This window comes from Narcine bancroftii, chromosome 9, assembly GCF_036971445.1.
Source record: "Narcine bancroftii isolate sNarBan1 chromosome 9, sNarBan1.hap1, whole genome shotgun sequence".
NCBI classification, from domain to species: domain Eukaryota; kingdom Metazoa; phylum Chordata; class Chondrichthyes; order Torpediniformes; family Narcinidae; genus Narcine; species Narcine bancroftii.
This window is the reverse complement of record NC_091477.1, coordinates 22,254,616-22,326,704: the sequence shown is the minus strand read 5'-3', so window position 1 is coordinate 22,326,704 and position 72,089 is coordinate 22,254,616. Positions and strand designations below refer to the sequence as shown.

Here is a 72,089-nt window from a genome sequence, read left to right as displayed (position 1 = left end):
CAACCCATCCAGGTGTAAGAGCCTGGAAGCACGCTGCTGGGGAATGAGGCCAAACTTTCTCAGGAGTAGATTTTTGAGGCCAGAACACTTGCCCACTGCTGGTGGCCGGTGAATGATATCGTCCACTCTCGCTGCCGTGTCCTGGTCCAGCGCACCCACGACGTGGTAAAATTTTGTGGCGTCAGCTGAGATGTTGTGGAGGTGGAATTGTGCCTCCGCCTGACCCAACCACGGCTGTGGGTGATGGGTCCAGAAGGGGGGAAGTTTGAGGGCTACAGTGTTCACCTCGGCTGCGTCCATTGTTTGCTGGGTCTAGGTAGACGTCTGGGATGTCGGGGTCACCACTGTGGCGATTGCAGGAGCTGAAGGAAATCACTGCTACCACACCGAGGGACGTTAACGACTGTATTTATTCAAATTCAGTGTGCCCCTTTAAGGGCAGCATGAGCTCAGTCACCTTGTGCATTGTGACATCATAATTGCTGCCCAGGGCGTGCGCTGGAAGGGATGATAGAGTCAAAGAGAAACTTTTGACGATGCCATTTCCCCATGGCTGCCCCGCCACGTGGCGATACAAGTGGGGCCAGTTCATCATAAGGATGTGTGCCACCACAAGTCATTCATTATTGCGGGTACTATTTGGGATCAATGGTGTTAAAATGCATTATTGAGTGGTTAAAGAGCAAGATTTCCATTGTTCACTTTGCTATCACTGTTCAACTGCCAGAGGTTTCCCAATAACTGTGAGTGAAGGATGCCAGATCAACACACTGTGTTCAGACAGCATCAGTCTATATTTTGATTGGCTTCTGATTATTTTCTCTATAAAACCAAGAGTGTTCCCTGTGTCTGCAATTTTCCTGTGAGTGAATTCCAAACCCACACAGAGCAAACTTCCAACAGATCAGTAAGGAACTGACCAAAAATATATCAATACATGTTTGTGTACTAACTTTACCCGTCGTCAAAATCATAGAGCTCCTTGAGATGTGAGAAGGACTGTACAGCTTCTGCCTCCTATATCTGACTTGCTTACAACACAGGAGGTTATTCAGCCGACTGGATCTATGCCAGTTTCTGACAGAGCAATCTCATTGGTCCCAATTTCCCCTCTTCTCTGCGCCACCCCATTCAGCTTCATGTGTCCAGCGACTCCCTTTTGATTCTCAATTCCAGTTATCTGTACATAGAAGCAATATACATGAGCATCTTCTGAATCTGGGTAGACACTAGATTAGTGGTCAGGACAGGGGGATTTCAGGCAGTTGGGCGAGACAATGAAAGAAATTATACAGAATTTTGAATTAAGTTTCAGGAGGAAACGGATTAGTTCAATATTTTTTTGTGTGAGTGAAGGAAATTGGAGAGGCCACTCAAGGTCACAGGTAAAATTTGCACAGGCAGCAATCCTAGGTCAGGTTTGAACTGGTCCCAAGAGCTGATCCCCATTGCCGATCGTCTTTGGTCTTATGGTGTTGATATATTCCAAACCGTCGGCCGACTGCCCTCTGCTTTCCATTAATATGCAGGGGAAACTGCAGATTTCATGTACTACTTTGCTGTCCAGTGTTTCTGCAGTTTCTCCTGACATTCTAGAATGATCTGTCCATGATGGGTTGATCCAAATCTGAAGACTGAGCTAGACATGGGATCCCTTTGGAATCAGAATCAGAATTTATTGTCACCAAATTCTTTTATTTTTGGCGGTGGCATTGCAGTGTAAACATTTCTATAAACCACATTATAAAATAAATAAAAATAGTGCAAGAAAAATAAGTCAAAATAAGACAGTCTGTGGTTCATTGTTTATTCAGAAATCTGACGGCCGCAGGGAAGAAGCTGTCCTTGTGTCACTGAATGCTTGTCTTCAGGCCTCTGTACCTTTTTCCCAATGGTAGCAGGGTGAAGAGGGTGCTGCCTGGCTGGTGGGGGTTCATTGAGGATAGAGGCTGCTTAAAACATCACCTTTTGTAGATGTCCTTGATGGGGTGAAGTCTGGTGCCTGTGATGTCACAGGCCGAGTTAACAACCCTCCAGAGTTTTTTCCTGTCCTGAGCTTTGGCACCTCTACCAGTCAGTGATGCAACCAGCCAGGATGCTCTCCATGGTACACCTGTAGACGTTTTTGAGAGTCTTCAGTGACATTCTGAATCTTCTCAATCTCCTCACAAGACTTGTCACTGGTGAGCCTTCTTTGTGATTGAAGCTCCAGGACAGATCCATGGAGATGTTGACACCCAGGATATTTGTATGCAACGTATTTGTCATGTGCAATTAAATACATAATCCACCAAACAAATGTTCTAAAATTTAGTTTGAGGAATAGATGGTAAATATTGTTCTTAAGATCCCAAGGTTCTGCTTCTAAAAGGTTTATTCATGGAAGTTGTAATGACCAGGTTTTTATGTGAGATGTGGAAAATCCAGTTGCAGGTTTATGGGGTTTTTTTTGTGAACTGACAATCCGTCTGGTGTCAGGAGTGCTGACACGTTTTAAACCAGCAGAAATTAATGGCAAATGAAGAACTCCAGCTATAAGAGGTTTCTCTCTGGAAATTCATAAAAGACATCACGAAACACATGGTAAACAGAAATCTTAGCTTGAATGAAGCCCCATTTCTAGGTGAATGGAGTGTGCGTCAGTACATGGTCATAGAGCCTGAGAGCCACCCACATTAACCGGATGCCACTCCCCCGTCACCCTCTCTCCCCTCATCTCTTTGTCTCCTTTCCTCCAGCTTTTCTCCCCCTTCCCTCTCCATTCACAGAGCCATCCCTCTTCCCCATCACTTTTCAGGCTTGTTTGTTTTCCTCCCGCCCTCTTGCATCTCACCCCTGCCGTTTTCCCCACCCCACCAATTTTTTGGTTGGACCTTCATGAAGAGCTCAAGCAGATGGAACGTTGATCACGTATCTTTATCTTTGCTCTATAAAGAACGCTGAAGGACTTGTTAAGTTTCTCCAGCATTTTTGTGTAACCCCACTTCTTGGTGATCCTCTTTCATAATAGATGTAATGTCACAGAACACTGGCATAAATGTATGGGGAATAGAGGTTTTTAACACTAATGATTATCTTTCAATCCAGCACAGCTGGTTGATTTTTGGGAATCGTCAAGTTTTCTATCTGCCATCATTTTACAAAGACAATATTAGAAGTAAACCTTCTGATTAGGACAATATAGAGTTGAAAGTTCAGGTCAAGTCAAGTTTATTGTCATATGATTGTACAAGTACAACCCAATGAAACAGCATTCTCCAGTCCTTGGTGCAAAACACTCAGGCATAATACACATACAGATAAACAAAACGTATGTAGAACAAATATAAATTTATGCAAATAAATGAATATTGTTTTATGAATATGAGGGTCTCGGATGGTTAGTGTGAGTGGTTCTTTTGGTCATTCAGCATTCTCACTGCCTGTGGGAAGAAGCTGTTCCTCAGCCTGGTGGTTCTGGCTCTGATACTCCTGTATCTCTTTCCTGATGGGATTAGCTGAAAGAGGCTGTATGCGGGGTGCCCACTTCAGACAACGTCTGGATTATTCTGGATCCAGTTCTCAATCAGATAGGATGTTGAGTTTGAAATAGTCCCTTTCATAAAAACGATTAGTTGCAAAAGAGTTGGGTGGAATCCATGAGCAGGGAAGGCTGCACACAATGTAGTCTCATGACAATGGGTTGTTCTTCTCAGTAGCTTATCCAAAACTGGACTTCAGAAAAATACAGAAGCAATGAACAAGTTGGAAAGTTCATGAGGAGACAGAATGATAACTATGTACAATCCATACCATTACACTCACACTCTGATTCTTCCTTACCGAGGGATGCTGAGCCAGATTAGTGAGCTTGCTTAACCCAGGAATCTAATTTGCAAACATTCTAGTCACTCAGTACCAAATGCCTGAAAGATTTATCACAGCTGCCATTTCCTGATTTCTCTGCACCTCTCTGTATCAGTTGCAGATAATAATGAACTTCCTCTCTAATATATTCTTCTGTTTGACTTTTATTGTCCCCTAACTGATTCATTTAGGTTGATACAAAATACCTTATTTAACATATTTTAGGCAGATGAATCCAACATCTGTGATTAGGAAATTATTGGACAAAATATTGGGAGACTGAATAATCTCTGCATGGAGAGGCTTGGGATTAACCAGGTATAAATCATCATAACTTTAAAAAGTTATGACTGAATCATTTAAATTTAATTTGTTTAAATTTATATTTAAATTTAGGCCTACAGCACAGTAACAGGCCCTTTCAGCCCACAAACCCGTGCCGCCCAATTACACCCAATTAACCAACAACCCCAGTACATTTTGAATGGTGGGAGGAAACTGGAGCACCCGGAGGAAACCCACGCAGACTCGGGGACAATGTACAAACTCCTTACAGACAGTGTGGGATTCGAACCCCAGCCACTGGCGCTGTAACTGGTACACTAATCATTTTTCAAGGCGGTGACTAATTGCGCCTCAAGGATTTGCACAGTCTATGTGAACTTTAGATGGTTTTCGATAAGGTCCCACCTCAAAGACCAGAACTGGAAATAATATGGATTAGTAGTTAATCCATGCCAGTAGGCGTGAACATGGACTTGAAGGGCTGGATTGCTTCCAACTTCATTTGAGTCAAGTTTGTTTGATTCAAAATATCTTGTACAATTTTTTTAATGCTTGTAAAAAAAACATATATGAAGAATAAGAACTATGGATGTACCATTAATTGAACACAAATTTCACAGTATTTGGAAAATTAATGTTGGATGACACGCAACAAAGATGTCTTCTCATTTTCTCACATCTTAATGTCAAGTGCTACCAAGAAATCAAGCTGTAGGATCCAGTGCATCTGCTTTGTACCATTTCTGAAAAAGTATGTGTGAAACATTACACCAGGATCATGGAGCAGCTACACGATCCATCAAAGCATTACTCATTACACGTTTACTTAGTGAAGGGCAAATACAGACCAGCATTCAATGAAGTGACAGTTGTAATCTGAACCCCAAACAAACAGGATCAGGTATCCCTAATACAGGCTTCCAGAAATGTCAACCAGAGTTGTGCAAACTCAAAATTTATAAAGGGAATGAAACTCTACATTAATTTGGAGATGAGGACCAATAATCTGTTATTATCCTGCGTGGCCAAGCTTTTCAAAAACCCTCCAGTGAGCTGTTTGACACCAAAATGTTGATATCAGTAGTGAAGTGGAGAGGATACTGGGATGTGCCAAAGAGCTATGAGACTCCAGGGAAGGACCTCCCCTCCCGCCCTACTCTTGTGCATGAACATTGGTGGTTCCCAATTTAGGTGGCCCTGCCGTAATCTTGTAACACTGCCTCCACCCTCCCTTTGCCTGCTCCCATTCTACTTTGATCCAACCCGCCCCATGGTCTTCTCCTCCATCCATCTCTCCACTTTCTTCCACCTTCATTTTTCCAGTAGGTCATCACCAGAACGCCTTCCCCCACTTTTTATGCTTTCCCTTTCCCCTTCCCGACCTGAAACATTGACAGACCATTTCTCTCCATAAATGTTACCTGCCCCATTGAGCCCCTCCAGTTCCTCTGTAATCACTCAAAACTCCGGCATCTGCATTGGGCTGGTTCAGGAACTGCATTGAGGGAAGGCCCCGAGAGATGAAAGAATGGATCAAGAAATGCTGGAAGAAAATAAAATGAAAAAGACAGATGCATGATCACTGAAATTAAAATAGAAAATTCTGGAATCACTCAGTAAGCATCAGTAGAAGGAGAAATATAAGGGAAATGAAGGCTTATTATCTCTTTCCATAGATATTGCTTGACCTGCTGAGTTTTTTTCAAAATTTTCTGAAGTGCATCATTTGGTTCAATAAATAACAATGAAAGATGAGGCATCTTTACGGAAAACCTCAAGAGAGGTGTGAATCAAAATGGAAAATACCAGAAGTGCCCAGCAGACATCCTCAGTGGAGAGAGATACAGCATTAATATTTCAGGTCAGGTACATCTCACAATTTTTAGGCACTCCTTTTGGGGTGAATGAAAAGTAATCCTTTCATATCTTCATCCCATTTCCAGAACTGCCCTCAACTTTCTTTCTTCTTTGTATTTTCAAATAACTTCAAATGTTCCCCAACTTGGCTCCAGCCAAGAGTTAGTGCCACATGTTTTTGCTTGTACTTTCTTTTTAAAACAGTCTTGTTCCTTTAATACCTCGGCAGTATCGACTTCCTGCTATAACCACAGACTCTTTCAAGATGGTTTCAGGAGATGAGTCACCAGCTTATTGCAGCCAATACAAATTGCTTTAAACCTGTTACCAGGACATTTTATCAACTGATCTTTGGTCCAAGACAATTTGCACCTTGTTAGCGGCACATTCAGCAAAGAATTTTTGACCTTTTAAATAATTTGAAAATAATTAGGTCAGCAGTACCCAGGAAATTTATTCAAAATTTGGAGCAGTTTTGTTAATTTTTGTTTCTTTATGTGATATTATTTAATGTGTGCACAGTACTGATGCAGAGAAGAGAATAATGCACTCCTGTCTTTTAAGTCTGTTATCCGAGCCCAGATCATGAACAACACTGAACTGGACTTTACACTTACCAGATGGCCAAGGCCATTTGATCAAGTGTCCAATCATTGGAACTGTACAGTGGGCACTAGTAGATCATGAAGAAAACCTTGCTGGTTCCTTCCAACACATTCAAATTTATACAGGCACAGGAGATAGCAGATGCTGTAAAAGATCAGACAGCTGGATGAACTACTAATAAGTGATCATTCTTCCTTGCCTGCAGGAAAAAGAAACTCAGGGTTGTATGTGATGTCATTGCCTACCCTCTGGCAATAAAAACTCGACTTTGAACCCAGCAGGTCAAGCATTATCCGTGGAGGCAAAGTAATAGTCAACATTTCTGGTTGAGATCCTTCATCAATAGATTTAGAGGGAAGACCGTCAGTATACAGCAATCGATCCTCCATGGTCCTTCTGGACAAAGAATTCCAGTCAGACATTTCTCTGCATCTCTTCTCTGAAATACAGGCCTCTTATCTTGATTCTCCCAGCTGCAGAGACAGAGCAACAAGGGGATGGATCAACTCCACATCTAGTCTGTGAGGTCCATCAAGAAATTTATATTCTCCAATGACAGTAACTTCCATTTGTAAAAACTCAATGGATGCAGTCCAGTCAGTGTCATCTCTCCGCACACAACAATCCTGCCACCACAAGAATCAACCAGAAGATCTTCCGCACTTCCTTCATTGCAAATATATCAGCATTAGTGAGGAAATGGCACAAAATATTCTAGCTGTAGTCACACAAGATACTCAGAATCAACTGAAACTGTTTTACAATTAATGGCCAACAGCATCAAAATATATTGTTGTGAACGAGTCATGAATGTGGTGTTTTGCAGCATCACAGTGAAAATATTCATATCTTATTACGAACCATCTTACAGCACTAATATATATATAAAAGAAATACAAATATAATTAGTAAGGCAGTGTCTTTGGCTCATTGACCATTCAGGAATCTGATGGCAGTGGAAAAGAAGTTGTCCTTGGGCCGCTGAGTGCTCGTCTTTAGACTCCTGTATCTTTCCCCCGATGGTAGCAGAGCGAAGAGGGCATGGCCTGGGTGCTGGGGGCCTTTGAGGATAGAGGATGCTTTTTTAAGACACTGCCTCATGTAAATGTCCTTGATGGAGTGAAGTCTGCTGCCTGTGATGTTACAGGCTAAGTTAACAACCCTTTGGAGTTTTTCTTGTCCTGAGATTTGATGCCTCCGTACCAAACAGTGATGCAACCAGCCATGGTACACCTGTAGAAGTTTACAAGTAACATACCGAATCTCCTCAAACAGCTCACAAAGTATAGCCGCTGGCGAGCCTTCTTCATAATTGCATCGACATGGAGGGTCCAGGACAGATCTTCAGAGATGCTGACACCCATGAGTTTGAAGTTCTTGATCCTCTCCACTACTGAGCCCTCGATGAGGACTGGGTTGTGTTCCCCTGACATCCCTCCTGATGTCCACAATCATCTCATTAGTTTTTCTAAAGTTGAGCACAAAGTTGTTGGTATGACACAATTCAATGAGTTGATCTATCTCCTCCCTGTTCGCTTCCTCATTGCCATTTGTTATTCTGCTTGACAAATCTGGTGTCATCAACAAACTTGTAGATGGCATTGAAATTGTGCCTGACCACACAGTCATGAGTGTATAATGAGTAGAGCAGTGGGCTAAGCACGGATCCTTGAGGTGTCCCTGTGTTGATAATCAGTAAGAATGAGACTTTGCTTCCAATTCGTACTGACTGTGGTTTTCCGATGAGAAAGTCAACAATCCAGTTGCAGAGAGGGCTACAGAGGTCCAGAGTTTGTAGCTTCTTGACCAGCAGTACTAAGGGAATAATGTTATTGAAGGTTGAGCTGTTTTCAATGAAGAGCAACCATACATATGAATTGTTGTTTTCAACGTGTTCCAGAGCTGAGTGGAGACCCAGTAATATTCCATCTGCTGTGTTGAGGAGTTGGGAGCCCCAATGGGTGGACAGCTGGGACCGAGGCATGAATTTGCAAACAAGGTATTGGGAGCTCAGGTATGCGTGCGACTGGGGCCAAGGTGAGAGGCCAGGGTCAACCTTTACATCATGTTTCTAGACTATCCCATATATTTTGACCGACTAACACCTTACATCTTTGAAATGCAGAATGGAAAAACTCCTGACAGATGACAGCGGGCTTAAACCCTAATCATTCACGCTATCATAGCACTGTACTAATCAGTAATGCTAACCATGCCGGGTAAACTTTGAGTGGTGTGCACAAAGACATCCAAATTCCTCCAAACAGCAATAATTCTCAGTCTCTAACCATTTGGAAATGCTGTGGCTTATTACTTTTTCCATAGAAATTAATGACCTCAAATGTTTCCACATGATATTCGATCTGCCAGATGCTTGCCCAGTCACTGAACTCTCTACCTGTGAAGCTCCTTATCATCCTCCTTACAGTCCACACTGCCACCTAGCTTTGCACCAGCAGCAAATGTGGACATGTAACATTCAAACGATTGATGGAGTTATGGGCTGATCCCTGCCATAGCCATTGAACCCAAAATGACCTATGTATAGGACAGAGGCAAGATTGGCATAGCAGTTAGTGCAACACATTTTCAGCGCCAGTGATTGGGACTGGACCTGGGTTCGATCCCATGCTGTCTGTAAGGAGTTTGTATGTTTCTGGGGGGGGGTTCCAGTTTCCTCCCAACCTTCAAAAATGTACTGGGGTGTAGGTAAATGGGATGTAAATTGGGTGGCATGGACGTTTAGAGCCGAATTGGCCTGTTACAGTGCTGCATGTCTACATATAACATTTAAATATTCCAACTATTTCTGTCCATTTCCAGTCCTCAATCTATGCCACTAACTTACATGGTGCTCTGAGCTCATTTGGTTGAGAATTTATGCTGCGCCAGGTTATCAAAGATTCCCTTATTGTTCCAGCCAGTTGCAACCTCCAAAAGAATCTAACAAATAGACACAATTTTCCTTTTGTGATTTTAATGGCCTCAGGTGTTCACTTAAAAGGGAGGGGAGAGATTTAAGAAGTCAGAAGGTGGTCTGTATCTCAAATGAGCTACCAGAGGAGTTGGTGTAATTTTGACATTCAAAAGACATTTGGACAGATTTATGGAAAGGAAGGGCTTAGAAGGAGATGGAGAAAATGGGACAACTCAGGATGCCAACTTGGTTAGCAAAGGCAAGCTGGGAAGAAGGGCCAGTCCTTTACTGTATGACTATGGTTCTGTAAAGGCCCTCTAATCGTTATTTTACAGGTGGAGACACACCGGAGATGCAGACTGCAGAATCTGAAGACAGGCACAAACTTCTGGAGGAACTTAACAGGTGGAGGAGCATTTGTGGAAGAATAAGAATGGTCCTGATGAAGAATGCTGGCTCAAAACATCAACCATGACTTTCCATATGTCCAGTTACATTTCTTTAACACCAGCTTCTAGTATTATCCCTGTTACTGATGCTAGGCTATCTGAGTTATCTGAGCGGGCTAATAACGTAGCGGTTGGTGCAACACTGCTACAGCACCAGCGACCAGGGTTCTAATTTAAATTTGGTAAGTTATGGGAATGAATTGATTAAAGTAAATTTTACATAATTAAAGACTACAACACTTTTTTTTTCAAATTACTTTACATGTTGCACTGTTGTTTGTCTTTTAAACGGTGTATTTTTAATGCAGGTGTATTAGTTAGGCATTGTAAGAGTGAGTCTTAATCAACTGGAAAATTCACATATCTGACATCCGTGATCCCCTAGATGCCAGATAGTAGTAGTGTTATATGACTGACGCAAAGTCCACAGACTGTACAACAGGCTTTAATTAACAAACTTTGTACACCAGTCTTAGTATCTTTGCTAGCTCCACGTCTGACTGTCCCTTGAAGGGGCCAGTTTGAGTCTTTTTACGGGCCAGTGAATGATAGCCGGCAGGTGTGCCCAGCCTCCCAGGTTGCCTACCTGCAGGTACATTGGTTGTCCCCTGCAGTAGGCTGGTAGGAGTGTGGCTAGTGTAGAGCTTGTATCACCACAGCTTGCATTTGCTTCCTTCCGATTGCTTAGTTTTTTGGAAACATTGGAAGTCAGGAAGATGACAGCAAAAACATTCATTAAAAGGCCCATTTCCATTTCTCCAGTATTTTTTTTAATGATTGCAGATTTATTAGAGATCTTTATTAATTCTAGACTTGAGAGGTTTTCCATTATTTATTTGTTAAGTGAAATTAAAAACACCCCATTAATTTTTTCTTTCATTTCCTTACTTGGTTTTATTTCTCCTACCTCAGTCTGTCAGAGACTCATTTTTAGTTTTGCTAATCTATTCCTTTGCACAAGTAAATCTCAAAATTTTGTAGACGCCATGGTTGAGGTAAAAAACACAAAGTGCTGGAGAAGCTCAGCAGCCCTTTGATGAAAGGTGCAAGCCCGAAACATCAGTTCTGTATCTTTACCTTTGCTACATAAATGACACTGTTGGACCTGCTGAGCTTCTCCAGCATTTTGTGTTTTTACTCCTTCACACGCATCGATTAAAAGCTCATCCCAATTGTTTTTACGCTCACTAACCTGCTCTTGTATCTATTTTTCCTTCCTTATCAAGGTTTGGTCCTCTGCTGCTTCTAAAGTGTTCAAAGCCCTCAGGCTTGCTGCTTCCTTTGGCCTTTCCCTTTGATTTAATGCCGTCTTTAAATTTTCTTGATATCTTTGGCTTGTTCACTTATCCTGTTAGATTATTGTTGCCTGAAATGAATATTTCTTACTTGTAAACTATGTATTAACTTTCCAATGGTAGCCATTATTGAAGCACTGGCAGTCTTTATTCTATATTTTCTCTACCATGGTCAAGTCATGCTTCACACTTTGGTGATCTGTTTTATTTGCGTTAAAGATGCTGACATCTGATTGAAGCAGAGTGTGTTTCTGAGTTAATTATTAAGTTCAAATGTCTGCCATTTATTTCTTTGAACAGCGGAACTGCTTTCCCCTTTCTCTCCATTTTCATTCATTGTTCTTTCTTATCAGTCTCATGTGCTTTTAATGCTGTTCATTACGGGACTGTGGAGAATACCATCACCACAATCGTGTGGCATTGTCCATTTGGTGTATTTTCTCCACCTTCCCTTCAGGTGGAAAGTTCACATTTTTAAAAACAGATTCAAGGACAATTTTCCTTCTCTGATCATACTCTTGAAAGGACCTTGCTACAAGATGATTCTTTGCACTGTTTTCTTTTTAAAATATTTTTATTAATTTTAGTAAAAGAACTTGTACAAACAAAAAGGGTACAACTCAACAAGGAAATATGGACAGTTACATAAGCTAAATAAGATATTCTGTATATCACTAACATACAGAAATTGTAAATCATATCCATAATTCATTTTCTAAATAGTATATACTAAACCTTTTTTGGATAAAAAAAACTCTTTGCTTTGTTTAACTGTACTTTTTTTCTATAACACACAACCATGTACTTTTCTCTCATTTGACACTGTGCCCTGCATTCCCCTGCACTGATGTTTTATTATAATAATGTTTTAATTTTTGCATTGCTTGCCGATCTGCCTGGACAGAATACAAAATGATGCCTTTCTCTCTGTTTCTCCACAGATGACAATAAACTTCCCAATCCCCCAACACACACCCCCAATAAAAGGTCTGCTACGGCTGCGCTACAGAATAAAGAGACGACCACATGGTGCAAGGGTGAACCAGTAACTGACTTTATTGTTTGAATTCCTCGTGTTGTGTGCAGGGAACACCCACTTCAGCTTCCGGAAGTGACGTCAGTAGGTCATGGCATCACTCCCTAGCCGGTGGTCCACCACACGAAAGTGGAGAGTTCCCCTGGGCAACACATGGCGTCAACCGCGGGCTTCTCGGGAGTGAAAGGGGACCCGCGCCATTTTGAGTCAGACGACTGGGGCGGTGGTTCAGCCTTTCTCACCACGTGGTCGCTCGGCCTGCTACAAAGGTTCCATTATTGTCGCATAATACAACATTTACAATGTAACAGACATGAAATTCTTTAACTTTGTCTACCATAAGGAATACTGAGAGTCGCCACTTTGTCAAGTGCCCCTCACTGAAATACACACATAAAGACTTAGAAATAGTAAAAGGACAAGAATATTAAGAGTTTTATTTTAATTTGCTTCAGTCTTTCCTGAAGAATAAGTGAGTCATCCTCTTTGTTTCATCAACTCAAGAGAATTTGCTATGTTTTTTATTCAAATTATTTCTGAGATGGATGTGTTCAGAATCTAAAATATATAGAAATATACCATCATCAGTTTCAGGAAATATTAGTTCCTAAATGTCTACAAGATGATATACAGCCAAATAAATTTTTTGTGTGTTTGCAAGAGAATAAAGTGAAGGATGAGAGATATTATTTTATAACTTATGAACCTCATTATTCAGTGTTAGGAAAGCAAATATCTTCCATGATGAGAATTCTGACTCCATTAATAAAAATAAATTGAGCATACTAATGTTTTAGGCACCCACTGATATTTTTTGCATCTTTTCCTTTCTCTCTCTCTCTCTCTCTCTCTCTCTCTCTCTCTCTCTCTCTCTCCATCCATATGAGCTACTTTCTCCCTCATTCTTTCCACAAGTTGCATGTCAAAGGATGTTCACGCATTGATACCAATTCCAGAGTGAGACCTTTTCTCCATTTCCATAGCACATCTTCAAATCAATCACAATAAAAGGATGACATGTTATCATTGTGACTTTTGCTGATAGGAGTTTTTCAACCCAGGAGTTAAACTGGTGCAAAACCAGACAATGAGCTTTTTTGACTTGGAAGCTCAGTGGAAAAGTGTTTCATCCCAGGCAGAACTCAAAATCCCCAAAAAAACACCAGAAGAATATTGTGAAGACGAGTGGAAAGCCCGGAGATTGAGAGACTTTTCAGAAGCGACAATATACATTAAAAAAAAGGATAAAAGAGGAAAAAGATTTTTGAAAATTATAAAGAAACATGATTATAAGAACACTTCAACCATGTAAAAAAAGGGGAAAAAGGGGAAACCATGTAAAAAAAGGGAAAAAAGGGGATATAGATACCATGGAAAGAAAAGGATAAAATAGCAAATAACTATTTGGAATCTGTCAGGACTGCAGAAATGAAGATTTCAGATTTTGTATCAATACATGACATCACATATCACCCTGAGATTCCATTTTCTCCGGATGCAGCAGAATTACCACTTATTGGTAGAGCAAAAAAATTTCTACACAGCATATACATGTAAATGAAGAACTGTAAACAGATAACGAATGTAAACAGACAAATTGTGCAATACAAAGAGTGTGGCACCTACACATCATGGCTCACCAACACAACAAGCGAACCGGCCCCTGCAGTCGCAGACAGGAAATCAACCGACATCATCTAGCAGGACTTTAGATGCGAGGCGACCCTTGCACCGGAAGCCCATGTCACTTCAATCCCACCAGATGCTGGGGTTAAAGGAAAAGAGTGCGGGTGTTTGAATCATGGGTTTTTGAGTAACTGAGTTCGTACTGAGACATTGCTGGACTTTTTCACACTTCTCGCTCAACACAGCCAACCTCCATTGCTCATTGTCGCACTCCACCACAAGAGAATTTTTTTTTTAAATCAGTAAAATGCACAAGCAAGAGTCCTGATTGAGTTTGCTGTTGAGGAGTCTGATGGTGGAGGGTTAGCAGCTCCTGAACCTGCTGGTGCACCTATACCTCGTTCCTGATGGCAGCAGGTAATCATTTGGTTCATGACAGTAAGAAATTTTGTTATTAATATCACTAATGATAAAATATTGAAAAAATAAAGAGGACCAAAAACTAGCCATTGGATATGATTCCATACTAATGCTTTAGTGATGAACGCCTGAAATTTCCTAGATCCTGGATGGTCCCAACAGATTGGAAGGTAGTAAATGTAACATTATTAATTTTTAAATGGGGAAGTGAAAAAAGCAGGGAAATATAGACCAGTTAGTAGGAATTGTGGCAAAATTCTAGAATCATTAAGGATGAGATTCAAGCTTGTGTCTTGAGACACAAGTCTGGGAGTATAACCATGACACTGCTGTTTTCCTGACTCAAATCCATTCCCTAAAACAATTAAGGAAATATTTTGTAATGATTTTGTTCCTCTTCTAAGTACTGTATTGTTTTCTTGTAATTTTCTTGCACCTTTCATTCTTTCCTTTGTTCCTTAACTTAATTTGTATAGGTGTCCCAGTCAACTGAATTTTAATTTCTCATTCCACATATGCAAACCTTTTTATAGCTTGACAGGTGCATATTTGTTTCGGATTGCATCATCTACTTTAAATATGTACTGTTGATCTGTCGGCTTAACCATGAATAATTCAATTTAAGTTTACTGGAAAGTTTACTGGAACGTAACATGCGTGAAATTTCTTTAACTTTGTCTACTGTAAAGAAGACAGAGAGTCTCCACTTTGTCCAGCACCCCTCACAGAAATGAAGCCCCAGTGAGGAATGAACTCGTGGCCCCTGGTTTACAACACCATTGCTCTAACCACTGAGCTATTGGAGCCTCTTAATTCTCTCTTTCCTTTATGCCTTGACTACTGGTTCCCATCCAGGGAGTTTAACTATCCAAGTTCATTCCCCTCCCACAAATTAAGTAGAAGCTGGAAGTCTTGCCAAATGCTTCGATTTACCAGCCAATTCACTCCTCCTGGGTTTGTCGTGTGTACAGATTATTCAGTGTTGCCAGAACCCCTGTTAATTCAGTCAGAAACTGGTTTTTCAGCATTTTTTTGTGCTTTTAATAGAATATACCATTCTGACTAAGAAAAAGTCCACACCTGTTGCAACTCCAAAAATAGAATCATTATCGACAGTGTATGAACTCCACCCAATGTAAAATTAATTCATGATGTAATCACAGAATGAAAATGACGTGCATAGAAAATACAAGTCATCTGGGGCGTTGACTGGAAATAAATTGAACCTACAGCAAAACCCCTGTTATCTGGAATTCAAGTAACACAAGCAACCAGCAAAAAAAATCAAGGAAATAGATAAATAAATAAATAGATTGAAATAAATAAAAGTTTAAAATTGTTAAAGTAAATGTTCTCTGAAGTAACACATAAACCTTTAGTGAAGATGGGGGCAAATATTCAGCTATAGGAGGGTCTTGTTCTTAGCAACTATCTGAATAAAGTTGTATTTGAATAAAATGCCATCACCCAGGACAAAGAGCTGTTGATGCCGCTCGCCGTTGGTGTGTCTCTCTTAAAGTATCTCCTATTCCCTGCTGGGTAAGAGTCTTTATTTTTAATATTGTATTGTCAAGTATATTAGTAAGGCTTTATCTGTAAACTTGGCGGAGTGGGGGGATGGGGCGGGGTTAATTATCTATAATGTAATTGTCCGTCTTTTGGGCAGCTCAGTGGAGGGGAAAGATGCAGCGATGGTTAAATGTTTTCAAAGAATGTGACTGAAAACAAAGTAAAATTCTTTCAGGTTTATATATTCATGCAAGTTAAGTTTGTTCAGTGCAAGTACAATATAGTATTTTTGTCTTTTAAACTGTTTATTTTTAATGCAGATATATTAGTTAGGCATCGTAAGAAGCAACCAGAAAACTTGCTTATCCAGTAACTACCAATCCCCATTGGTGCCAGATGCCAGGGGTTTTACTGTATCTCAGCACCACATTAATTAGCACCAGGTAAATCTTATCAGATTTTCAGATAAAAGGTTGATGTAGCAAATTAATCCTCTTACTTTATAAATCATTAGTTTACTTGCACTTGGAATATTGTGTACATTTCTTCTTCCTGCAGTCCAAATAAGTATAACTTTGAAAGTATTCAACATCTCATTTAGAATGATAGAAGGATTATAATAAACATTAACGCAGAGTAAGAATGTCCTTTCTAGGAAAACCATAGGATTGCTGTTCTAAGATTTTTTTTTTGCAAAATGTATTTATTGAGCATCAAAAGCAAAAACAACTTTGTACGTATTATCCTTAATCCGCTGTATAATAGAAGGACCCCTGTCAGACTTGAACTTCCAACATCACAAGATTAGATGCTTGGCTAATAAGGATGTAAATGCTATTGTGTCTTCCTGCAGGGAATTTAGGGTGTTGCTGGAGATTCCAAATATTGCAGTCAACGGGTAGGGTTGCAAACTGACTTTAAATACTTCAGTCATTGTGCTAAAGACGCTGCTCCAGAGCCCTTGTATTTTGGGGCACTGATAAAACATGACTTAGGTGGCAAGGGGAGCCACTACACCTATTGCATTTGTCCTCTATTTCAGGATGAATGGCCAATTGTCTGAATTTTGAAAAGTGAAACCTGAGCAGCACCTTGAACTGACCGAGTCCCAAATGAGCGTAGGAGGTGGTAGAATGAATTCTCTCAATAGACTCTTTCAACAGTTTCTCCTCATCAATTTCTACTTCCAATTCTTGTTCCCATTCTGTCTTTATTTTGGAAAGCGAATGTCTTTTAATTGATGGAATAGAGATATAATTTTTAAAAATTGTCCCTTTCACTCCTGGATTATCTGATATTATATTTTCCCAGGGGTCTTTGGCAGGTATCTGTGGAAAGTTTGGAAAAGCCTTTGAAATAAAATGTCAAATATGGAAGTAACAAAATAAATGTGATGCAGGAAAATAAATGATTGTTATTTAAGGGACCCTGAACTGATGCAGCTCCCCACTTAAAGTGGTGTCTGACTCGGTACCAAATTTTTACCATATTGAGCATCACTGGGTTGATGGTGTGATTAGAGGGTTTTGTGGACAATGAAGAATATGCCATGGAGGCTAATGATGACGATTTACAAGACAACTCTTCCAGTTTACATGAGGAATGTTGTGGAACCTGCTGAGTTTCTCCAGAGCTTTTGTATATTAACATTGGTCCCTCCTGAGTTGCCTGATTGTTGTCAGTGCAGTGAGGGGAGTACTACACATGACTTCAATATCCCTGAGCCAGGGAGGGAAACAGAAACAAGCACTCTCTTTCCCCGGGGTTTCCAGGATTGATGAAAGATTGCAAAAGATGGATTTCCACAAGAACAAGATCACACCAATTGGAACCCTTCACAAACTCGTTTCTATAGTTAAGTAGACATCTGTTGAGTTACATGGTACCATCAATCCAATCCTTCGTGTGAGCCAATGTCTTCAGGACAAAGGAAACCAAGAAAAGTATTGGTTAAATTTTATAAAAACTGTAGGAAGGAACAGTGATCAACTAGAATGATAAAGGAATGATTCAGAAACCACAAAGTGGGTAGGGCTTTTTGTTAATTCTTCCCGAAGACGTCATCAAATAATTTTTCTCAAACAGCATAATTCAGAACTTCAATCATTTGTGCTCTCTCACACCTCCCAGTATAACTCTATCAAAACCGAGTTGTCTTCATGCAGCAGAAAGATTAACTTACTGAATATATTTATAAACTGCATTCAGGTAGGAAACAAAGTGGTGAAATATACATTATTTCTAAACACTTATGGTGCATTTTTTCTAAAAAAAAATGCATGGATAGGATTTTGTTTTAAATAATTATTTATTGTTGCATGATCCTTTAAAGTAGATTTTCTCCTTTTGATTGTTTTTAAATCCTTTTACTTCTACAGACACATTCCCATTTAGAAGCAGGATCAGACTCACTGGTAGTGCCTCCAGGGTGAAATGGCCTGACAGCTCTGTTTTCTGGCACCACAATGAAGATTTGGGGACTGAAGTAATCATGCCTTGGGTACAATCTTCAGCTTTCAAATCACAGCAAAGCCTGAAAGAAAGCTGCAGGTGTCTGTGTTTCTGGTAAAATGGATCTGAAATTTTAATAGTTTTTCTCTTCACAAATTATTTCTGACCTACTGAATATTTCTCTTTTTAGTTCAGGTTTTCCAGTAATAGTAGGTGTTTTTTTGCTTTTATTATGCATTGCTTACTTTAAAGAGTGAATAAAGCAAAAGACCTCTTATTATATTTGTGTGGCAAATCCATTAATAAAGTTCATTTTAGGTTCAATCTGAACTATTCAAGGTTCATTAATATTGATCCAGATTTGGACAGACTTATAAAAAAGCAAATGAGTAAGGAAAGAGTTACCAATTTGACTTTATGGCACAATTCAGTGAAGTTAGTTCAATGAACTGACTAACCATCATCTAACTCAGGACATTACAAGTTAAGATCCTCCCCAAGTCCGATCGCTCATTCTCCCACCCTTAGACACCAAGAAAGGAACACTGGCAAAGAAGCCCCACGAAGCTTCAGACTTGTTGAGCCATAAATTTATTGAGGGCTGTCCACCATATAATTTGCATATATCACAAAAAGCAAGGATCCTAGTACCAAACCCTGAGGCACTGCTTGGGCCACTGGCCTCCAGCCTGAAAAACTGCCCTCTGGATTTATCCAGTTGGTTTGTTGGCCTCCAATTCTGTATGTTCTAACCTTCCATACCAACCTACCATGTGGAACTTTATCAAATGCCTTATCAAAATCTAAATAAATACCATCAACTTCCTTGCCCTCTTTGTTACCTCTTCAAAAAATTTCTATCAAGTTTGTAAGAGACAATTTCCCATGCAAAAAATCTATGCCCGCTGTCCCAAATTTTCTCCTGGCCATCCAAATTTTGATAGTCTCAGAATCCTCTCCAGCCATTTCCCTCCCACTGACATCAGATTAACAGGTCTGTCATTATCGAATTACACTGGACAACAAGCTTTGTGAACAATATACTAGTAGACTAAAAATATGATAGGAAATCTGTGAGAATGACAGGATTACATTAAGAAATGGTAATGATCAAGAACTACCAAATCCAACAGTTCAGCCTTAAGAAAATTATTTCATTACAGTGCCCTCATCCATTCACACTTCACAATGCCATGCTTCCCAGAACCAATAGGTTCAGACAGTATGTAAAATAACACTGGATGACAATTTATTCAAAAGATTTGTTTCCTGGAAAAAAAATTGGAGATTATGATAAACAATTTCAAGCTGAACATAAAGATAATTTCAGATTTGCTGTATCATGTAGGAAGTTGGAGAAACATTATATTAACTTTTATTGAATTTAGCATGTTTTAGCATGTTTAATCTCATAAGGATGCTGACATACTGTATTAATTCAACTGACCTAAAAATGTTTTGCCGTTGATTTTTGTGTGTACTCAGCATCTGATGCCTCTTGTTGTAACAATAGTTAGCCAGCAATGATGGATTCCAGTTACCCTGACACTGCTTTTCCATGATCACAATGACCTGGTGAAACCTTTCACCATGCTCATCACTGACTGCACCAAGATCAGCAGGGAAGATGTCCAAGTACGAAAACAAAAAATTAATTTTTAATGACATGTTACACTTCATGGTTTTGTATCTTTGAAGTAGACTTAAAATATGGCAGAAAATTAGGTTATGTGGCAAAATCAATGCCTTATAGGAAAATCTGAAGATTATTTTTGTGATTGAGAGCCCAAATTCCATAAAATATTCAGAAAGAAAATCTTCATTGTCCAATGTAATGGGAACTCTGACAGTTTTCTTACTGGAAAATTAGCGTATAAGCACATTTCTGTTCATTGCAGGCTTCGTTTGAATATAGACAAAGCTGAATTTTGAGGTTCAAATATTTTTTTGATAAAAATGTTCTTATTTCTTCAGACATTATACACAGAAAACATCTGAGAAATGAAGGATTACCATATCGTCTCACCTTGCAAAGTGGTATCTGAAATGAACCTGAAAATGGAGGATAAGAAAGGTTTCTGTATTGTTGTTATTTATTCAAATGAACTCAGTTTACCCAGTGAAAATGAAATATCATCCTATAAATTACAATACAAATCAAGTTCAGCAGATTTGCCCAGCGATGGAGCTAAACTAACAGTTACTACTGAAGAGAGTGAAACAGGTCAGAAGACAAGCAATGTTTCCTTGGACTCCACTCCTGAATCACAATTAGATGCTAATTATCATATCCAGAGTGGATATAGTGCCTTGCCAGAGTGCATGGGAAATGTCTTCCTCAGCCATTGGAGCAACAGCAGGTGTTCTACAAACCTCAGCAAGATGTGTGGTGAAACGGAGCAAGTTTCTTACACGGTCACTTTGGAAAAGGTGAGCAGCACCCAGTGTGAAATATCTGTGCTGGACCAGAAGGTACACAAATTGGCTGATACTGAAAGCACAAACTGTCGCAGGAATTGGAGAAGTTGTTGTACAGGATTTGTCTTCTTCCTTCTCTCATGGGGAATTGTGATCCTTTCGCCATTGTGAGGTAAAAACATCATGAGATGGGACCGGAGAAGGAGTCACCCAGTACTAAGGAGTAACAGGATGCAGGTGTGACCTTGTACGCTCAAGATAAGCTTGGCACTAACAAGCTGATGAGCAGCAGACTAACAGTGAAGGGTAGCAACAGCTTATTCATTGGACAGTGTAATGGTATGAAGTATGTGTCCTGAGGTATAAAAAAACACCACTTACTGATATCAGGAGAATGCGCCTTCTCCAACTAACACTGTTAGTTGTAAGTGTTACAATCCGGTAATAAAGAACCTTGATTTCGACTCAGTCTGGTGTCTGACTCACTCATTCTTGAACAAAGCAGACCTAACACCATTGATAATAATTGGATTTTGTGTGTATAAAATATTCAGGTGCTTATACAAATTAAAGAACTCCTGTCCCTGCTTGAAACACTGCTCCTTCTCACACCTAATGGAAAACACAATTTCTGAAGCTGACAAAAGCTGACAAATTCTTATCCTCGTCATTCAAGATTACTTCATTGTCATTTAATAGTACAGAACATGCAATATTGCACCAAATTGCTTTCTGCCTGTTGTAAGGCGAAGAGTCGCCATTAGTGTTGCCTGGTGCCCCAATACCATGTTCTTGTATTAATGAAAGGCATTAGTGTTTGGGGCCAAACTGAAAGCAACAAATGGGGTTAGAGTTGATCAACAATACAACTTGATAAATGTTCATTTTAATGAATCAGCCTCACAACACCAGAAGTGCAGTAAATGTTCCATTAGAGGAAACCACTGAGAGACTGTGATATTTCTCAGCATTGGTGCACTTGCTGATGGGCAATATCCTTTCTACCTCACTAGGATTTGACTGTACAGTCCCCTTGGGCCTTCTGTTCTGTTTAGGATCATTGCTGATTAAATCTTGGCCTTAACCCTGCTTTCCTATTCAATAACCATGATTTATCTAATGTCTAAAAACGTATCTGTCTCATCCTTAAATATACTTAACAATTCACTCTACAGCCACCTGGATTAGACAATCCCAAAGATCTGCAAATCCTTTGCTACCTCCAGTCATAGATGAGAGATATTTTAATCTGAAACTATGCCCTCTAGCTCCCTATAATCTATTTCGACCAGTGACAGCGTTTTCACTTCATTATACAATAGAAAACAAGTGCAGCAGGCCATTCATCCCGCACTTCCATTCGACGTAATCGTGATCATACGTCTTCAGTCCCCTGTTCCTGCTTTCTCTCCTTCCCCCTTTAGCCATAAGGAAACAGCATCCAAAACCCTTTTTGAATATATCTAATGAGCTGGACTTAACAACATTTTTGGGGTAGGGAGTTCCACAATTTCACAACACTCTGAGTAAAGAATTTCTCCTCAGCTCAGTGATAAGTGGCTTATCTTTTGTAACCCCACGTGAGATTATCTTGGTTCATAATCATTATCCTGTAAATATGTAAATTTTTTAACAAATTGTCGCAATGGTAGTGGATCTTAAGCAGCTGATTTAATAACCCATAGATCTCGCCTAGCGATCCAGATTACTGAATACAAATTCCATCTTGACAGCAGTGGACATTAAATTCGGTTAATAATCAGGAATTAAAATAAGAAAGAAAATGTCTAAGTAATGATGATCACAAAACTATTCGATTATCATTAAAAAAACTGCATCCTATTCACTAATGTTCCTTCAGAGGAGAAAATCTGCCATCAGTACCTGCCTGCCCTAAATGCCTCATCTGTTAAGAAGTGCTTAGCAAGTTTCCCTGCAAGGGTCTTTCAGAATTGCCCTATTCCAATGGCTGAAGAACTGTTTTATGAATCACACTAAGGATTCCATCCGTCCCGGTGGACACAATCTTGACCACAAGAGAACTGGAAAAATGAGGAGTGCTGCATCAGTTACTCTTCATGGCCTCTTTCAATCTCATTCAAGTCTTTGGTTCTAACAAAGGAGAGTGACTGTGGAACATGCTCTTCAAGCTCAATTCCATCTAAGTTGGCTCTATGATACACATTTTATTTCAACTACATCGTGCCCTTGTGAACCTGCGTTCGGAATATACTTGTATGAGAGGGAGTGCAGCAAAGGTGTCCTGGGTAAACTTGTACCTCCCACTTTGTTCGTTTTAGATTGGTCACAGTGTTTGAGCTACCGAAAGAAAATAGACACACACACCGAGAGCAGTTCAGATTATACAAATGTTTATTACAAATTCAAAAGCATATTTCACACTACATTATGCAAGCCCTTCCCAACTATACTTATCAACGCTTGGACTGGTCCCAACTGCCAAAGCGAGGCAACGACTGCACACTTGTAGTAGGTTGTCAGGGCGCCGGTAGCAGCTTCTCCACCTCCCCTGACTGGGACGTTGGCTGGACTCCAGAAGTTCTTCTTCTTGCTGAGAGATGTTGCCACCTCTCAGAGAGTCTCAAACTTCAGCAGCGGGATCATGGCTTATATTACCCAAAAACTGCTTACCCAAGCACCTATTCCCAGCACAGCAAGAAAGATAAGCGAGCAAGCGAGCATGCCTAGTCTTCTATCGAATAACATAATTTTCAGCTTATCACTTTGAATACAATGGTTTATTTTGCATCAAGGCTAGGCCTCTGACAGTCTGTGACCAAAACAAACAGGAAGATTAAATGTTCTTGGTACACAGATGTCCTTTCGTCAGATAACTGCATCTCTGGCCCCTCGGTGGAATTTAGCTTATGTCTGCTGATTCTTAAAAACAAGCAGGTTCTCAGCCTTGCAGAAGCAAAGGTAAAAAAAAAACATGGTTTAAATCTGAAGCAAAAAGCATGGTTTAAATCCTCCAATACAGGAATAAACTTGTATGAGAGGGAGTGCAGCAAAGGTTAACTGGATTGATTTCCAAGATGAAAGGTCAAATTAAGCAAACTAGGTCTGTATTCGGTTGATCTTAGAAGAATGAGAGATGATCTTATTAAAATGTACAAACTTCTGGAGGGCCTTGACTGCGGCAGATTTTGATTGGGACTCAGAGGTCCAGTTTAAAATAAGAGTGTGCCCTTCCAGGGCAGAAGAAGCTTCTTCACTCAGAAGTCAGTGAAACTTTAGAATGTCCAATGCCAAAGGGTTTTTGAGATTTGGTTTAGAATATTCGAAAAGATTGATAAATTTGTAAATATTGAAGGAATCAAGGGAATGGTGTAATAAAAATTATTGAATGACCTACTCCCACTTTTATTTCTCATGCTCTCCAATTTTTATATTTGTCTAATAGTCATTGACAGTTTGAGTTCACTGGATGGGCAGAACAAATGACATCAGAAATCTGTTATTATTAGTTGATTTCTTAAATTGAATTACTGCTGGTAATTGAGAACTCTAAACCATTGCTCATGTATTTATCATACAAATTATACATTTATCAATGTGCCCACTACAAGGGACTCACGGAAGACTGTGGTCTGACAGTGGGCCTGTGGTGTATTGGATTATAATGCAGAACCTCATAAGATATGACGTGCTTTCCTGACAAAGGGTAACAGATCTAAAATGGATGAAAAGTAAACAAAATGGCAGCATGATTAGCATAATGGTTAGTGCAATGCTGTTACTGCACCAGCGTCCCGGGTTCGAATCCGCTGCTGTTTGTAAGGAGTTTATACATTCTCCCCATGTCTGCGTACATTTCCTCCGGGTAGTTTCCTCCCACTGTTCAAAATATACTGGGGACTGTAGGTCAACTGGGTTTCATTGGGTGACATGAGTTCATAGGCTGAAAGGGCTTGTATCTAAATTTATAAATTTAAAAGCTTTGTGTGCCAGACAACAATAATCAGCAGGGAAATGTTGAAAAAGAAATAAAGCTACTTTTTAAAAAATCTCGAGTCAGTCTGAAATGGTGTCCTTAAACTGATATCTAAACAGCATTTTAGTAGCCAGGTTTTATATGTATACTGTGTGGAGAGAAAAAAAAACAAACTGTTGGAAGAAATCAGCAAGGATGAACAGCACTAGTGAGAGAAAAAGAATTGTCGTCATTTCAAGTCGGAACCCTTCATCAAGACATTAATTTACTCCTGTTTCCAGCCTCTGTTGACTCCTTCTATTTACACCTGCAGTGCTATGACCACCAGCCGACTGCAGGGGGATCTCTGTACCTGCAGGAAGACCACCTAAGGGCTGACTCCATCTGGCTGGCTGTCATTCAGCCTACCTGAATAAACCCCCTAGGGGGCTGACTCCACCTGGCCAGCTGTCAATCAACCAACCCGAATATAGACCTGAGCCGGCCCCTCCTGAGCCACCGAAGCATGAACTGGTGTTCAGACTTTTACCTGAATAAAGCCTGTTGTACAGTCTTTCAAGTTTTGTGCTTACTCGCAGTTACCTCAGCGCACCACAACACTTCCAGTATTTGCTTCATGTCCTGTGGCTCACCCTTCCATCTTTTAACCTTCATTAATTTTCTGCTCACCTACCACTTGTACCAAATTCCAGTCACCAATCATTTTTTTTTCATTTATATAATCTACCAAGATTCTAAATCAACATCGTAGGTATTTTGTATTTATTCAAGACACATGGATGTCATTGGAAAGCCAGCATTTAACAGCCATTGCTAATGAGCCATGTGAAATGGTATTATGCATCTTAAATTGCAGCGATTTTTGTAAGAGAGGCACTTCCACAGTGCCGCAAGGTGACTTTGATTTGAGATATTAATCGTGAAGTTGAAGAAATGGTAGTGGTATGTCACTGCAGCCCATGGGTTTAAGATGGACACCATCATCCCCATGCAAAAGAGGATGACTGTAACAGGCATCAATGTCTTCTGCCCAGTGGCACTGAACTCCATCATTATGAAATGCACACCTCCCAGAGACACTGGGCCTATTTCAATTGGTCTCTAGATGGGCTGTTCCACTAACGATGCTATAGCCTTGCCCCTCCACTCCATCCTGACCCACTTGGAGAATGATGCCACGTACACCAGGCTGCTCTTCATCAATTTCAGCTTGATGTTTAATACAATCATTCCCTAGAGGAATGGCGACTTAACACTCCTCTTTGTCACTCAATCTGGGCTCCCTAACAGAAAGGCTGCTGTCTATCCGGGTTTACAGGAGAAAGTCAAACGTCATCAGGCTGAGCACTGGGCTGTATGGTCAGCCCACTCCTGTTCACACTACTGACCCACAATTGCAAGGCCAGATGAGCTCCAACAAGAGTCATCAAGTTTCCAGAGGATAGGGCAGTAGTTGACTTCATCAGCAGTAACAATGAGTTGAAATACAGAGAAGAGCTGGAATATTTATGATATAGTGTGGGAATATCAACCTGGACAAGACAAAAGAGATGATTCTGACTTCAGGAGGACCAGGGACAACCACCCTCCATTACACATTAATAGCTTGTTGGTACTGGAGAGAAGCACCAAGTTCCTTGGAGTCCACTCAAGAAGTAACCCATTCCTGACTCACAATATCTCCTCACTTGACAGGAAGGCGCAACCACTACTGCACTTCCTTATAAGGCTGAAGCGGCAAAAGCTACTGGCCACCATTCCGTCAATTTACTACAGGAGCCTTATTGCGAATGTCCTGGCCAGCTGCATCATGGTGTGCTACGGATGCTGTTAAGCATTGGATTGGAGGTCAATCCACAGGATCTTACAAGTGGCAGAGAGGATCACTGGGGTCTTCCTCCCCTATTAATGGGATTTACTGGGATTTTTGTTTAAAGAGGGCTCACAAAATCTGTGAGGACCCTTACCCCATCTTCCAGCAACTCCCATCAGGAAAAAGATACAGAAGTATCAGAACCAGACCACCAGGCTGAGGAACTTCTTCACATGGACAGTAGAACTGCTAAAACAACCCTCGGTGTACATATGTGTGTGAATATGTATCATTTGTATGCACATGGGTTATGTCCATACATGTGTTGTATACAGTTCTGCCCTGTGGACCGGAGAACACTATTTAATCAGGTTGTACTGGTACAATGGAATGACAAATGAACTTGAACTTAATGTTTCCAAGTCAGGACAGTGTGTGACATGGAAGATAAGTTGGATAGTGATATTCCCTCTTGCCAGCTTCCTTTACATTTCAAGGCTTCAGCCTCCAAGAGTTTGGAGGGACTGATGCAGATGTAAACCTATTCTGTCACTGGTGGTGGAAAAGATGAATGTATAAGGAGGTAATGGGGTGTCAGGTGACAAGCTGGGTAGGTCAAAAGATGAGGAAACACAAAACCTGCGGATGCTGGAATCTTGAACAAGCAATGAGAAACCAGGGGGACTCAGCAGGTCAGGCAGCACCCGCAGGTCAAAAAAAAACCCCACAAAAATGCTGGAGGATGCATGGATGTAAAGCTGTATGCCCAATGTTTCTGGCCTGAGCCTTGAAGAAATTCATATGCTGGAGGATGCAGGTGATGTAGCATCCATGGATGGTAAATATGTATGACCAATGTTTCTGGCCTGAGCCTTGAAGAAATTCGAATGTCCAAAGCAGGAGAGCACTTCAAATTCAGCTGAGTGTGATGCACAGGCTTCAGATTACTGATTCTGCATGTATTTTGTGTGAAACAAGTTAGTCAATTTCAGTTCAATTCTGAGAAAGAGATGCAGGTCAAAACATTCACCGATTGAGATTTAACTGGCTTTCAATTTGACAATTTGATGCACTGTTGCAGAAAAGCAGCATGTGATGCAGTTGCAAATCTATGTTGAATGTCAGGTCCTTTCTGTTTTCAAACCTCTGAGGAAAGATTAAATTTCCTCTTGACACAGCACTACACCACCTGGTGGTGCCTTTGAACACTTTATAGCCTATTAAGTACCATTGAACTGCAATCTTTGTAACAACGATGGGAAACCAAAATCTGCACGGAAATAACTTATTTCACATAAATGAGAATTAAATATTCTGATGCCTGTTTTATCATTCTCAGATGGATTCAAACTGCTATCCTGCTTTGAACCAGGGGAAATATAACATTGGTTAGAAGTCAAGAGACATTAGTCACTCTATTATTACCAGGTAACTCTTGGTCAGAGTTATAAGCTGTAACTGTTCAGATAAAACAGAACAGAATTTGTTTTTAGTTAGATTCTTTCTTTACGGTCCATCACTGAACAGCTGCACAACATGTAACTAGAAATGGAGTTAGTAAATGCTCAGCAAAGTCTAGGGAGTATCTGGGCCCTTTGTAACAAACAGGAACAATGTAATTTAAGAACAGAGAAGTAAAGAGAAAGATGTAAAAGAAGAAGCAGATAATTAAGATTAAATTTGGTGTCAGCAATTTCTCTCATAAGTGCCAGTCGGTTCAGGGCTCAAATAGCAATGTGATAATAAACAGGAAAGCAATCTGAATGATGAAAAATGAGAAGCTGTAAATGCTTCCATTTGGAGCTTATTATTGATTTTAAGAAGGAGAGCCCAAGAGATCATGCACCTCTCCACATTGTTGTGTTGGAGGTTGAGAGGGTCAGTACCTTTGGGTTCCATGTCTCAGAAGATATCTCCTGGCGCCTGCATTTTGAGGTATCCGTGAAGAAGGTGCACCAACGCCTCTACTTTCTAAGAAGTTTGAGGACATTTGGCACGTCATTGAATACCCTGGCACAGTCATGTGGATAGCTGCCAACCCCTCCCTGGCACTGGTCATTTGTCAACTTACCGGGGGAAAGCCTTTAACTCACGCATTGAAAGGATTTGGGAAAACTCGGACTTCCCTTCCTTCCTGATTTGCCAATAAGTCTCACAACTTCAGTGACCCCGGTTCAGTTCTGATCTCCAATGCTGCTTATGGAGGGTGTACATTCTCCATGACAGTTGGGATTCCCAAGGTGTTCTCACTTCTCCCACATTTGAAAGACCAGCATTGTAAATTGTCCCTAGTTGACAGCCCAGAGTTGCTGGGCCAAAGGGCCTTTATTCTGATATATCTTTCTATGATTTTATATGAGATCTGAGGGGCAGGCTCATCACCCAGAGGGCAATGAGTATATGGAATGAGCTGCCAGAGGAAGTGTTAGAAGGAGATCTAGAGGAAGATACAATTGCAATGTTTAGGAAATGAGTACAGGAATACAAGCCTAATATGGGGAAATGAGATTTGAGTCAAGTTGTTGGGAATTCTGCAAAACCACTTGAGTACAGGAAAAGTCTACCAGAATGTATTCACTTCCCAACCCAGTGTCTCTGAAGAATTCAGGTGGATGCCCTTCACCTTTCATAAGGAGTCTGAATTGGCCTCTGTGATATATGATTTGCTGTCTTACTTTTAAATTCTGGCCTTTGCTTACATGAAAAGTTTTAATTTGTCAGCAAAACACTTGTGCTTTGTAAGTCTCAGGTGATTTGAAGTATGTATTTTGTGGCTTTTTTTTTCTCTTGTTCTTGACAAGACACAAGGAACATATCTTGATTGTGCTGCAAATTTAATATAATCCAACATGATTCTCAGCCAGATAGAAATTCCAGATGCTGGAAACGAGCAGAATCTGCTGGATATCAATGTCATGGGTCACCCTCGGCGAAACCTTCCAATTAAATGACTGAGAATCATCGGGTCACACAGCATCTGTGCAGGTAAAGGGATGGTCAGCATTTCAGTCTAAACCCTGCCTGATTCGATGAGTTTGTCATTTCACCAGATTGAGCAGAGAATGATCCACTATAACATTATTAACTTGCCATTCACCAACAAGCCAAACCTTGACAAGTGTCAGAATTTGCAGTATGTCAGAATGCTTTAGGTAGAGAGTGCCACCTAGAGCATTCTACTTGCCCATTCCTTGAACCATTTTTTTAAATAAAAGCCTTTATCATATAGTTCAGGATCACAAAACTTCATCACCTTTCAAAATGTAGATGAACATAATTTTGCCATCTAAAGAGGGATCTGTTGGCATAGGAGGAGGTCCAGAGGAGATTCACAAGAATGATCCCTTTAATGGAAGGTTTCCACATGAAGTGTTTGATGGCCCTGGGACTGCACTCACTGGTGTATAGAAGGATGAGTGGGCTCTCACTATTGGCACCAATCCCCCTGCCATTTTGAGAGGTGCTGAATTGACCCATATACCATTTGTACCTCCCTCCCTTTCTTTGAGCTCCCTGTATTCATTCTTACTTCTAATATCCATTCATCTTGAAACATTAACATTATGAAAAAACCATCCTCCTCGTATTCCACTCAATTACAATATTTACAGTCCATCTTGCCCCTGATTCCCTCTTTCCTACTTATTTACATTTAACCCCAAAGTAGTGGCAGGGTTCTTACAAAATCCTCCCCTCCCGCCCTTAATATCTTCAGCGTTGCTGGGTGAAGGAGGTAAACTCGGTTCCTGTTTGTTTAAGGGTTTTTTTTAAACCAGGACAAATTCCCTCCTGTCTTTCAATAGTGCCGCAGTTTTGACCAGGTAGAATAAAACCTTCTCCCCCTCATATTCCACCGACCCCCCCCCCCCCACCTTGTCTTCGCATCCACTGCCGCTACCCAAGAATCCTCTCTTTTTTCTGGTAGCGAAGGAACCTTACCAGGATCGAGCACGGCCGTTGTTTGGCCTTGGGTTTGGGGAGGGGGTGGGGGCAAGAGACCGGTGGGCCCATTCTATTTTTAGATTATTTCCAATTTGTTCCCTCCCCAGTATATCTGGTATCGACTTTTTCAGGAACTCCACCACGTCTCTCCCCTCCTTGACCCCCATAATTTTAACTGTATTTTTCCTACTGATGTTTTCTAAGGTAACTATCTTCTCCCACATCTTTAGCCCATCCCTTTCCCACGTATCCACTTCATTCTCTCTCTTATTAAATTTTTCTTCTACTTTCTCAATTCTCTTTTCCATTTCAGATGCCCTTCCTGTCAGATTTTCCAGCATTTCTTTGCCCTGTCACCAGTGACTTCAAAGTTCTTTTTATATGGCCAATGGCCTCCAGTATTTCTCAGGCACCCTGCCCCCTTTATCTGTCTTTCACCTCCTTGTAATGTCCTTCCTTGTTCTTTTGACTTCTCCACCTCACTTTCTGACTCCAGGCCGCCCTGCCATGCTATTTTCCCATCAGATCCCCTCTGGCCATGTGGGCCTGAAGTCCTCCAGCCCTGACACCTCCAAAGCCCTCAGACCTGACTTTGTCGCGCCCACAGGTTTGAGCGGCCTTACCAGATAAGTCCTTGTCTTCAACTTTACTTTTTCTTCCTGCCTGCAGGGTCTTTCTCTCTGCTGCTGACTCCCCATCAACTTGGCTCCCCTAACTTCAGGTCCCCGATTCTTCCACACCCAACAGTGCTCCCATTGCTGCCCACGTCTCCATTTGCTTCTCCTCAGTTCAGCTCCCCCAAACTTGGGTCCCCAAACTGTCCACACCCAACAGCATTCCCCCCACCACCTGCATTGCCATCAGCTCCTCCTCCGCTGGCTTCCATGGCCTTGGGCCTCCGCCTCTCCTGCACCCGACAGCACTCTTGCCATTTCGGTTGTGTCCTTCCCCCAGCACTCTCGAGATCCAACCTTATTGGAGCCATCCTGTCTCTCCCTCCCAGGCAATTCCCATTCCCTTGGGAAGCTTTGAGGCTCTGTTGGCTCTGCTACCATCACCTCACTAGGCCCTGGGTTGGCCTCTTCACCTCCACTACACAATGAGTCTCTTCCTCCATCCTGCCTCTTTACCCTTTTCCCCATCTTTTTTCTTTCCCTTCTCACTCTTTCTTCTATTCGTATTCCTGGTTGTTTTCCTTCTTTTTGGGGTCTTTTTAATTTAGGGTATCTTTTGTATCTATCCTTTATTTTAATGTTTTCAGAGAGCTTTTGGGTCACCCTACAAGCCTCTATCCGCCATCTTGGATCTCCCCCCTCCGAAACCCTCATTTATCTGAAAAATTTTCAGAGCCAAACTGACCGGGGATGACAGAGGAGTGGACCTCAGGCTTCCAGTGCCAGTAGCAGCACCACAGACCTCGGGCCCCCAGTAGTGGCAGCAGCGGACCATGGGCCCCTGGTGGCACCAGCGACCTCAAGCACCTGCAGGAGCGGGACTCTCTGGCTCCCAGAATGAATGGGACCTTGGTGGGGAAGTATTGGTGATTGGCGGTGGCCAGCATTTTTTTGGGTGAGAATTAAACTTTATTTTAATATTTCAAAAGCCTTACCTTGTTGTTTGTTGTTGTATACACCTATTACAAGTGATTTGCTGTTGCTATTGGGCTGTTTTTAAAAATTGACTAGTTCTCCAAAAAAACCCATTTATCCAAAATGGGCCAAGTCCGATAATCGGACTTGTACTGTAAATGTAAACAAACTAACTTTGTAATACAGAGAGAGGGAAAAAAAATCAATAGTGAAAAGTAAGAGTCCTTAAATAAGTCCCTGATTGAGTTTGTTATTGAGGTGATGGTGGAGGGGTAGCAGCTGTTCCTGAACCTGGTGGTGTGAGTCTTGTGGCATCTACACCTCATTCCTGAAGGAGGCAGCGAGAATAGAGCATATGTGTCATGATTGGATCCTTTATGATTGCTGCTGCTCTCCTAAGGCAGCGTTCCCTGTAGATGTCCTTAATGGTGGGGAGGGTTTTACCCATGATGTCCTGGGCCTTGTCCATTACCTTTGGCAGGGCTTTTCACTCAATTATTCGTGAAGTTACAAGTTTCTGCCAATATCAGATATTAGTATGATATGTGACTTTTGGCCATAGTTTTTAACCACTTCCATTTTTATTACACACTTCAATATTCATGGTATTTTATTAACAAATCCATTATTCAATAAAAAAAAGTATAAACCAAAATAAAATTAAACAAAGTAAACCACTTTGGTCAAATGTGTCATTATACAACTAAAATTGTAACTAATTGAAACAGAAACTTAACTTGTAGTAAGTTATATCAAAAACTGTCAATCCAGCCATAAATTATCTGAAACATTGTGCTCCATCACCCAAACATCTGGGTCTTGTGCCTTCCTTAGCCAGCCTTGCCCAAACCCCAATGTATTGATGACTCATCACAGCCAACATTCTTCCCTTATTCTACGTCCTATTTTTCAGTCAATCCTGAGGCAGAAAGTTGTCACTTTCTAAATAACAGTAGAGTTCTCTAATATGATCATGGCTAACTCAATTGCAATACTTTGGAGAGCTATATATTAAGCAAAGGTAGATACAAAGGGTCCCACAACATAGCTTGAACAGATACATCTTTTTTTTAATTTAGCACGAATGGAGTCCCCCACTACCACAAATTTTGCAGTCGAGTATCCCGCATTTCGGGACATCGCAGGCATCAGCACACCCGAAGTGCAATGGGATAACCTCGTCCTGGGAGATCGGCCATCATGACCACTGATTCTCCCCTGCCAGGTAAGTATAACAAATACATCTCACTGGACAATGAAGATTTTGCTTCCTGAACACTTGTAGGACTTTTATGGACTTTGGGTTGTTGATCATGAAAATCACCTTAACATTTTCCTATTTCATTCCATTTTTTACATATAACCTATTTTTGTGATTTCCTGACATTTTAAGTCTACTTCAAGCTACAAAACCATGAAGTGCAGCATGTCTTTGAAAATTCATTTTCTGCATTCGCACTTAAGATTTCTTCCCTGCTGATCTTGGTGTAGCCAGTGACGAACATGGTGAAAGGTTTCACCAGGACATGGAAAAGTGGTATCAGGGTAACTGGAATCGATCAATGCTGGCCGACTGTTATTGGACACTGACACGAGAGGCATCAGATGCTGAGTACAAAAGGAAAATCAGCCGCAAAACACTTTTGGGTCAGTTGAACTAACAGAATGTGTCAGCCTCATTATGTGATTAAACTCAATAAAAGTTAATTTAATGTTTCTCCAACTTCGTATGTGATTCAGCAAATCTGAATCCCTATTATTTTTCAGGAAACAACCCTTTAAAAAAAAAAATTGCCCAGTATCTTCTGATAGATTCCCCAAGAGATCGTTCACAATCAGCAAAAATGCCAGTGCTCATTTTGGCTGCCATGTTGCCTATATTACAACAGGGGTTAGAATTCAAAATTAATTTGCTGCTTTAAAGTGCTTTGGAGTGCCTGAAGGTGCAAGTAAATGCCCATCTTTATTTATATTATAAAGGTGACAAAAAAAACAAGAGAAAAAGAGGCTCATGATTGGGTATTGTAGGGTTATGAAAGATGCTTTGTAAAGATCTTTGTTTCCTCCTCCTGGCTCTTTGTTGCCAGTTTGAAGGTTGATTTATTTTGCAGGTAGCTCTCAGAACTGCAATTCTGTCTCATCAGCTGTGATGCTGCCAAACTCTGCCGCTCAGTACTGCTGAATGTCTTTGTAATGCTCAATGCGATGGTACTTGGCCGTACTTTCGGACTCCAGTGCTGCAGGAGTCTGTGATCGATCCTAGTTATCACTGCATTAATAATTAAGGGTGACATTTAAACACAGATATTTTTTTAAAAATGCCCAGAATGACATTTCCATGCCACCATAACAAAAATCTTAGAATAATTAAACTTATCCAGTCAGAGTGGTTTTATATGGCCAAGTTTCCATCTTCATACAACTGCCCAGAAGGTACGCTTATCTTGTCAATATATTAACTGTAATAATTATACATTTACATGGTGCATAATACATAATCTACATCACAAAATATGTGTACATTTTCACATCTCTTTTCCCTTTCATTATCACTCCAAATCTCAAATGTCAGACACAGCACATTTTCTAACTAAAGCTGACATTCATGGACACCTTTGATTCACCATTCTTAGCATGGAGATCCAACTCAGTGTTATTGATCTCTACTCCTGTTATCTCAATACATCATGGCTTGATGTTAACTTCCCCCCCCCCCCCCCCCAGAAACAAGTACCAAAAGACTATTTTAAGCAGGTAGACCAGGCTCCAGTGATATTGTTGTGACCTTACTGCAAATCCCCATCAGGACAGGGCACACTAGGTTGCTGCATGTCGAGATGGGTCTCATTTTCTTGCCCTCTCCCCTCTTCTCAAGGCCCTGCAGTACTGCAGGTTTCCTCCAAAACCTATTACTAAAACACTCTCCCCAATGATTGCTGCAAGCTGAGGCTGAAAGGCTAGCAACTTCTTCCCAAATTGGAGGCTGGAGACAAAAGATGGATGTCCTGTCAACCATCTTAATCCTTTCACAAGTAACATTAAATTCCAAGATACAAGAGCAGAAGTAGGCCATTCAGCATATCAAGTCTGCTTCGCCATTCCATGGTGTGCAGATCCATTCCCCCACTCCCCTGCCTTCTCCCCATAACCTTTGATAGCCTGACTATTCATCTACCTATCAATCCCTGCCTGAAATATACCCAACAACATGGCTTTCACAGCAGCCCACTCTCTGGCTAAAGAAATTCATACATATCTGTTTTAAACCGGGGTCCTTCAAACCTGAAGATGTTTCCTTTAATCCTAGACTCCTCCACCATGGGAAACACCTTTGCTACCTCTCCTCTGTCCAGGCCTTTCATCCTTCTAATTACTTCTATGAGGTCCCCCTTGTTCTTCTGAACTCCAAAGAATTCTGTCAAGCTGTTCCTCACCCTGGTGGTGCTGGCTCTGATCCTCCTGTATCTCTTCCCCTACAGGACCAGCTGTGTTCAGGGTGGAAGGGGTCCTCAATGATTTTACACATTCTTTTCAGACAAGGATCCCAGTAGATCACTTCAATGTGGTGGGGGGTGGGGCAGCGCAGGGGAAGACTGCCACTCTTGTGACCTCCGATCCATTTCTTTGCAGCAACCGTACCACACTGTGATGTAGCTGGCCAGGATGCTCTCGATAGAAGCTTAATTCAAAAACCCAAAACTGTACTCCATACTCCAAGTGAGACCTCACTTGTGCCTCAACATCACATCCCTGCTCCTATATCCTGTTCTTCTAGATATGAATCCCAACACATCATTCGCCTTCTTCACTACTGACTCAACCTGGTGGCTAATGTTTAGAGTAATTGTACCTTTGAATTTGGAATTTTCTCCCCATCCAAACAAGTCGGCCCTTTTATCCCTTCTACGAAAGTGCATGAACATACAGTTTCCAACATTGTATTTAATGTGCCACATCTTTGCCCAGTCTCCTAATCTAAGTCTCTCTACACCCTCTCCATTTCCTCCTCACTACCTGCCCCTCCACTATTTTTGTATCATCTGCCAACTTGGCCACAAAGTCATTTATTCCAGAATCCAAATATTTAGCATACAACGTAAAAATAAGTGGTACCACATTGACCTCTGTGCAACACTACTGGTAACCAGTATCCAACCAAAATAGGATCCCGTTATTATTCCCACTGTTTCCTGCTGATCAGCCAATGCTCTACCTATGCTAGTATAATTTCTGCAATTCCATGGGCTCTCCTCTTGTTAGCCTCATGTGTGGGGAACCTAGTCAAAGGCCTTTTGAAAATTGAAAAATACACTGTCTTCCACAGTGAAAACTGATGCAAAAGACTTGTTCAGTTTCTCTCCGCCATCTCCTTGTCTACCACTTTTTTGAAAGAAAAACAATATACTTTTAAAAAGTTTTTAATATTCTTTTTGATATTATTTCCTAGCTTCCTTTCAGAGTTCATCTTTTGCTTCTTAATGGCATTGTTAGCTGCCTTCTGCTAGCTTTTAAAATCTTCCTATTCCTCTTTGCTTCCTTGTATGCCCTTTCTTTTGCTTTTTAATTTGGCTTTGACTTCTCGACAGCCTGGTTGTGTCATTTTTACTTTCAAACATTTCTTCCTTTGATATATTTTTATTAGGGAATATGCAACCATTGATTGATTTAGAATTAGATAATTACCAGATCTCTTTTATTTACTTAGCGCTGGCAGTGGCCAAGAAATGTATAGCGATTACTTGGAAGAATAGAAATGTATTGTCTTTAGATAGGTGGTATTCAGAGATGAAGTTTTGTTTGGTTATGGAAAGAATATCTTTTTCTATACAAGATAAGACGTCTTTTTATGAGTTAAAGGGGACCCCATTTATTGATTATATACAATTTAAATAAGATTGAATTAATCATTTTTTCTTTAAAAAAAATTTTTTTAATTATATATTTTTTCTATATATATGTTTTCTTTTTTTTTTAAGTTTTTTTAATTATTAGTTGTTTTTTTCATTTAAGTTCTTTTTGTTTTTGTTTTTTTTTCATATATATTCTTATATAATAAAAAAATTTTGGATTAATAATTAATAATTAATTTTTTTTGGTTTTTTATATATATATCGATCTTTTTTTAAGATATACATTTTTTTCCTTATACTAATAGTATTAATTCTTCACTCTTTATCGTGGGGGTGGGGAAGGGGGGTTTAGGGGTTAAAATAGTTTTTTTTAAATCTTAGTTTTTAGTTGTTAGGGGGAGATGCTGAGATTGGTATTGTATTAACTATGTTACTTTGTACTTGTATTACTTTATTTTGTATTTTTTCTGTACATGAATTACTTACTTTCTTCATAAGTTAAAATTAATAAATAAAGTTTAAAAAAAAACATTTCTTCCTTTTTGGAATTTACCTGTCCTGCACCTTTATTTCTCAGAATCTCCAGCCATTGCTGCTCTGCTATCCTCCCTGCTAGTGAACCTTTACAATCAACTTTCACCATTTTCCCTGTCATACCTCTGGAGTTCTCTTTATACCACTGCTACACTAGCACCTTCAATGATCACTGCCTTCCCAAGGATTCCCTGACCTTCAGCTCCCTTATCAACTCTGGTTCATTACACAATAGCCCATCCAGAACCGCCATTTTCCTGATCAGCTCGGCCACAGCTTCTTATGTTCTAAGATGCCATCCTAAGGGCATTCAATAAATTATTTATCTTGGGATCCAGTACCAATCTAGTTTCCCAATCCACCTGCAAATTGAAACCCCCCCCCACCTTGACAATTGTAACATTACCCTTTTGCACGTCTTTTTCTTCCCTTCTGTATTTTGCATGCCACATCCTGGCTTTTATTTGCATACAACCCCTATTAGGGTCTTTTTACCCTTACAGTTTCTTAACTCTACCCACAGGGATTCCATTTCTTCTGATTCAATGTCTCCTCTCTCCAAAATTTTAATTGCATTTTTAACCAGAAGAACCACCCCATCCTCCCTGTCTACTTTCCTGGCCTTCCAATACACTGTCTATCCACAGATATTTAGTTCTCAGTTATGGTCTTCACTCAGCTAAGACTCAGTGACGGCCAATGTCATACCTGTCAACTACTGTACTGGATCATCAACCTTACTGCAGGCATTTAAATACAAGATCTTCAGTGCTGTATTCATCACTCTTTTCAATTTTATTTCAAAAGTACCCGAAGTTAAATCCTTCATCTCATCTTGTAATTTTGCCCTTTTTAAAATATTTTATTTTCAAATTTTCAAGTCAATGCAAAGGACAAAATAAGTTTCTGAAAAAAATAGTAATATACATCCATTAATAGCTATTGCAGGTCTAAGTATAATTAACCGTACTTCTCCTCCCCCTGAGAAAAAGAATAGAGAACACTAGACTAAAAAGAGAGAAAGAATGAGATTGTCATGTATGCACCATCTACCTTCCAGGCTTTTCTAGATCCAGGAGAGGGGTACAGATGGGGTGCTCTGAACCGAGGGGGGGGGGGGGAGAAACTAAAGATTTATAGCTATTTGCCATAAATACAGCTGCCAAATTTGATAAAAATCTATTTGTTTCTCAAACTGTAAGTGATTGAACACAACTTTGCGTTGCTGCATTCCGTCATGCCATTCCCAGATGGGAATCGGACGTCCAGATAACCGCAAAACATTTCCTGGCCACTGCCAATAACTTCTTTACAAATTGCATTTGACATATGGACAGCCTCATTATAGGTCTTACATCCATGATGTTTCCCATTAAAAACAATTCTGGGTTTTGTGGAAAATGTTTTCTTATCATTTATTCTCAGAAATTCCCTAGATCTACCCAGAAGGGCCTCACCTTAGAACATGACCACGTTGAACGTAGAAAGGATCCCAGCTCTGTGCTGGATCTAAAACATTGGTCTGAAATTTCTGATTTAAGTTTATTTCATCTTTGTGGTGTGAAAAATAACTGATGCAAGAAATTATACTGCATCAGTCTATATCTAACATTCACTGTATTTGTCATACTGTCTCAATGGAGATCAGACCAGCACTCTTCTCCAATTATTATGTCCAAGTCTGATTCCCATCTCTGACTTTACTTATGTAACCCCGTTTTAGGAGTTTTTGCTTGAAATAGGAAATACGCTGCTGAAATGAATTTCTTTATAATCCCCTTTCGAATCCGAGTCTCCAAATTGCACCACTTCAGTAAAGTCATTAATGGACCTAATTTGTCTGTTAAGATCTCAGTTGAAGATAGCAGAGAAAAGAATTATTTAACAAACTATATGTATTTTTAAACTGATCAAATAACTTAAGTTTCCCCTGCTCATAACAATCTTTGATGCACCTGATCCCTTTCTGAGACCAGGTGTCCAGGAGCTTGTTATTCAATATTGATGGCATTGATCTATTTTGAGTCGGGGGTGTTTTTTGATGATAACCCCACCTTAAATCTGCTAAGTTATTTTTATACCAAACATTAATGACATGTTTTAATAGTGGGCCTTCTCTTATTCCTGAAATTAATTTAGCATCCATTTATAAATAAAATCTCCTGCTATCCTCTCACCCACCACGTGCAGCTCAATTTGTGTCCAGGATGGTCTATCTCCCACCTTAAACAGAGGCAATAAGCTTTGACTGGGCAACCCAGTATTCTTTTTTAAATCTGGAAGCTGTAATTCTCCCAGGGCATAAGCCCATGTTAATTTCTCTTGCCACCTTACCATTCCAGAGGAATTTTCTAATCTTTATTTAGATCCTGAAAAAAAATCTCTGAGGCAATGATATGGGCAGTGTTTGGAAGAGATATCCATTTTATTACAGTTGACTCTACCAACTAATGATTTTCCTCAACAGTGGGACATAAATAATTTCCATGATTTATATAAATTAAATTATTTTAATCCCTAAATATTTTATCCCATTGAATGGCCACTTAAATTGACTATTTATTTGATAATAACTGTATTCCAGTTGTTCTCAACCTTTTTCTTTCCACTCACATAACACTAAGTATTCCCTATTCCTCTGTGATTAGTAAGGGATTGCTTAAGGTAGTATATGGACGGAAAGAAAAAGTTTGAAAACCTGTTTAAATTGTAACTAATCGACTTGTTATGTGTATGGTTTCAGAACTCTAAAGGAAACGGGGCAAATGATGATTTTTCACAAGCGAAAAAATTTCAGTAACAATTGGGTTTAGACCCTAGAGAAATGACTCTCAACCTTCCCTTCCCACTCACATACCACCTTAAGCAATCCCTTACTAACCACAGAGCACCGATGGCATAGGGAATACTTAAAGTGGTGTGTGAGTGGAAAGAAAAAGGTTGAGGACCACCTGTAAGTGGCATTATTTCGCTCTTGTCCCAATTTATCTTGTATCCCGATACCTTCCCATAATCTTCCAATTTAGAGTGCAGTTTTTCCAATGATCTTGCTGGTCCTGTCGAATACATTAGTAAATTGTCTGCATAAAGATTGATCTTGTGTTCATCCTGGTTTACCCTGAAGCCTTTAATGTCTGGATCACAGCAAATACCCTCTGCCAATAGTTCAAAAGCCAAAATAAAAAGAGCAAAAGATAATGGACAACCCTGTCTACTAAATCTAGTTAATGGGAATACAGGAGAGATCTGCCCATTAGCCACAACTTTCACTTTGACGCCTTAAAATAATGCTATATCCAATTTATAAAAGTGTGTCCTAATCCAAATCTTTCCAATACTTTAAACAAGAAATCCCATTCTAGTCATCAAAAGCTTTTTCTGCAACCAAGGCCACACCTACCCTTGACTGATCACCAATTGACCGAGCCAGATGAATTATACTAATTAATTTTAGATTTGTCAGCAGACTGGTTTTATTTTTGCACATACCCCATTTGATCCTCATTGTTAATTTTGACAAAAAAAATTCAAACCTATTCACCAATTATATCTTATAGTCCGTGTTCAATAATGATATTGGTCTATAAGATGACGGTTTTAAGGGATCACTGTAATTATTGCTGTAGAAAAAGATTCTGGGTGGGTGTTTCAGCTGCCTGATCCATCACCTCCATAAAAAGTTATCAGGTCCTTGATTTCCTTATAAAATTCAGGGGGAAATCCATCAGCCCCAAGGAATGTATTAATCTGTAATGAACTTAGTGCTTCCTTTATTTCCATTTCAGTAAAGAGAGCATTCATTCCCTCCTGTTCTTTAAAATCTAAATTTAGAAGCTCAAATTCTGACAGGAAATCTTCTATTTTATTAAAATTCCCGTCAGATTCTGATATATACAGGTTTGCATAAAATTGTTTGAAAGCCTCATTTATATCTTGAGGTTTATAAGAAATCCTGCCTCTTTCCATTGTGACTGCATTAATTGTTCTTGAGACCTATTCTGCTTTCAACTGCCAGGAGACGACCTTGTAGGCTCTTTCTCCTAGTTGATAGTACTTTTCCTTTGGTACTCACTATTACCTTTTCCATTTTATAAGTTTGCAGTGTTATATTTTAGCTTCTTTCTATCAAGCACCCTGTGATTTTCCTTCGAGCCAAATTTTTGAGACTTTTTCCAATTGGGTTATCTCCTGTTCCAATTCCTTTGCTTCCCTCATATGTTCTTTCTTAATCTTTGATGTGTAGGCAATTATTTGCCCTCTTAAATAAGTGTCCCATATGATAAATTTAGGTAGTAGAATTGTAGTCTCACAGAATATTGTGATTTCTGTTCTGATAAAATTACAAAACTCCAGTTTCAACAGTAATGAATTATGGTGCCATCTACATGCTGAATTTTGTTTATCTGGTATTGCAATTGTTAATATCAAGGGTGAGTGAACTGAGAAACAAAAGTCATGCTGTATATTTGGCCTCCATGATCCTACCCTCCAATTGGGCTGATGCCAAAAAAAAATTATTCTAGAATGGGAATCACGTTACCTTGAATAAAGATCTCTTTCCCTTGGATGCAGACACCTCCCAATTTTGTTCTATTGACTATCTATTCCTTCCTCACAATCTCACTACAGTGCATCTTCTGCCCTATTCACTGCCCTCTCAACCTGGTCAAAATTTGTTAAAACCCTCCTCCCCAACAACTCTAGCAAACCTGCCCTCAATATTTTTTAGCCACACTTCATACAGGTCAAATATAGTACTACTGAAATTATCTTCATTGTTACAGCTTATAAAGCATTAAAAGGTTGATTAACCTAAAGATGTATGGAGTTAGTAGATTAATTGACCATGTGGGTACATTTAGGCAGTGGGAGCCAGAAAGGTGAGTTATCAGATTGTACATGTAAATTAACAAAAAAACTCTTTGGAAACCGAGAACAAATTTGCTCTTTCAGGAGATTAACTTCAAATCTTGAGTTGGTACATAGCAAATGGGAGGTTCAATAAATTAGGTTCATATTTAAATTAAATTAAAAATCTACCTTTTAGATCACTCTTGCAGTATAAATCATCTCAACTTCCTTATTTGCTAAAACTGTCTTATGTTTATGTCTATTGGTAATCATAGACTTACCCAGGATAAGTATATCCGAGTGTCCACAATCAAATCCCTCTATAAAATCTCTTTTCCAAAGAATGTAGCCCACTCAAAATTTCCAAAAAGATTTATCATCTCCACGTAGGTACACTTAAACTTTTTCTCCTGCATTTTGTTCTTTCTGAAAAATTTCTTTAAAATGTCATTTACCCTCAATGTTCATATTCTATTCATCTAGAAATTAATTAATACCATCTCAACCTCCAATGTTTTACTGGTTTCGAGATCTGTATCCCCAGCTCTCACTCCTTGACCAGTCAATTTATCTTCCACAAAAATAATTTCCTCCCCCCACATTTATTTTCCCCCACATCAAACTAAATTGAATTTCATTTTCTGTTTATCTACACACTAGACTGCCTGGTTTACATGTACAAATAGAATTATTTGCTCGTAACCTAATAGTGTCTGAAATCTACATCAAGCTCTGATAGCTTTTCTGGAGACAGATTGATACTGGAACATTTTCCTTATTAAACAATAGATGAAAGAGATTGGAGAGGAAAGATACTCTCCTCTTCCCCCTCCACCCCTCCAAAAAAACCGAGGTGGAGGTTCTTTAATTCACCTGTTTGCAGAGAAAAAAAATGACTGGAGACAATGCATGCTTATTCAAATAGAACTGAATTGTATAGATCAAGCAAGTCAAAGATTCAATTCCTATAGTTTAATCAGAAATGTAACAGGAGAGCTGTAAAATAACATCCACCTCTCTGAATTTGAAGTGAATAAAATATAGAGAAAGTCTTGGCTTCTGGTTCTTAAATGATAATTACTAATATGTGGACAGAAGACAAGAACAGAATTAAGATTTACTGTACAACTTCCACAAAGGAACAATTTTGTGACTGGTACCATCAAACCTTTAATTTATTAGACACTTCAGTGGAATACAATCTCATTATTAGGTTTCATTTTTGTTTCTACAGCTACTTTTAAAGTCCCAAATGTTATTATGAGAAATTTTACTAATGTCTTCATTGCTACTTGTTAAACGAGCAAAATTGTTTCAATATGTCACCTTTCAATTAAACCCTCCTTAAACAGAAATTGAAAGATCAACATTTGGGAATGGAGTTTATTGATCTACTCACAAACGATCATTGAGAGAGTGCTTTGACTAGTTTCCAGATCCACTTCTGTACCTGAAAATAATTCAATACTTAAAACTAGTGAAAATTCAATTGCTGCATGGTTAGTGTTACCTGGCTATTAAGCCACAAAAGGTGTTAGACAGTGCATCTAAAACAAGGTTCAATTACACAAGAACAGGGGTGTCCAACCTTTTAATTTTTAAAGTTAGACATACGATACGGTAACAGGCCATTTCAGCCCATAAGTAAGTACCGGGGGTGTAGGTTAATTAAGCAGCATGCTGTATGTCTAAACTAAAATTAAAAGGTTGGCTACCCCTGCACTAGAAAAGTTTTTTGTTGCTCACGTTACAGTCAAGCACTTTCTTCTGTAAAACTGAAGCTTGTTATCATGTTGAATAATTCTGGGTGTGGAACAGTAAAATAATGTCACCTTTCTAAATTAATCTTCAGAGCATTATTGAGCAGAATATATTTGGTCCTTATCTTCATTTCCAGATGCGCCTTCCTGCGAACCTTTGCACACAAAATAAAACCAAGAATAGTGGACTCCCAAACAATTCTTCCAAACCAGCAATTTAACTCAAATTACTGCACCACCAAAGAATTAACAGTATAAATAAAATGTTTTTTATCAAATCATAATATTTCTCAAGGAAAATGCTAGTGGGATTATTTCATGCATGAATAATTTATTGGTGCTTTCCATTATTATTCTATGAAATGGATATAATTTAAAACTTTAAATAAAAATTTGCTGTGCTTACAGTCTGCACAGTTCTCGTTAGAGCAACAGAAATGGATATGGAATGAACATTTGGTTTAACTTATTCTCAAGCAAGGAATAAATTGGTTACAGTTTAACTTAATACATGGTGCTCAGGGACATTTCTGAAAATGTTATGGCATTATGCAGTAGGTATCACTAAATTGAGGTTTTTCTAAAAAAATATTTGTCTTCTTCAGATACTAAAAGGATAGGTGGTTACATGTTCTAAATTTATTGAACCGAACAATTTCAAAAATAGTACATAAAAATTTTTACATGATAATTAAATACCGCTCACATGTACGTTGCTTTCCTGTTAAAAAGTGCATTCAGAGGCTATTTTTGTCTAAGTACACACTGTCCAAAACTGTACAGATTGATGGTTTGGTTAATCGAATAAATCAAATAAGGAAACAAGTATATCAACTGAAGTTAGAGTGATACCATGTTGTAACTTCAAACATACAAATTGTTTAAGAACGTTTTTGAGGCTTCTTACATACATATGATATTTTTTTTTAAAGCACAGCCAATGTTATTGTTTATTCTTCTAGAAAAACATTAAACTTTTATAACCAAACATATATCCAGAAAATGTCTATTAGGTTCAAGTTGTTGTATGTTGGTAGATAGGTCGTCAGTCTTTGACTGATGTCAAAAAATCAGCTTCAGTCTATGTACTGGGCAAGCCAACGGAAACCTTCTCCATAACCTTGTCTCTTTAGGACACTACACATGAAGACTTCTAGTGGTCGGGCATTAAGCTCCTTCATGGAAATATTTCCCTGTACAACCAGGTAGGAGTAAGAGAAAAAGAAGGAAATAAAAGTAAACAATTTTGATGATATTCACATTTTCATTAATGAAATTGTAGTTACAATAAGGATAAACCACTTGCACAAAATCAATTCAAAATGAAAAGTTACTTTGCTGCTTCTATTTGTGTCCAACCACAGTATCAAAATAAAACAACTTGTACTTACAACACTTCAACAAGGTTTCAATGCACTTTATTGAATCATTATGAGACAAAACTTAACGTGGGGAGACATAATCAGACATTGGGATAAGTAACCAAAACCAAGATTAAAATAGTGGAGAAAAAATAAAATTTCAAGTTTTTTTGAAAGTAATTCAGTTCCTGGGATCCTAATAGTTGAAAATAGGATTCAAAGGAAGAAGTCAACAATAATAAATGAGAGATAAGAACTGATTTAGCCAAGTTCTCAGATGCCTATAAGACTGGACGTATTTTGAGATAATGAGGTGCAAGCCTTGGAAGCATTTAAACACATGGCTGAAATTTTAAATCTATTGTGTTGCTGGACTGGGAGCCAACATAGATTAATAATAACAGCATTTGATCAATGATGCTGAATATCAAAGAGAATCTGGTATAAAAATCTACTGAAACCAAGTGTCAAAGGGACTTTAAAAAGTATTACATGATGAAGAGAGTCTGAGGAAGTAGACAGCAAACCACCTACAGAAAAAAACATTATGCTTTATGGCCAACCAATTAAGTGGCCATTTTAATAGCAAGTAACAATAGATAAGTTACAATAATAGACTGCATCGAATCCACACTGCTGAAGATCCAACTGCGCTGGGTAGGTCACGTCTCCAGAATGGAGGACCATTGCCTTCCCAAGATCGTGTTATATGGCGAGCTCTCCACTGGCCACCGAGACAGAGGTGCACCAAAAAAAGAGGTACAAGGACTGCCTAAAGAAATCTCTTGGTGCCTGCCCCATTGACCACCGCCAGTGAGCTGATATCGCCTCAAACCGTGCATCTTGGCGCCTCACAGTTCGGCGGGCAGCAACCTCCTTTGAAGAAGACCGCAGAGCCCACCTCACTGACAAAAGACAAAGGAGGAAAAACCCAACACCCAACCCACCAATTTTCCCTTGCAACCGCTGCAACCGTGTCTGCCTGTCCCGCATCGGACTTGTCAGCCACAAACGAGCCTGCAGCTGATGTGGACATTACCCCTCCATAAATCTTCGTCCGCGAAGCCAAGCCAAAGAACAATAGATATTTTCTTAAACTGTATACCTCACTACAACATATCAGATCTGCCATGTTCCCAGTTATAATGGAAAGATAACTAGCATAGTTTTGGTTATTATCCCAGAAAGGTATTCAGAAGGAAATCACTGGGTTAATGCAGAATCCTCAAATAAGGTAAATGCAAGACAAGAATTAAGCAATATACCTTTAAAATGTAAGAAAGAAAACCCTCTTCCATTTTGATTTTTCACCACCAGAGCTTCAGCTTTTATTCCTCCACAACTTTTTTTTGTATTACTGCTTCCACCACTCCAGCTCACTAGTTCAGACTTCATCCATTGTCAACATTTTCTTCCTTAACTGACTCCACTTAACTTAATTCACCCAATGCTCCTCAAAATCTATTCATTTAATTCCTCATTATTTTAGTCAACATTAATTTTCCTTTTATATAAATGCTCAATTATTTTCTTAATTAGTTAGTTCAATACAAATTTATGCATATAATGCGCACGTTATTTGCCCATTTTACATACCAGATACCTCCCGACATGTATGCACTATATGAGAATATCTTTACATGTTGAAAGAATGCACACAATAGTGGGAGTGGGAAAGTCGAACTGGCAATTTATAGCGGGCATGGGTATATCATAGTGGCATTGAAAGAACATGCATCATGGCGGCCGTGGGAAAGACATGCCGGCAATTTATAGTGAAAGTGGGAATATTAGCAGGTGTGGAAAAATAGTGGCATTAAACGAACGCCGTGGGAAAGACACGCCAGAAATATATAGCAAGCGTGGGAAATGTAATAGCGAGTATGAGAATGTAATAGTAGCAAGGAAAGAACGTGCACAATTTAGAGCAGGCGTGGAAAATTTTGATCTTGGGAATATCTCTGTACCGAATGCCATACTATTCCTATAAACAGGATGTTCTAGCTGGGGGACTGCACCTTACCAATGTTAATTGCCCAGACCCATCTCGGAGGGAGGAGATTAACATGATCAAGTGCCCCTGAATTGAAACAACATTAGAATTAAAATCCTGCTCAACTTTGAAGCCTGTCTTTGATCTATTTAATGGATTCCTCTTCAAAGCTTGTTAATGTGTTGCAGCAGAATATCATCTATATAATGGGCGATTGACACCTCTGGTTGATTGGGTGTTAATTGTGGAAGATTAACTGTGGCACTGTTTCTGTTCGATTTAAATACAAATTGATTTTGCCAGTCAGAATTTAGAATACTACACCCGCACATTATATATGTGTGCGCATTATACGAAAATATATATTTATTTAAACACAATTTATGATTTTCTGCACATTATATTCATGTGCATGTTATAGGAGTAAAAATATGGTAGCTGTCTTTGAGGCGCAAATAGAAAGCAACCTACTTTCACAAGAGTTATTGGTATTTGAGTGGGCTTTTTTTCCGAAATTCAAAGGTGAGAATGAATCCTACCTTTCCTGTTGTCTGCCCATACAATCCAAACATCTCTCGGAACTTTTCTTCACTGATTGCCTCAGGCCGGTCTATCTTGTTACCGAGGATGAGAATAGGCACATTTCCGACAGTTTCATCTGTCATTAGTGCCTGTAGAGAGCAGAATGACAATTTATGAACAAAATTCATTTTTGTGTAATGGACAATAAATTTCCTCCAATTAAATATTTGATAAGTTTAGTCTTTATTCCCTGTCAAATTCTGTTTCCTAGGTTCTGACTCCACTGCTCCACCCAACTTATGTAATTAATTTTGAAAATGAATCAACTATTCTCAACTTATCATTTCTAACCCCAAGATGAGATATGGATGATGTGTGGTCGAACAGTGAATTTCCACAGTAAACATCACATGACCCTGCTCATGCCTGAACTGTTCTGTTACCAAAACCTTGAATGTTATCTATGACTCTTGCCTTAAATATTCTAACCCACTTACTAGGATCCCTCCTTTAAATGCAAATCTCCAACTTTTTTTAAAAAAGAACATTACAGCGCAGTACAGGCCCTTTGGTCCACATTGTTGTGCTGACCTATAAATACCTAACCTCAGCAAAAAAAACAAAACCCTTCCCACCTCATAACCTTGTTTTTCTTTCACTCTTGTGCCTGTCTAGAAGTCTCTTAAATGTCCCTATTGTTCCAGCCTCCACCAACACACCTAGCAATCCATTCCAGACACTCACAACTGTGTTTTTAAAAAAAATACCTGATGTTTCCCCTAAACGTTCCTCCCTTCACTTTGTACAGAAGTCTTCTGGTGTTTGCTACTCTCATCCTGGGAAAAAGGTGCTGGCTGTCATCCTTATCTATGCCTCTCAATCTTGTCAACCTCCATTAAGTTAACTCTCATCCTTCTTCACTCCAAAGAGAAAAGCCCTAGCTCTTCTAACCTTGTCTCTCAAGACATATTTTCGAATCCAGGCAACATCCTGGTAAATCTCCTCTGCACTCTCTCCACATCCTTCCTGTAATGAGGAGATCAAAACCGAACACAATATTCTAAGTGTGTCTCACTAGATATTTTTAGAGGTGCAACATGACCTCATGACTCCTGAACTTAATCCCCCAACTAATGAAGGTCAGCACATCATAGGCCTTCTTAACCATCCCATCAACCTGCGTGGCCACCTTGAGAGATATACAGATTTGGACCCCAAGGTTCTTCCACACTGTTAGGTATCCTACCATTAACCATGTACTCTGGCCTCAAGTTTTACCTTTAAAAATATATCACCTCACACTTGTCCACATCCTGTTTCAATATAAACAACCTTCATCGCTATCGGCAACACCTCCATCCTTCGAACCATACGTAAACTTACTGACCCATCCCGCTACTTCTTCGTCCAGGCCATTTATATTTTAAAAAAATCACAAAGAGCAGAGGTCCCAGAATAGATCCCTGCAGATTTCCACTAGTCACTGGCCTCCAGGCAGAATACTTCCCGACCACTACTACTCTCTGCTTTCCATAAGCAAGCCAATTCCAATCCATATAGCCAAGGCTCCAAGGATCCCATACCTCATGACTTTCTCAATTAGTCTCCCCTAGGACCCTATAAAATACCTTACTAAAATCCATATACACCATATATACAGCCCTACCTTCATCAGTTTCTTTTGTTTTTCCCTCAAAAAACTCAATTAGGCCTGTGAGGCACAGCCTACCATTTAGAAAGCCAAGCTGACTATTCTGGAGAAGACTGTACTTCTCCAAATGCTTGTAAATCCTGTCTTTAAGAATCCTCTCCAATTGTTTGACCACCACTGATGCAAGACTCATTGGTCTATAATTCCCAGCATTCTCCCCATTTGCCATTCTCCAATCCTCTGCGCCCCCCCCCCTCAACCTCCATGGCAAAGGAGGACACAAAGATTATTGCCAACAGCCCAGAAATCTCTTTTCCCCTCTCCACCCTTCCCATCACAACCTGGGGTACATCTTGTCTGATCCTGATGACTTATCATTCTTGCATTGCTCACCTGTCCCCTTGATGATGTACATTGAGAAATTTCTTGTGCAAGAACCAATCTTAAAATTTTCATCTATTTTCAAATCTCTCCTTCCCTAACTGATCTCCCTTTGTAATCCCCTATAGCCCTTGAAGGTACCAATGCTCTTCGATTCTGACTTTATCTTCATTTTGAAATTTCATTGGTTTATCATTAGTAACTATGCTTTCAGCTACCAAGGCCTTTATGTTGTGAAAATTCTTTGCCAAAATTTCCGCATCCCTACATTTCTTTCTATTTTGTCAACTGCTCTAATATGTGGCACACAGATATTTTTTCAAAAATTCTATGAAATGCATTGGCATGTTTTGGTTACTGAAACTCTCATCTTATGTACAGGTAGGCAATCTAACCTGCTCAGCAGCAGTCATGATAGGTTGCAGGCTCTGGGGGAACAATGGACAGGTGCAGGGCACCAATAACAGGGAGAACCCTCCTTGTTGAGAAGCAGAGGATGGTGACCATGGTGGTCCAGCGATAGGCTCTGCAGCTGAAGGACACACAGGCAGTGAGCTGTTGGCGACTTGCAAGCAAGGATCTCACATCATATGCGGGTGACTGGTGGTCAATTGATTCACACCAGAATGGGGGCTGCTGGAGAATGACTCATGAAAACCTGGTTTTGGAACTGGGATTTGAGGGGGTGCTGGGGGCAAGAAGAGCTCCCAAAGGGCCCTGAAGTCTTAGGTTTGGATCTGGGTTCAGGTTGCAGAATGTTTGAACTGAACAGGAGTCCTGAGTGGCTGCAGAGGCACTCCACGGACACTTAATGACTCTGGGAGTCTCTCTTTGTCTGATTGTAATGACAAATCTTTGCCTGCCTTATGGCAGACTAAAGGCAATTTTGTGTAATATTACATTTCTGTAAATAAATACAATCTGAATCCAAGTTGCTTACATCAAGCTCAGCTTTAGATTCTGCCAGACGCTCGAAATCTGCACAGTCAACCAGGAAGACAATAGCATTGATAGCAGGGAGGTAGTTTTTCCAGACTCTGCGGGCTTTGAGAAAGTAAAGGAAAATAAATGAGAACCCCATGATAGTTATAAAGGCATTTTGTTCTTGCCAAGAGGCATTAAAACGACTTGTACCTTGTGCATGGCCACCCAGATCAAAAGTAGTAAAGGTCATCCCAGCAATTGTCAGCTCTTCTGAAGCTACGTTAGAAACAAATCATGGATTATTTTCTGGAAATTAAAAATGTTGCGAGCACATTTTACAATAGCCATCATTTGTGACTTTTATCTGCCATATTCTGTACAGAAATTATACAAACATGTACTCCAAAACATTTCTTGTTTTATCCATGGTTAAGAGAAACATTATTTTTGGTTTCAGTCAAACAAGAAAGTCAACAAATGTTGTGATTGTAGTTTCAATGCACAAAAGTGCTGGAGAAACTCAGCGACATGCGCAGCAATCTTTATACAGCAAAGACATTCACCCAACGTTTTGGTCCTGAGCTCTTTTGTCAAGGTATTTTTATGGTTTGTTTTTTTTTTAAAAAAAGGAATGTACATGTAGCACACAATACATGGGAGACCATTTTTCCCATTAAGCCTATATCAATTTGTAGTTCAGCGATTCTATCTCCAGTTCTTTCACCATTGCCTATAAACCATCACGTTAAGTGGCTGACAAAATTTGTTTTGAGGAAAAAGGATTCACTTATCAGATTTAGACCATAAAAGTTAAAAAGTGTATTCTACATCATAAGAATTACAATGGTCAAATCCTGGGAAATGTTACACCAGTACCATGACTTCTAAAATAACTCACTAACATTAAAGAACTTTAGGATATCCGAAGGGTATAAATGCAGTTTATTTTTAATTGAACTGTTCAATACACAAGACTGGTAACACATATTAGACAAGATACTACAGAAGGTTTGCAGGTTTGAGAAATTTGTCAATAACTGGCTACCTTAATACTGTACAAGAACAATATAGTACTTTTGTCTTTTAAACTATTTTTTCTTAATTCAGGTGAATTAGTTAGGCATTGTATGAGCAAGTCTCAAGCCACAGGAAACTACACTTATCTGGCATCCACCAATTCCCATAGGTGCCTGATACCTGGGGTTTTACTGTAATACTCAATCTGCTGCAAAAAATCAAGCTCAAGATACAAAATAGAATAACTGCAAAGCTACATCATGCCTTATAAAATAATGTGTTAGACTAGAACTTGCTTGAAAAATACATTTGGATTCCACGCTAAACCATTCACCTTTACCTTCCCACTCCTGGGAATTAGCAGGTATGCAAATGAAGTGCAAAAATTGACTGTCAAAGCAAATTGCTAAAATACAATGGAAATACAAATCTAACTGTGGCACAATTAATCAGGGAGCAGGCAATAACTACATTGATGACTTGATCCTTTTCTAGTATGGAAACCACATAGCTAAGAATTATACAATGGCAAAGGATGGTGTTTGGCCCATCAGGCTTATGCTAGCACCAAGATGACCAATCCCATCTCCAGCACTTTCACCATTACGAGTCAAACTATTCTTTCAAGCACCCATCCTAACCATGCTCTGAATAGTTAGGTTGATCTCAAGATCCCTTGTGTACCATTTCCCAGAGGTTAATGCCCTTAATCTATGAAACAGTGCACAAATCTCCTTTCCTAAAGTCTCTACTCAAATCTTTGTTGGTCCAAGAAGAACCACCCCAGCTTCTCCTTTTGTCCTTTCTAACTGAAAGCCCACTTCCAAGGAATCAATTCTGCTTGCTTGTCCTGACCAGTTTTGGAGCAAAACACAATCTGCTGGAGGAACTCAATGGGCCAAGCAGCGTCAGTGGGGGCAAAAGGAAATATTGATGTTTTTCATCCTTCGTTGACTAATAGTGCAGAAGAGATATAGCTCAAGTGATGAGGAGAATGGGAGTGGTGAGACAGAGTCCAGGATGCGATCAGTGAATCAGGGAAGAATGAAGGGCAGATGGGAACAGTGAAGGGTAGAGTTGGGAAAAAGAGGCAGGTAAATGGGTGGTAGCTGAGGAAGTCAGAAGGGAAGAAGTTACTGCAAATTGTAGAATTGAATGTTTAGATGCAGGACCAGATCTGGTACACCAGTTGTGGACTAACGTGCTTTATGGATTTATGGATTCCCGGTTGCTTTAACCACATTTTTAACACCCCCTTTCACTTTCCAAGAATTATGCACATGTATAGCTACCCCTACAACTTGCACATCCCTTATAACCTACTCTTTCACCAAAATGCTTCTTTTCACATATTTCTATATTAAATTTAGGAAACTGTGCAAAAAAATTTTTTAAATCTCGAGAACATTATTGCAACTGGAGGGCTTGAGGCGCAAGGAGAGACGACTATTTTATTTTCCCTGGAGAGCAGGAGTCTGAATGGATGACCTTAGAGAGACACATAAAATCATGAAGGGCATTGGTATGGTGGTTAGTCAGTCATTTTTCCATGGCAGAGGAGCCAAGAACAGCAAAACACAAGTTTAAGGCATGTGGAGAAATATATAAAGGAGAACTGAAGAGCAATCTTTCCCACACAGAAAACAGTGGGTATGTGGAACAATTTGTCAGAGGAAACTGTACAGGTGGGTACAGTTACATTTTAAAGATTGTTGGACAGGTATATGGATGGGGAAGGTTCACAGGGGTAATGGGCCAAACATACGCAAATGGGACTAGCTCACATAGACAGTTGTTGGCATGGATGAGTTGGGTCAAAGGACATGTTTCCATGTTGTATAACTCCATTTCCCCTCCCTCATATCTGCAAATTCAGCTGGCTAATGTCTTCCAGCAGTCTATTTCTATCTGCCTTCTTACTTACCATACTTTTAAGCCAAGTCATCAGCTAATTTGGAACCATTACCCTGCACACTCATGCTTAGGTCATTCATTGCCAAAATAAATTTGCTGCTAGCAGAGCCCTGTGGAATACCATTGCTCAGTTTTAATAGTAATCATTTACCACTTCTTTGGCTTTTAAGACAATTTCCTACACATACTGCTAGTGATCCCTTCATTCTATGGCCTTCAATTTTGTTAACCAACCTTATTAAAATCCATACAAATTACTTTATTGATCATCTCCCTTAATTCAATAAAATTAATCGTTCATCAAACATGGCCAGACTTCATCATATTTATAAACATTTTGCTTTAAATTTCCTTTACACCTCCCAACACAAGGATGCATGCGATCCTAAATTGGTGACATTTAATTAAGCATATACACATTTTCTAATACCTCCAGCTCAATTATTATCTCTACTCCCTCCCCCTTTAAAGTTGTGACCCCCATCCTCTTCTGTGATAGGCACTTGAATGGCACAAAACAAATAAAAGCATACAAATTGATGATTTCTTGCAAACATTAAAAAATGCATCTTGGTGAATAAACCTACTTGGATGTAGCGTTGGTACATGCTGCGCCAGTCTATCATCTTTGAGCATGTGTAATAGTGTAGTCTTTCCAGCATTGTCCAGTCCTAGAAATACTAATTTTCCTGATTTCTTGTATAGTCCTAGAACAAGAAAACAAGCAACTCTATATCTAGATATTGGAAAAAAATACTGGGAGTGAAATATGTAGTGACACTTATCTCTCTCTCTCTGACATGCATTTACTTACTTCAAGTCTATGGAAAACCAAATCACAGTAGAGTAAGATATCATCGTATGACAGGACCCTTTACTACAAATTACTGAATGACTCAATTGTTTGTAAACAAATAATATTCTATTCTGGGATGTGCCACAAAAATATTTTGCACTTTTCACCAGCCTACTGTTAAATTGTTGGTATATTGACGATTGCAAAGATTGTCTTTTTTAATGAGGTGCTAATCTTTCAACTTCAACTTAGAAAGGTGTCATTTTGGAAACCTGGGTTTCTCACTTGAAGTATTAGGTAAACATCAGTTATTTCAATTGAATGTGTTTCATGCATCAAATTTCCAGGGAATATCCTGCAAAAAAAAACCTAATAGGGTCATATAGCACTAAATATATCCATTAAGAAAAGCAATACAATAAACCACAATTACATTAAATTAATTGCATTATTAAAAAAAATAAACACAGAAAGGGCAGAAAATGGAAGCTTCTTGTCTGCTAAGAGAAAATACACCAGCTAATGAAGTTCACTGAAACTCCACCAGGGGAGCAAACACTTTCATATATTATAAAGTATGTTTATTAATAAACTGTACATTGCTACCCGTTATAGTAATGAGGTACAAAATTATTTACAAATAGCTCATCTTCATGTTACATCAGCAACAATACAAACTGTATTTGACTTGCAACTTTTTACACCTTTAAAAATTATAAAAATAATTGGGACAATGGGAAACATGTCCCATTTCCATGTTCCTGAACAAAGAATAATAATAATTAGATCAGCTATTCTCAAGTTATATGAGTACGGGAAATGTGCTGATTTAATTTCTATATTCTCTCTTTTTAAAATATGTTTATTGAGTTTAACATTAATCCTACAAAGTCAGTTTTCATTGTTTCAGTATTGTGCTATCAAAGACACGGTTCAATGCATTATCACATAAACAATATTCAAACAAATGTCAGATAATCTATTTGGGATCCTAATAATGTCCTTCAATGGACAGATATTCTGCTTTCAGGACAAATAAAAATAATACAAAGAGGAGACAAATGTGGCAAGGAATATTTCTATTTTCCTATTACTTTTCAATCACTTCTGACTGCCCCTTTAAAGCAGTTTGTTTTGAGAATCTAAAGAGCACAAAATATTCAACTACCTGCATGCCAAAAGTTTGGAGAAACAAAAAAAAACATTAATATTAAGAACATTTGCAAATCCAAAAGTGAAGCACTGCACGTGCTGGAAATCTAAAATGAAAGTAAGTAGAGGCATTTCGAATGCTGAAAGGCCTGCAGAGCAGATGCGGCAAGGATGTATCCCATGGTAGGAGATTCTAGGACAAGAGGGCATAACCTTCAGAATAAAATGGCATCAATTTAAAGCATATGTGGAAAAATTTCTTTAGTCAGAGGGTTGCGAGTCTGTGGAATGTTGCCACAGGTGGCTGTGGAAGCGTGATTGTTGGGTGTATTTAAGGCATCCAACAGGTATTTGATTAGTCAGGGCATCAAGGGTTACAGGGAGAAAGCCAGGAAGTGGGGCTGAGAGGGAGATCGAATCAGCTAGTGATTAGAATGGTGGAGTAGACTCGATGGGCCAATGGGCCTACTTCAGCTCCTATATCCTGTGAAGTCAGACGACCCCTCTGCAGATTAAAACAATATTAATGCTTCAGCTTTACCAGCTGATATTAATTTCAACAACTTTTGATTTTATGACACACAAAGAAACAAAAGGCAATGGAACTTGGCTTCAAAATTTCTATCTTTAAGGCAGGGAGGAGAGGTGATAGATAAAATCATAAATCATGTACAATTACTCTATAATATTCTATCTGTACATTTACCAGTAACTAAGCCAAGATAAAGAGGACATCTTACCTAGAAACTGAAGCGCACTACAAAAACTATTAGTGAAACCACTATAAATCCATTCAAAAAAGGAGGTCATATCCGGGTCTTGCGAAATCTGAAAATTTAAAAAAAAATGCAAAAATATTTTGGTTTCAGCAGGTAATTAAACAATATTCAAAACAAACAATACAAATAGAAGCTGAAAAAACAAAATGCTAATGAGATTCATGTGAATATTAACATACAAGTTCTCATTCTCAAATATTTTAATATTAAAATGTTGCAAGAATAACTCGTACCAGAAAGTAAAGAATTGGGGCATATCCAAATTTATGGAGAGATCAGCAAATGTGAGATGGTGTGATAGTTGACGTTAAGACAGTTAGGAATCATGGGCTCTAACTCACTTACGTTAGTACTATACTCATACTTCGCCCTCTCTTGGTTATATAAATAACATAGCCAGGCAAAAAAAAAAAATCACAAGCACCTCAACATTTGAAATAATTGAACAAATCCATTTTCTTTTTGCAGTATGTTTAAATAATTCCATGAATTATGGTGCCACTGCTTGGTTACACAAGCCATTAACGGTTAAAATGTTTAGTCCATTGGTTATTCTGCCTCTGGAGTGGAGAATAGACAGGATGGGCGACTGGGAGGGAAAAGCTGTAGGGCTGCAAGAGATTTTGGGGATAGAAAGGTACAATAACACAAAATTAGCAAGACTTTGTGACATGGAATATGTTTGAACATTCAGCTCAGGGTTAGATTAGAAAACAAATGTGCAGATAGAATAGATTTGGATAGGAATTAAACAACAAGTCGTGTGGAGGGAATATAGACAGCAGCAAAGATATACACTTTATTCCCAGATGGATAATGAAATATTATGGTTTGTTCCCATTGATCAGCTGGAGAAGCTTTCAGCTCATTCCTGACTGCATAGCATGCAAACACTCGAACAAAAAAAAAGTTAGAGAACTAGTATTGGGCGTCATCAATTTGCAGTAGAAAGAGATCACACAGGTGCAGCTGAATCACAAAGTGTCAAGTGTAGTCAAGATAGCCAAGAGTTAATTGTCAGACAATAGAGATGATGCTCCAAGTAGGAAGCATAGCTGTCTCTCAATATATCCAAGATCATGCCAAGTAAAACCAAACAAAGCTCATTGCATAAAGCTGTGGATGCAAGGCTTGAGAGTTGTACAATGAATTGTTTCAGAGCAACTGAAAGATAATGTACAGTTACAGTTTGAGAATTAAGCAAGCCAATTTAGTTAGAACCACTGAGTACAATGAGAGAAAAAAAACACTTTGGAAATCAATTTCAAAAACCTTAAACGTTGATTTTGGCTCATGGACCTGAGAGGGGAAAAAAGAATTTTCAACACAACAGTTAAGTCAGCGAAAAATTAGATGAATCTGGAACTCAGAATTTTATATGTTTTGGCAATCGAAAAATAGTATGCCATCATAGACTAGGAATAAACACTATTTTGAACTCCATCCCAGAAAATGAGTACCAGACATACAAAAAGATTCAAGGATGTTCTCAAAGCCCCTTGAAAAAGTCCATTATCCCCATTGACTCCTGGGAACCCCTGGCTCAAGACTAGTCAAAGTGGAGAAGGAAGGCATTGACATTGTCACATAAATTTTTTAATATTTTAATTTTTTCAAAATTTAAATTTAGACATACATCACAGTAACAGGCCATTTCAGCCCATGATCCTGTGCTGCCCAATTACCCTACACTCCCCATGTTTCAAATGGAGGGAGGAAACCGGAGCCCCCAGGGAATATCCATGCAGACACGGGGAAAATATACAAGCTCCTCACAGTCAGCGCAGGATTCGAACCCTGGTCCTGATGCTGGCACTATAATGGCGTTGTGTTAACTGCTACACCAACTGTGCCATCCATTTTGCATTGGGTGCACAGAGTAGCCATCATAAATGGGAAAAGGAGTACAACTCCTTACAAACTACCTGATTACACTTCCTGTCAGGATCCTTGGGCTCCATATGGGGAAGACTGAAACATTCATATTGACCTCAGAATCCAGAAAACAGAGTGGTAGCAAATCATATCAATTGCATGTAGCCATCTCAGAAGATGTATGCCAAATAATGAATTGCAGTGATTTTTAAAAAAATTTGAAGCCTGAGTGCAGGTTTTTAATGCTTAACCCCAATTGATAATATATTTCAAGACTTGTTCATTCACAACTAGGGTCCTGGGAGCAGAGCAATAAATTGACAAAATGCTTTGGTTTACTGTAAGAAGCCTTCTACAAAATATCTCTGTGGGTAAATTCACAATATCACGCAACTCTGGACATTATAGATCAGAATGAAAACCCGTTGACTAAATGCATTTCAGTGCGAGTCGGTGCATACTGGTGAGAGCCTCCACCCCCAACACTAGTTTGCGATCCTTCTGGAAGGGTGTGGTGGTGTTAGGCAAATATAGGACTCTGTTGTGATGGCTACAACAAAATCAGGCAGAGGAACAGGAGAGAGGCTCTGCACAACATCAGGGTGGCATGGTTGGCATAGAGGTTAGTGCAACACCTTTACAGCATGAGCAATTGGAACCATGGTTCAAATCCTGCACCGTCTGTAAGAAGTTTGTACGTTTTCCCATATCTGAATGGGTTTTCCCTGGGGGGGGGGGTTCCAGTTTCCTCCCACCATTCAAATCGTAAGTAGATGTAGGTTAATTGGGTCTAAATTGGGCAGCACGGACTCATGGGCCAAAATGGCCTGTTACCATGCTGTATGTCTAAATTTAATTTAAAATTTAGATTTCTCACGCTTCTGGGTCAAAATGTGAAAAAGGATGGTCATGTAGATAAATATCTATTGATTTCTGGGGTCTTCAAAAGCAGTTTATCTGTGGAAAACATGGGAATTTGCTCATCACTGACTACGAATTTTGCCCAGTGATACAAGACCCAATGATTATCATCCCTCATCTGATAACAGCAAATACCTCTTCCTCTATAACCTGTACTGAGTTCACGACATCACTACTGTTTTGCCTTACTTCTATAGACTGTGTTCATCACCTGAGTAAATGCAGATGCAAAAATTCAATTTAAAATCTTCCCCATCTCTTTTGGCTCTTTTGACCAAACTGGTCTTCAATAGGACCCATTTTAACCCTTGTCTGCCAAGTCAACAAGAGATGCCAGTGAAAAATTATCACACCTTTTCTGCAAAATAATAATTACAAGGACAATTTTACTTCTCTTTCTGACTAGAACGGATGCTGGGCAATTTCTGCAGTTGGCGAAGCTTTGTCTGCCCTATTGATGACTAAATGCAATTTTGAGGAATATTGCACATTTTATTACATGACAATAAAAGAATCTTGAAGAAAGTCACACCTCCTATTTGCATTAACTAATTTTAAGTCATGTTATTTCAGCATAAAGACTGATATCAGAACAAACCGTTCAAGTCACTCAAATCAATAGTGAACGTCTTTGTAAATTTCCTCATCCATTTAATAACGTTTACACAGACATAAACACTGTACTAAACTGCTGGTATTCAAGTGCAAGCCAACTCTGCATTAGCTTTCTCACCTTTAAAAGAGTAACTTCACAGTTATCATTGTTTTATGAATGTCCTTGGAGTTTTCTAAATCTGTCTACATCCCTTTACACCCTAGCCACAGCTGACAAGTTTGTATTGTAAACTTGAGCACAGAACTCAACTGAATTATTTTGGGTAAAAGTACAACTCAAATCTATGATTTTCATGTTAATGCCTGATCATTACAGCCATACGTCTCAGTACCAATTACTGGGTTCCAAAATTAGAGTTAGCTGTGTTATACGTGGAACAGTCAGAATTAGTCAGAGCAGCATGGTTAACATAGCAGCGCAACGCTGCTACAGCGCCAACAATCTAGACTGGGGTCCAAATCCCCTGCTGTCTATGAGTTTGTATATTCTCCCTGTGTCTGCATTGGCTTTCCTTGAAGGATCAGTTTTCCCGGGAGCTCCAGTTTCCTCCTACCCTTCAAAACTAGGGGTGTAGGTCTATCGGGTATAATTGTACAGCATGGGCTCATGGGCCGAAAGAGCCTGTTACCGTACTGTAGGTGTGTGTTTCTAAATTAACTGAATTCTGCTTCAATACACATCTTTCTTATCTGAGAAGAAAAAGAGCTCTTAAATGTCACTATAGAAGCTGAGCACATGGTCACACACAGGTATGCAAATAGCTTTCATGGTGAGGAGTGAAGGAGACTTCAATGAACAAGATACACAAATTCCTGTTTCCATGGCTTCCCTCATGTACCCAGAACTCAAATTCCTACCCTAAACATCAACAGCTGTTCACATCCCTCCTTAAAATCCACCTCTAACCATACTTTTAGCCACCACTCCCAGTGCTTCCTACAACAGCTCAACCTTTTTTTTAAAAAAAAGGTGAAGCTTCTCATATGAAAGATGCAAAATAATCTAAATAATATCAACGCATGGTTATTTCCCAGTTTCATTATTAAAATTTTTAATTACATTTTTAGCTCACGAAAAAAATCATGTACTTTAACTGGAGTACCATAATCTATTCTTGCCAGCCCATTTTACAAAGGATATAACCATAGAACACTACAGCACAGAAACAGGACCTTTGGCCCTTCTAGTCTGTGCCAAACTATCATTCTGCCTGGTCCCACTGACCTGCATCCAGACTATATCCGTCAATACCTCTCCTAACCATGAATCTGTCCAATTATTTCTTTGTGATGACCCCAGAAAATGTGTAGAAGTGGTAGCAGGGATGCAAGATTTTAGCTAGAATGTTAAACCAGAGAAGATGGGGCAATTCTCTTCAGTGCAAACTAGACAAGAGATCTAACAGAAACATCTACAAGATTACAGGTTTAAACAGGGTAAATAAAAATAAATTCCCATGTAAAATGATTCAAGGAACTATGCACTGAGATTCAAAATACTTGGCAAATGAAATTGCACAGTATGAATAAAATCATACAAGATTATGAAGTGAAACTTGCTGCTTACAAAGTCAGTGAAGTCACAAGACATTTAAATGGGATTTGGATAGGAAATGGAAGGAGCATAATTTCTGGGTATACTGAAGCAGTTGGCATAGATTTATTGGGCTTAAAGTCTCCTCTGCGCTGTAAGGACTTTGTAAATCTACTGCAAGATAACTTCTGGGTGCTAATTTCATGACTCAACAAAATTTATTAATCTGACAAGGTACCCGAACTGCATTAACAAAAAAAAAATCAGTCCTTATAGTGTTTAAATGATTGAGCAATGAAACACTTATTACACAATCAAAAACAGGTGTCTATTGCGTGTGGGGAAACCAAAGGTCAACCACATGCACACTTGGCAGATCGCACATTCCAAGTTGATCATTGAACACCACTGATGTACTGAAAAAATTATTTTTGGACTATGGACATCAAACTGAATGAATTTGATATGCTTGAACAGGGAAAAATGAACTCTGTCATAGTGATGAGTCTATTTGTAGTTTAACTTCTGTTCGTGAGGAACAGTTAGTCCTGAACAGATAACTTGTGACCAGAGATGTATCCCACAGAGATCTTCAATTACTTTATTACTATGAATTGCTTTCTGATGCAAATTCAGAGAATAATTTGACAAGATGCTAAGTAAGAGCAAAAAATAACACCAAGGATGCATATTAATATTCAAACTTTTCTTATCTGCTTTCACATGATTTGGTCCTAAAATTACTCTTGATCTCTTTCCTTTAATCAAGAAGAAAATCTTCAGTCTGATTGTTAAATGTACAAAATGAGAAACGATCACTCTGGAGTAGCGATGTATAAACAACCACAACTACTTTTCATTAACTTGTACAACTTTAGACATGGAACTCTACACAGGGCTGCACCATTTGTAAGTACACGAGCCAACCAGTGAATTTTGGTTCTTTGATCAAATTCAAGAAATATCACTGTTGAGTCCATACTTGTACTCAAGGCAGACTTGCAACAACAGTGTCTCACAAATTTGATTTTTTTTAAATGATGAGATGAAAGAGGCCAATGAGGGCAAGTGCCTCTGTTGCCTCTATTGGCTTTAGCAAGACCTTTGACAAAGTCCCACAAAGTAGGTTAGTCAGGAAGGTCATATTGCATGGGATCCAAGGTGAGCTGACCAACTGGATAAGAATTGCCTTGACAGTAGAAGACGGTAGTGGAGAGTTGAAGCCTGTGACTAGTGGGTTCTGCACGAATCCACGTTATGTTTGTGGATGAGACCAAAACTGTTGGTAATGTGAATAGTGAAGGTTTTCTAATATTACAACAGGATCTAATGAAATGAGGAAGTGGAACAAGAAATTCCTGGTGTCAACATCTCCAAGGATCTGTCCTGGAGCCTCCTCATTGATGCAATCAAAAGAAGGCTTGCCAGCAGCTAAACTTTGTGAGGTGTCCGAGGCGGTTTGGTACGTCACTGAAGACTCGTAAACTTCTACAGGTGGACCGTGGAGAGTATTCTTGCTAGTTGCATCACTGCCTGGTATGGAGGCACCAAATGTCACTCCATTGAGGACATCTACATGAGGCAGTGTCTTAAAAAAGTAGCCTCTATCCTCAAAGACCCCCACCATCAAGGCCATGCCCTCTTCACTCTGCTACCATTAGGGAAAAGGTACAGGAGCCTAAAGACGAGCACTCAGCAGCACAGGGACAGCTTCTTCCCCGCTGCCATCAGATTCCTGAATAATCAATGAACCAAAGACACTGCCTTACTTTTCGTGCACGATTATTGTTATACTTTAATTTTTAATAGTAATGTCATAAGATGGTTGTAACATGTTTACACCATGATGCTGCTGCAAAGCACCAAATTTCACGACTTGTTCATAACAATAAATCCTGATTCTGAACAGTAAATGAAATTTAATTTGGACAAGTGTGACATGTTACACTTTGGTAACTTAAATCAAGACAAGACAATGGTAGAGACCTTGGGAGTGTCGTAGATTTAGAATACAGATACATTGTTCCATGAAAGTGACTGATAGGCAAACAAAATGATGAAAAATGCATTTGGCATGAATGCTTTCATTGGTCAAGGTACAGAGCACAAAAATGGATATCACCTTACAAATGTATTGGTGAGACTGCACAGTTCTGGTTGCCCAGTTTATAAACTGGAGAAAAAAAAATCCTAAAAATGTTACTAGCACTGGTAGGCTTGAATTACAAGAAGTTTGGACTTTTCTTGCTGGAGCATTGGAGGCCAAATTGGAGTGGGGTGGGGGGGTGAACGACAAACCTGAAAAAGGTTTATAAAATCATGAGGGACAGATAAGGTAGATAGTCCTCATCTTTTTCCCAGCTAGGGGAATCTATACCAAATGATATCTTTCCTTGCACACATAAAGGAGGAAACAATGCAGTTCATTTATTAAATTGTGTTTCAAAGACCATGCAAAAACTAAAGAACTATTTTGTAATTCTGTTCATTTGCATTCTCTCTAATTCTCAATCCACATCAGTCCAGTATCAGTGTCCAGCATGACATTAAAACCTTGAAGATCCTTTGTTCTACATACATCCTTCAATTCAACAGCTGGCACCACCAGTCACCCACTTCTTCCCCCCCCCCCCCCCCAAAAGTAAACCACCATCGTTAACTAAAGACAAAAGAGACTGCAGGTGCTGGAAACTTTGGGGGGGGGCGGGGGAAGAAGGTAGGAAGGGGCTCAAGTGGTACCTGTGGAGGAAAAAGATGGAAACTGATATTCCAAGTTGTGAACCTACAGCAGGATATTATGTTTGTCATTGCCATCCAAAAATCATCACAAATCCTGGCTCAATTGCAGAAAATTTTAGCTTAAGTGCACCCTATTCTGAAACCTCCTACCCCAACAGCAAAATTAAGAAGATGAAAGCTGAAAAATCTGCTTTGGCATTGATCTAATTTAAATACAATTTCTCCGTGGAATGTTAATGCACCAGCCGAAAAACACCAAGGTCGACAGCACATTTGTTACGTTCCTATAACTTCATGTACTTAATTTTTCCTAAGTGCTGGACTTCAGTTAACATTCAATGAAAGAACACAAGAAATAGGACCAGGATTCCGCCATCTGGCCTGACGAGCCCACGCCGCATTTCAATTATCATGGCTTATCTGATGAGAGGATCATCTCCACCTACCTGCCTTTTCCCCATATCTCTTAATTCCCCGACTTTGTAAAAATCTATCCAACCTCGATTTAAATACATTTACTGAGGTCATCTCCAATGGGCAGCAAATTCCAGATTCATGAGCTTCTCCTCATCTCTGTTCTAAACCTACTACCCTGAATCTTTGCTGGGGGCTAGTCTCCCCCAGCAAAGGGAACAACTTACCACCCTCGATCTTATCTATGCCTTTTATACGTTTCCACAAAATCCCTTCTCATTCTTCTAAATTCTAACGATCACAGCACCAGACGACTCAGGCTCTCGTCAGAGGCTTCACCCCCTCATCTCCGACTTAAATCTACTACCTGAATCTTGAGGGTTGAGAAAGGTGGCAACATAATCAAAGTGTGAAAGCAACACAGAAGCCCAGAGCCCAGGAAATCGTTTAGATTTCCATGTTTAATCTCTCAGGCCGGTGCAGCTGCGATGAGGCTGCAAATGCGGGAGGAATTAATTGGGCGAAAGTAATGAACAAGGCCCGGCACAGCAGAAACTGGCGGCTTCGTTTGTACGCTCGGTTCCTTGGTTCGACGTGGGCCTCGGGCAGTTGGACCAGCACAGCCAGGCTTCTAGAAAGGGTGGCCCGAGGGAGGCCGGTTGGAACGAGGATGGCCGGGGGTCCAGCTTCCAGAACGGGTGACCGGGGCCCAACCGAGGGGGGAACGAGGGAGGCCGGCACCGGACGAGGGAGACCGGCGTAACATCACATTCCCCCCCCGCAGGTCAGGCGAGCCTGGCCCGGACTCACCTGGAGAAGGACAACGAGAGGGGGGGTGGGGGCCGGGCTCGGCGGGGGCGCTTGGTCCGACGATCGGCTGCTTGAACTCGCTTCTGCCGCTCACCTGAGCGCCGACAGAGCCACGACACAACAATGGCGACAGCTTCACTTCCGCTCTGTGCAACCCAGTAACAATTCCCTCCAGGGAACCGTATGCCACGTTGCTCAAGCAGGAGGGATGGACAATTTGATCACAGATAATGGACCAAACAATATTTTAAAGTCACAGGCAATCAGAAGCGTTATTTATCCGGCGGGCATTCTCCTGACACGTCAATGAATCTTTGAATGAAACATATATACTTCTTAATTCCAGTAATTTGAGGTGGGTTACAATCTGCCTCATAATGAGTTGGTAACCATGATCTTCACAACAAAGCAGCTTTTCTGTTTTGGCAAAGCAAAATTGCTTGATAAATTACACACCTCAATGTGAAACCCATTCCTGAAATGATGAAACCGTGTTAAGAATCTTTCGGAAGGGATGGCCGAGGGATTACACACCTGTTTTCATTGATAGGATGGCAGTGGAAAGTGTTAGTCACTTCAGGTCCCTGGAAACCCCTTTTGGATCCTTATCGAGGTAACCATCAACACCTCTTTCAAAGAAGTGTGAGCAGATTTGAACACATTGTCAAACTTCTACTGGTGTCTGTGGAAAGCATACTGGTTGATTCACATCCTAGCTTGGAAACTCAAGTGCCCAGGAACACAGAAGGCAGCGCCTTCCATTGAAAATATCAATGTGTGCCCCTGCCTCTAAAAGGCAACTAACATCATCAAGGACCCCCTTTGCCCTGGTCACATTCTCTTCTCGTTGCCACCTTCAGGTAGAAGGTACAGAAGCCTGAAATTCAGCATCTCCAAGTTCAAGAACAGTTTTTATTCCAGGCTATTAAGCTTTTGAATCTCCCTAAACTACCCCAGGACCACCAGAAAAATGTCTGCACTACTGAAGCGTCACTTTCTTTGGTTTTTTATCTTACAGTAACTGCAACCGTGAATATTTATTTATTTATTCTCCAATGTTTAGTATCTTTTTTTCTGTCTTGGATTTGTAGTCATTTAAATTTTTACTGTTTGAGTTCATGCATCTTGAAACCTGTTTGGCTGTAGTAAGTAAGAATTTCAGTAAGTATATGACAATAAACATCAAAATATATTCAGTCCATAACCTTGTCATATTTATTTTTAAAAATGTTAAGGATTTGTGTCACATTCCTAGGACTTTTGTTTGCATAGTAGTAAGAGATACTCTACTGCTGTCTCCAGCATTTTCTGTGTTGCACCAATTACATAAATGCAAAAATCTGTTCTTGAACATAAAGAATATGTGATTAATTCTGGGTTGACTTCAAACCAGTTCTTTGTAGATATCAGTTCACATCCCAAACTGTCATTCATTTTAGTTGAACTTGGTAGCATTTTATCAGGACAACTGCCAATTGCATCACAGAAGTATGGAAAACAGAATAGTAGATGATCACTGTGCAAAGTTGCGATATGTGTCGTGAAAAGTTTGAAAAATGTGTAGTTTGCCAATCCTATATTGATAATAGATTTTTAAAAGAAACTATTTACAATAAAATATTTGCAAAAAAATGTTCAAAGTCTTTTCACACCAATAGTGTCAATCATATCTATACATTCCCATCAATGTATATTTGTTACATTTGATCTCTAAATACACCATTACCACCCTGTGACACCTTGTTATTTCTCCCCACCCTGTTGTTTGAGGTACTTCCCCTCAAACTCAGCCTCTCAATGCCCGGTAACGGAAATACAGCAACCAATCAATTGATTACCAGGAGTTGGTAATCTGCCACTTGATAAACTGGGGAAAGCAGTGTCTCCTTGTACATGAAGGAATACTGCAGATATCTTGAATCAAAGAGTCATGGTGACAATTTGTATTATTATCAAGCAACACTATTTATATTTATATGATATATGGACTACATATACATTGTTTGTATGTGTGTGTCTGTATGATTTTGCAATGAGGACTGGAGAACACTGTTTTGTTGGGTTGTAATTGTGCAATCAGATGACAATAAACTTGAAGTAAAAGACAAAAGTCTGCAGATGCTGGAGAAACTCAGCAGGTCAAACAATGAACTTTATATAGCAAAGATAAAGATACATAACCAATGTTTTGGGCTTGAGACCTTCATCAAGGAATCAAGATAATAAACTTAAAATGATGAACCAAAACAAGCATTCTGGATGGGAGAATGTTATGAAAATAAAATAAAAAAAGGGCTAGGATTTTGGATGAATGAGAATGTTGAACACCATCACACCGAGCAGTTCAGGGCTGTGTGCTCAGTCTGCTCTTGTTCGTGCTACTGACACACGATTGTATTGCTCGATCCAGTCCAACAGTGTCATCAAATGTGCAAATGGTACAACAGTAGTTGGCCTCATCAGCACAGCACTGCAGAGAAGAGGTGGAAAATCTTGTGATATGGTGTGAGAGTAACAACCTGAGTCTCAACTGAATAAGATCAAGGAGACAATAGTGGACTTCAGGAGGACCAGAAATGACATCCCTCCACAATACATCCATAACCCTGTAGTGGAGACAGTGGAGCTTACCAAGTTCCTCGGACTCCACTTAACTAGTGACCTACTGCGGGATACAAAACATCTCATTTCTCAGGAAGGTGCAACAGTGATTGCACTTCCTGAGAAGATTTGAACAGGAAACTCTACCAGCCACTATCATGTCAACCTACAGGAGCTTTGTTGAGAGCATTCTAGCCACCTGCATGTGTGGCACGAGATCAGAGGTGAATCCACAGGACCATAAGAGCAGCAGAGAGGATCACTGGATCGTTGTTTGAAGAGGGTGTGCAAATCATTGAGGACTCCTTCCACCTCACACTCAGAATCTTTCACCAGCTCCCGTCAGGAAGGAGAGACAGGAGTATCAGAGCCAGCACCACCAGGCTAAGGAACAGCTTCTTCCCATGGGTAGTGAGAATGCTGAACGACCAAAGGAACTGCTCACACTAAACAATATTCACAAAACAATATTTATTTATTTATGTATATGAATACTTGTCCTGCATATGTATTGTTTGTCTGTATGTCTGATTGCGTGTCTGCATGTTTTGCACCGAGGACTGGAGAACACTGTTTCGTCAGGTTTTTCTTGTGCAATTAGACGATAATAAACTTGAACTGATGAACCAAATCAAACATTTTAGATGAGAGATGGTTATGAAAAGGAAATGAAGAAAGGCTAGGATATCAGATGATATTGGCTGTTGATGAGAATGGTAATATATTTATGGTTTAGATTTCAGAAAAATTAAATAAATTGGTTCAATTTGCTATATTTCTCTTCTGAGTAACATGAAGATGCAACAGTAAATGCAGCACCATAGGCAAGGTCTCAGACCTGGGATCTCCCGATCTGCATAACTGAGATCTGCGATGCTTTTAATAACTTGGCGGTCAGGAGAAGCTAATCTATAATTGGTGCCTTCCTTCAAATGATTGAAACTGGTCAGTGGTTTGCAATGTGAATAAGAACAGTGCACACTACAAAGAGAAGCTGGAGAGACTCAGCAGATCAGGATGTGTCCAAGGATCAAAATGGCCCGTCAGTGTTTCAAATCAGTACCCTTTATGGAGAGTACAGTAGGAAGAGTAGATACCAAGCAATGTAATGGAGGGCAGGCTGGAGGTGATACTTAAGACGAGAGAGATGAAGAGCTGGGAAGTGGCCCTCTACATCAGAGAGTCTGGGCACAGACTGGGAGATCACTTTGTTGAGCACCTTGGGTCTATCCATCACAATAGTATGGATCTCCCAGTGGTCATCCATTTCAATTCCCCACCCATTCCCTTGCTGACATGTCTGTCTGGGGGGGGGGGGGGGGGGGGCGTGGCAAGATGGCGTAGAATCTAGATGTGTGATCTTGACCTCTCTGGCCAGACTTTTAAGTACCTGTTTTTAACTCTTTGTTGTCAAGTTTAAACTTTTTAAATTTTAGTTTAAAGTATTAAGGAATTATTATGGCCACTAATGGTAAAAAGACTAAACCTAGAGTGCAGAAGAAGTTACATTTTTGAAGTGCTGAAGATTTGGGGCCTAGACGACTTGATACAGTCCCAGGCTCAATCTCTTCATGTCTGTCCACAGTCTCATGCATTGCCAGACTGAGACCACCCGCAAATTGGAGGACAACACCTCATCTTCTGTCTGGGCACCCTCCTCCAGATGGCATTCATATCAACTCCAACTTCTATTAAAGGCCCTCTCACTTCTTCCCCCATCGCCTTTCCCCAGTTGTGTCTCTCCCCCTTTTCTCTGTCTCCTTACACATATCTCTCCCCTTATCCACAATCAGTGAGGATTGGTAAGAATCTCTCCTCCACAATCTCCATCAGTAGTGGAGTTCCTCAAGGCTGTGTTTTTAGCCCTCCGCTCTACACCTTTGAATGTGTGGCTTGGTACAACAATAACACCATCTACAAATTTGCTAACTATACCACGGTAGTGGGTTGTATAAAGGAAGGGGACGAGTCAGCAGACAGGATGGAGCTTGAAAACTTGGGCTGAATGGTGCACCAACAACCTTGCACTCAATGTCACAAAAACTAAGGAGATTATTGTTGAATTCAGGAAAGGAAAGCCAGACGTATACAATCCAGTGATCACTGGGGGAAATCAGAGGTGGACAGGGGGAGCAAATTTAAGTTCTTGGAGTCACTATCTTGGAGGATCTTTCCTGGACCCAATACACCAACACCATCATGGAGAAAACACCTCTAATTCCTCAGGAGTTTGCAGGGATTTAGTACAACACCAGAAACACTGGTAAATTTCTATAGAGGTGTGGTGGAAGGTGTGCTGACCAGCTGCACCACAGACTGGTATAGGAACACCTAATACACCTGAGCGTTAAGCTCTCCAAAAGGTAGTGGACACACCCCAGGACATCACATGCAAAATCCTCCCCACTATTGAGTACATCTACAGGGAACGCTGCCATTGGAGGGCAGCAGCAATCATCAGACCCACACCACCCAGCTCTGTTCTCACTGCTGCCGTCAGGAAAGAGGTGTAGGTGCCATAAGACTCGCACCACCAGGTTCAAGAACAGCTCCTCAAGGACAAACTCAATCAGCGACTCGTTTAAGGATTTTATTATCTATTTGTTCTCTCTGCATTGCAGTTTGTTTACACTCATTATCTGTTTACAGTTCTTTCTTTATTTTTTTTATTTTTCTTCACTACCAATAAGTGATAATTCTACCACGCCCACAAGAAAATAGGAATCTCAGGGTTGTATGTGAGGTCATGTATGCACTCAGACAATAAATCTGAAATCCTATCTTAGGCAATTAACAACTTTTGCTCAAACCTGAACGTTGGTTGTGTGTCTTTATGCTGTTGACTTGCTGAGAGATTTGCTGAGGTGTTTTTTTTTTGGTTGGCTTATTCCTTGAAGAAGGGCTCAGGCCTGAAACGTGGGCAATATATCTTTGTCTCTTATAGGCTCCTCCCGCATTTTGGTGTGTTATTACTACAATCCCAGCGTCTGCTGAGTGTTACGTCTTGTTTCCCTGACCACACTTTAAGATGTCACGCCGGAAATGCCACGTGTACCGACTGCGCTTGCGCGGGAGACAGGCGCTGGCTCACCCCGAATCGATGTTTTTTGCGCTCCGTGCGCGCGCGGCCTCTGGACGACAGCGTCGTCATCATCGCGAGGCTGCCTGAGTCATAATCGTGGGTTCGAGCGTCACGTCACGTCACGGAGCGGCTCGCGCCCGCGGCCTAGGCTCGGCTCCCGGGACCCGGACTGACTCACGCTCACGTCGCGTCGCCCAGCCATGTCGGGCGCCGGCTCCGGCTACAGCAGCCCGCACGTCGCCAGGCCCGCGCGGCCTTGCCTCAACGGTAGGTGGGCGAACGCTCGGGGCCTTGGGGAAAGAGGAGAGCGATTGCCGGGGAGGTTTCGGTGGCGACCTGGGGCTGAACCTCCCGCTTTTGCTCTCGGTGGAGGCTCCCGCCCCCCCCCCCCCCCGGCCCGCCAGCCAGCCAGCCAGCCACCACTCTGGACCGTCGGTTTCCGCGGCCCTTTCCCCACCCCTTCCCCCCCCCCCCCCCCCGGCCAGGCTGATCCCCGGTCTTTATCATTGCATTTCCCTTCTCCCCAGATCTCCCTTCTTCACCCCCACCCACTCATCAGCCTCGACCCTGCAGTGGGCCCAGCCCCGTCAACGTGTCAGTGCCGCTCGGAGACGCCCCGAACTTCCTGCCCTCTGGTAATGTGTAGCAATTGTTAAAATGCCCCCACTTCTCGAACTCCGACCCAGTCATTCATTATTTGTCTTATTTAATGATTTACTCCTGATCTTGTTCCTAATCCGTGCCGCTAGTTCATGTTGACTCTGGCAGGCTCATCATTATCTGAAATTGCCCCAGTTTTTTCTAAAATCTTCCGTTCCCACCCACAGTATTCAACTTTTATCTTCAACAGTTGCTCTGAGAGCAGGATTTTACTTTCCACGGACCTCTAGCGATAGATTTGATAGAGGTATTTAAATATCTGAGGGGTTGAGACCGAGTACATGGAGGTAGGCTTTTTTTTCTACTGAGGGTAGGTGAGATGCAAGCCAGAGGGCACAG

At 40.0% G+C, this 72,089-nt stretch overlaps 2 protein-coding genes, 1 long non-coding RNA gene and 1 pseudogene across 12 annotated transcripts in view; 1 reads left to right on the top strand and 3 right to left on the bottom strand.

Annotated features, from left to right (window-relative positions):
* The window catches only part of LOC138743288 (protein Jade-1-like), a 199,850-nt gene extending 178,667 nt beyond the window's left edge, over positions 1-21,183 (top strand). For 2 of the 8 annotated variants that reach the window (XM_069898402.1, XM_069898376.1), the window contains 6 exons: positions 9,847-10,142; positions 12,197-14,334; positions 15,809-15,876; positions 16,167-16,289; positions 18,225-18,411; positions 20,272-21,183. In XM_069898402.1, the coding sequence (XP_069754503.1) occupies positions 9,847-9,986 (140 nt within the window). In that variant the 3' untranslated portion in view covers positions 9,987-10,142; positions 12,197-14,334; positions 15,809-15,876; ... (1 more) ...; positions 18,225-18,411; positions 20,272-21,183. Of the gene's footprint in view, positions 1-9,846; positions 10,143-12,196; positions 14,335-15,808; positions 15,877-16,166; positions 16,290-18,224; positions 18,412-19,782; positions 19,933-20,271 lie in introns of those variants that run through there. The other 6 variants (XM_069898380.1, XM_069898379.1, XM_069898377.1 and 3 more) reach the window with 6 other exon arrangements.
* Positions 3,194-6,226, bottom strand: LOC138742846 (uncharacterized). The gene is made up of 3 exons (XR_011344448.1): positions 5,938-6,226; positions 5,553-5,674; positions 3,194-3,714 (listed from the first exon to the last, which is right to left on the bottom strand). It is a non-coding gene; the product is annotated as an uncharacterized lncRNA (long non-coding RNA).
* Positions 21,184-33,098: 11,915 nt separating the features above from the next.
* On the bottom strand, positions 33,099-33,247 carry LOC138743734 (U1 spliceosomal RNA; annotated as a pseudogene).
* Positions 33,248-44,320: 11,073 nt separating this feature from the next.
* Positions 44,321-70,912, bottom strand: sar1b (secretion associated, Ras related GTPase 1B). Of its 3 annotated transcripts, none has more exons than XM_069898369.1 (7): positions 70,819-70,912; positions 56,461-56,548; positions 54,360-54,479; positions 51,052-51,117; positions 50,858-50,961; positions 47,903-48,034; positions 44,321-45,202 (listed from the first exon to the last, which is right to left on the bottom strand). In XM_069898369.1, exons 2-7 carry the CDS (start codon positions 56,528-56,530, stop codon positions 45,086-45,088), a joined length of 609 nt encoding a protein of 202 aa, XP_069754470.1. In that variant the 5' UTR covers positions 56,531-56,548; positions 70,819-70,912; the 3' UTR covers positions 44,321-45,085. The 3 variants fall into 3 exon arrangements, with proteins under 3 accessions (XP_069754470.1, XP_069754469.1, XP_069754468.1); XM_069898368.1 differs by lacking the exon at positions 70,819-70,912 and adding an exon at positions 65,502-65,588; XM_069898367.1 differs by lacking the exon at positions 70,819-70,912 and adding an exon at positions 65,408-65,577.
* Positions 70,913-72,089: the final 1,177 nt, after the last annotated feature.

Excerpts from the sequence above, each read along its gene's own strand:
- sar1b (XM_069898369.1), bottom strand. The coding sequence starts at position 56,530 with ATGACCTCCTTTTTTGAATGGATTTATAGTGGTTTCACTAATAGTTTT. Across the intron at positions 48,035-50,857 it reads AATCTAAAGCTGAGCTTGAT|GCACTAATGACAGATGAAAC; the intron begins GTAAGCAACTTG and ends TGCTCTCTACAG. Across the intron at positions 45,203-47,902 it reads ATGGGCAGACAACAGGAAAG|GGAAATATTTCCATGAAGGA; the intron begins GTAGGATTCATT and ends CTGGTTGTACAG.